We start from the raw sequence: 72,089 nt of genomic DNA on the forward strand, positions 1-72,089 counted from the left end.
ATCAGCCCAGGAGGATTCAAAATTCAGCAGGCTCTCAAGTTCGGGTTCTCCGCCACAAACAACGTGGCCGAGTACGAGGCACTCATTGCCGGTCTAAAACTCGCATCCGATCTCGAAGCAGAGGTCATTGACATATTTGGGGATTCTCAGTTGGTTTGCAAACAGATAAGTGGCGAATTTAAGACGCATAATGAAAGGATGGCCCGATATTTAACAAGAACACAAGAGCTTCTTAGCAAATTCCCTTCATGGAAAATGTCAAACGTCGACAGGGAGGAGAACCAGTGGGCAGACTCTCTAGCCAAACTAGCCTCTTCCAACCTCCCCACTAATCTCAGCCCAACATACGTCGACATTTTGGAAACCCCCTCTATCGACGAAATATCAGTCAATCAAATCCAGGCTAGGTTCGATTGGCGCCAACCCTTCCTTGAGTACATTATCGACAACAAGTTGCCTGAGCATAAGTCCGAAGCCCGCACTCTCATGTTCAAAGCCAGGAACTACTGTGTTGTGGGTTCGGAGTTATACCGACGTGCCCTCTCTGAGCCTCTGCTCCGTTGCTTGTCTCCAGAAGAGGCCCTCCAAGCGATCGTGGAAATACATACGGGAATCTGTGGAGAACACCTAGGAGGAAAAACATTAGCCCTCAAAGTTATCCGACAAGGCCTGTTCTGGCCTACAATCCGGAAAGATTGTGAAGATTACGTCAAGAAGTGTCAAGCATGTCAGCTGCACGGAAATGTAAACCGTCGACCCACAACTGAGCTGAACTCTATTCTCAGCCCATGCCCCTTTTTCCAATGGGGAATAGACATTGTGGGTCCCTTTCCAAAATCCAAAAATCAGTGCCAATACATCGTAGTCGCTGTGGATTACGCAACCAAATGGATCGAAGCAAAACCACTTGCTAAAATTCGAGAAAAAGAGATGATAGAATTCTTTATGGAATACATCGTCTTTCGCTTTGGGATCCCCAGAATCTTAGTTTCTGATAACGGCACTCAGTTTGTAGGAAAGCAATTTGAGGAGGCTCTGCTCGAATTAAAAGTCCAGCACATCAAAGCATCTGTAGCATACCCCCAAGCAAATGGACTAGCAGAGGTAACAAATAGAACCATCCTACAAGGCCTGAAGAAAAGAATTGAAGAAGTACCCCGATGTTGGGTCGACGAACTACCGAATGTATTGTGGTCGTATAGGACGACTCCCCGAAGTGCGACGGGCGAAACTCCCTTCCGACTTGCATATGGAGTCGACGCTGTCATACCTGTCGAGATAAGTCTCAGCTCACCACGGATCGACGTATTCGATCCCGCTCTATCTCTCGTTGGACTCCGCCTTCACAATGATCTGTTAGAAGAAACAAGGGAAGAAGCCCGAATGCGGATGGTTGCCCAACAAGAAAAAACTGCAAGGTACTTCAACAAAAAAGTCAAACCCAAAGACTTCAAGGTTAACGACCTTGTCTTAAGAGATTCCGCAGCATCACAATCCACTGTCTCAGGAAAATTCAAACCAGCTTGGGAAGGCCCTTATCGGATCTCGAGACTTGTAAGCACGGGGACCTATGAGCTTGCGCACCTCGACGGGAAACCCATCAAAAATGCTTGGAATGGAATTCACCTCAAAAAGTTCTATCAGTAATTTAATCTCAGTTGTAACTTGTTATCTTGAGGCAGTAAAATGCCATTTCAAAAACAAACCCTCGATATAATAGGGGTCGCTACGAGGTTATGATGAACAAATTCCTTTAACTTGGAAAAAGCACAGACTTTCACTTCCTTCGCTCCTTACTTAACTAAAAATAATCATTCATTTCTAGGCAAATGTTTATACAACCACTTCACGACGACGGTCTGGGCAATAAAATCTCTCTCATAATGTAAACACTCGACTACGAAACTAACAAACGGCTTAATGTTTCAAACTCGAGACAAATAGATAGCAAAACCAGCCAATACGTAACTGCTTACATCATAGAAATAAGCTTAAACAATGGATCGCATACCTTATACTTCTTACAAATCCAGGACCACAGTGATTACTACACTTCTCAAGTTCTGGGACTTCCATGATGTTGGTATCAATAAAGCTCTTAAACACTTAAAAATGTTCAAATACGATCACAAAAAAAATGTTCAAATACGATTACAAAAATCACAGGGCATACCCTGCCTTCATGCGTTACCACCCTTCGATGCCAGGTCACGAAGATAGTCATCAAAGGCATGACCCTCGACGGCAAAACCAGCCTCTTCCATCCGTCAAAGGCATCGTCCATAACCGTCGCCCAGAGCACCAGCGATATCTTCAACGGCTTTCTCTACCTCTATCTTCAAATCTTCATTTTCTTTCACGATCAACTCGTAGGAGCCATCCATTCCTTCGACCTGTCGAAGCAAGCCTTGGCGCTTGCCTTTTTCCTCTTCAAGCTCCCTTTCCACCTCGAGCAGTCGACCCTCGAGTTCCTGTATCTTCCCACTCGACACCTGCTCTGTAGCCTCCATCTCAGCAACCTTTTTCGACAGTGCGGAATTTGCCTTAGACAAATCAGCCACCCTGTGCTCGAGTTCCGCAAAACCCACCGCAATCTTCTTCTTTTCCCCCTTCAAGGCAGCAACTTCAGCTTCGAGCTTGGAACAAGCCTCACCATCAACATCAGCCTTGTAATCCTCCAGTATATGCATAAAATCGGAAAGAAACTACAAAAAAAAAGGGGGGGGACATGAAAACAGGGTCGGCAACTATGACTATAAACGACCATGACCGAACATGAAAACAAAGAAACATGCACATTAAAAAGAAAGAGAAGGGAATGAACGTACCCTCCCAGCCCGGCTCTTACATCGATCAACAAGGTCCTCACGCTTCCTCCCATCATAAGCAACCAAGTCCTGAGGTAAGTTAAAGAGGTTAAGTGCCCTCAAGGGCACAGTTGATCCCCCCGTCCATCGCTCCGTGGGCTGAATCTCGACCCTCATCACCTCTTTCTTCGACCGAGGGTCGACGGTCTTCCCATAAACCCTTTCCCCGGCAGTGGCCACATTTTTGTTCACACCCTCGACCCCGCCCCCCCGTCCTCCAACAGCCACTTCATCATCCTCCCTCCGAAACCGCTTTCGAGGGTTACCCTCCACGCGGACGAGATCTGAAACAACCCTCTCATTGTCTTCAATTACCTTGTTTCCCTGGTCATCAAGCAATTCAATTGAAACTGAATGAGGAACCCCCGACGGTCCAGCCCTGGCTGCATCAGCAGGCTTCCTCGCAGCACGCTGCAATAACAACATCATTGCCTTGTCCATTCCTCCTCGAATCCCTCCGTCTAAAACCTTTTTAAGTGAGGCGCCTTCCACTACAAAGAAACAAACAAAACAATAAGTCAGCCATCCTATATATAAGCACTTACGAAAATTAAAATAAGCAAGAGCCGACAATGACAAGTACAAAAACTAAGTACGTAAACAAAATAAGGGCAATAACAATTAATACATCCCCCTTACAATCGTGCATCCCTAAAAATCCAGAGTCCTTCAAATCTAAGTGCGTATACCATGTCCTCGACCCATGAAACTCATCGAGGTAGGCAGTATCGTGCTTCTCCATGTTATTTAAATAATCAATCGTGCCCTGGCTAACTTTCCCGCAAGGCTTTACAAATTCCAAGTCAGGACCCCCAACGTACAACCATTGCGAGTAATAACCAGAATTCGATGACCTAACACTAACAATCTTCATCCGTCGATGTCGGGAGTCGAAATATACTTGGCCACCATAGTACCGCACACCATAAATAGAGAAAAACAATTTCAAAGTCGGTGATCGACCCTTATCACAGCACAGTGCCACGAAACCACTTAACTGAGCAACAGAATTTGGTGTCAGCTGCCCTAAACCACAACCGATAGCCTCATACATCGTCAGGAAGAACGGATGCATGGGCAAACGAAGACCAAACTGAAACATTATCATCGCAACCCCATGCATCCCGAACTCGAGCATTATCCAAACCCTCTCATCTGCTGTCGGCACTCGATAACGGTAGCCGTTAGACAGGTCGATGTACTTCTCCAACTTACTCGCAGGGGGGTCGACGGTGATGTAATAACTAAGATAGTTTAAACTAGGTTTGCTCTCAAATTCGATCCTACCTAGTCGAAGACTTTCCTCGACCGTTCTATTCCTAAGTTCCAGGGTATGAGGACTTAAGGGTGGAGAGGGCATAGGACCTGGAGGCACCCCCTTCAAAAACTCATCGCTTCCTAAGAAATCAAAAGACCCACACTGACCTAGGTCCGGGATCTCTAGATTATCCAAGTTCAAAACAGACTCCTCGTCACCCTCCTCTAACGGTCGCTTCCCGGGGTCCCGGTTGGTGGCACTATGCGACGACGACGACGAAGGAAAGTCGGCCATTATAAATCGGTAAACTATAAACACGACCGACCCGCAGATAAAAAGGAAAAGGAAGAGAGAGAGAGAGAGTAGACGACTTACAGTGCGAGCCCAGAACGCGCTGCAATCCCCTTTTAGATACCTGGAGAGGAAGTCGAAGAGGTTAGCCAGGAAACCTGCAAAAACAAAAAAAAAACCTGGAAAAATAAATTCAAAAACACACATGAGCGGATATATACCTTCAAAAAAAAAAAAGCATTATGTTTAATTCCTTTCTTTTTTCGGACACACACATTTGACTCCTATCTCGAATTAACAGTTATTTCTTATTTTTCTTTTGCTTCGTTCGTTCGTTTTTTCACTAATTTTTCCCTTCATTTCATTATCCTGTCCGGTCACTAACTTTATTCAGGTATCAAGACAAAAACCTCGGAATTCAAAGCGCAAGGGTGGAGAGCACGAAAACGCAAATCTAAAGATATCGCGCAAAACAAGGAGGGGGACTAATGTTGGACCAGGACAAGACGGCCCAAAGGAATTATAGTTAGAATAATCACAATACATTATGTAAAGCCCAAGAAGGCCCACATTGTAAGGATTGAGCCCATTTGGGACTTAGTATAAATAAAGGACAACAATCCCATTTGAAGGGGTTGGCTAATCAAGGAAAGAAGATCATCTCCTAAAACTATAGACTAATAATAATATTATTGGTACATCAACCATCCTAACATAATAAAATTGGAAGGTGTAGTTGCATCAGAGTCTTCATACAGTTTGTACCTTGTGCTGGAGTACATGGAACATGATCTTGCACGGCTTGCTTCCACTGGGCTGAAGTTTACAGAAGCTCAGGTACTCGTGCAAAGTTTGTGCAATAGTTAAATTTTTTATGCAAAATGATATTTAGGAATCAGTCAAGTTACAAATATTCTCTTAATGTAAATTCACATTTTCATAAATCTCCTCATGCTTGTTGACACACAGTTTAAGATAGTGTTGTACATAGAGGTGTATTTGGCACTATGATTCATTGAGATGTAGTGTAAGATTTTTTATTTTCTTTTATCTTGATACATATAATAAAACTCAACTTGTTGCAGGTCAAATCCTACATGAAGCAACTGCTCTGCGGACTTGACTACTGCCACCGTCAGGGCATCCTGCATGGAGATATAAAAGGTTCCAACCTTCTTCTACTATTTTTTTTAAATTTATTTTTGTTTTTTGCTAAGTAATTTCCTACCTCCTCTCGCAGGTTCCAAACTTCTGATTGACAATAACGGGAACCTAAAAATTGCCGACTTTGGTTTGGCCTACTTCGACAATCCGCAAGAAGTTTGCCCTCTGACGAATCGTGTCATTAGTCTTTGGTACCGAGCACCTGAGATATTACTTGGCGCCACTTGCTACAGTGATGCTGTAGATTTATGGAGTGCAGGTTGCCTTTTTGCTGAATTGTATGCTGGAGAACCAATTTTCCCGGGGACAACGGAGGTACATGATTTGCAAATGTGTTCTTACAGACAAATAAACATGTAATAACTACTTAAAAGATAAATAGCCGAAACACGTTTGTTCTTACGGTTTATAGTTTGATTACTTAGAATTAGTAGTCTACAATAGCAGCGTCTGAAATGTCAACTGCTTATAGTAATTTTTTTTGTACTATGAATTTTTCTACCTCTGATGATGGTGGATAAGGTAGAACAATTAAAACATTAAATTTCATTTCCACATATTGATAAATGTAGCATTAGAGTGGTGTGAGTTTATGTTTTCACATGCTTAAGGTAAGTAGTCCTTCACTTTTGGAATATACATTATAACAAAATAGTTCTTGAATGCAAACCTAACCTTTTCCTTTTTGCTTTTCTTCTTATTCTTTCACTCGAGTCTATCTGGAGCCTGTCTGCGCATTGTGCAGGATAATAAATTAGCGAGAAAATTATTTTATTTCAGGCCAGAGCAAAGGAAAATAAGGGCGACGCATTGCGCGTAGGCCAAATATTATGTTTACATTTTCCTGCCATGGCCAGACAGTAATCCACCCAATGAAAGACTTCTTTGTGGATGGCCAACTTCATTTATTCATTGTTTCTATTACTGCCTCAACTTTGCTGGTACAATTGAATGATAAAGTTGGTGTATTGCTGTCTATTAGGTGGACCAGCTGCGTCAGATATTCACACTTTGTGGCTCACCTTCAGAGGAATACTGGATAAAATTGAAGCAGTGTCCTGCAGAAATATGTGATCCTCAAAAACCTTTTAAAAGATGTGTTGCAGAAAAGTTCGAGAACTTACCTGCACCAGCATTAGCGCTGATTGAGACCCTGCTGTCAATAGAATCTTCAGCTCGAAAGTCTGCAATCAATGCTTTAAATAGTGAGGTACCATGTTGCGAATTTAGATTCATTTTCTTGTTATAACTTCATTCTGAGAAATCTTGTTCTGCGTATTCTTGATTTAAGGGCCTTACAGATATCCATTAACATCCTCTAATAGGCTGTTCTTTCCTAAAAGTATTTTCTCCTGCTGTCCACCAGCTCTGTATTTTTCTGCCTATTATTCTATTTTTCCTTGTAATATATGCATTAGAACCCTTTGCTTTTTCCTTGCTGAGCTACCTATTAATACAACTTGGTTTTATTGCAGTTTTTTTTGTCAGAACGACTTCCAAGTGAATCTGAAGAGTTTCCAGAGTTTCCTCCAAGCAAAGAGTTAAATGGTCAAGCTCGAGATGAAGCAAGAAGGTTTATAATGTGAAATAATCAGTCTTCATATGTGTATCCATGTGTGTGTGTGTCTGTGTCACATCCTTATTCTTCCTCTAGAATTGTATGTTTCTACAGCTGTTGTAGACATTCACTTTTTGTCATGCCGTTAGGTGTGAGCTGATTTATCTTGGCTAGAAAAATGTTTTATGTTGCTATAATGTACAATACTGTTGGAACTTGTAGAGAAGCGGCTGGAGGAAACAAGGGTAACATATATGATGACAAAGGGAAAGGGACGTCTAGATCTAGAGCCATTCCAGCTCTTCGTCTTAACGGAGAACTATACCACTCAATGCTGGTAAGTTTTGTTTATTAATAATAAATCTTTTGTACCTGGTTCCTACATTGATCCAATCTTTACATTTAGTTCATTAAGTTGGTAATTAATTTGTATGCAGACGGAAAGGGTTGAGGTAAAGTTCAAGTCTTCTACCGTTGAAGCTGCTTCTGGAATTCCAAATGAAATTAGTGGTCCTGGGGAGTGATAGCCGATGGGACTCTTTACAAATTAGCATCAAATTCTGGAGCTTGAGCTTAGGTCACAGAGCTGTCCGAGAAAAGTTTGGTAAAGATGTGGATGGCATTCCCAGGACATCAGCTTGAGCTTACTATCCTGATCCACAGCCATAAGCAACATATTTCCTACATGTATGTTTTACATAAATTTGCTGATCTCCTGTGTGTTTCCAAACAAATATTCGAAATGACTATACCATAAAATTCATGTAATACCTGGATCATGATATTTTCGATTGTCTTCCTTAAAATTGTGATATTTCTAAATTATTTCCTCTTTTTGGATCTCAAAATTGTATTCGTATATAAAAATGGCAGATCCCAAATTTATTAACAAAATTGTTGCTAAATAATATGTGATCTATCTTAATTCCTGGATTATACCGAGTATGACCAATTACCACTGTTGTCATGTGAAAATTTATTTTGGTATCCAATTTGGTAATTCTAGCATAGAGTGTTCATTTATTAGTTAATTGAGCTCACCATGCTTTTTTGGGAAGAAGTTCAGAAGATCCTAGTACTTCCTTCATATAGTATCCTGTTCCCTTTTGTTTAATTACAAGAAATGTTTTAACTGGTTCCCAAGTACAGTTGTCTCTGTGAATTTCCAGAGAGAATTTAAGAGGATGCCTGGTGTGTGAAATTGATGGGAACTACTAGTTTTGTAGTCTTGCAGTTACTGAAAAAACTAGAGTTTCCAAAACAAGCGATAAATAGGTTAGATTCTGGACACTTTTCACTTTAGACTCTAGTCCAGACTACTATAGTCTGTGTTTCATGTGGATTTGGAGTGATTGTGTTACTCTTTTGACTCTATATATCAGTTGGAAAAAATTGTGTTTAATCTTTAGTTTTGGAAAAATATGGAGGGGGTACTTTATGAGAGGCTTAGATTCGTACAATTGTTCTCTTTTCAACCTGTAATCACCTACAGCATTTCCCAAGTTTGCAAGCCAAGATTGTCAGACATGGAACTTTTGATTGCTTAACAGATTTGCCAAGTTTTGACAATATACCAAAACGGTTAAAATACATATTAAGGGCTTAAAGGATATATTACTGACTCTTAGACTTTTTTTAAGAAATGATAAGAGTCAGAGACTCCTATTGGAGTTGCTTTTAGGTATTTTCTTATATTTGTAAACAAACTATGTTTTATACATAAATGTTCAGGTTAAATGATGTAATTTAAATATTAGTGACTCTTAGACATTTTTTTAAGAAATGACAAGAGTCAGAGACTCCAATTGGAGTTGCTCTTACGTATTTTCTTATATTTGTAAACAAACTATATTTTATACATAAATGTTCAGGTTAAATGATGTAATTTAAATATTACTGACTCTTAATTTTTTTTAAGAAATGACAAGAGTCAGAGACTTCTATTGGAGTTCCTATTACTTATTTTCTTATATTTGTAAACAAACTATGTTTTATACATAAATATTTAGGTTCTATCTTTAATATATAAATGTTCAGGTTAAATGATGTAGGAAGATTTTTGATACATATCAATTATGTAATGAAACGCTATAAGAGCAAATATATGCTTAAGCTGAGGAGCGTGATTATGTAACTAGAGCAAAATGGTATATCACGCCATTAACTTTGAGAGACAATGCAGAGACTAAAGACTATAAAGACTATGTATGATCATGCTAAACCTCTAGCTATCATCAATTATTAGTTCGAATCAATAAAAACTCCATGCCACCATTCATTTTTCTAAAAACTACTTGCCACCATTCATTTTTTATTTGCTTCAATATCTGTTTGTTACATGGATTTCATCATTTTTTTATGAAGAATTTTTTTTATGCGGGGATTTCCTTTTAGTCACTGGTAGGCATTTTTAAAAACGCCAATTTTTTGTGAATTTAAATATTAAATTATTAAATTTATTTTTGACAATCATACTCAATTAATTTAAAAATTGGAAATTACTAAATCAAACAAGCAACCTCCATTCACAACCAAACATCATCTCTACTTATTTCCATATTTACTTTTCCTCGTACTATATAAATACGATCCGTATGTATAAAGTTTTTTTGCTAATTAAACTCAAATTACTATTGATTAAATTTCAATCTAGTTAAGCAGAAGGCAAGTTATAGGGTTTGATAGTTTAAAGAAAAAAGTTGTAGTGTTTGATACAGTTTTGTGCATTAATCATTCATTACAATCATATAGATTTTATTTATTTTTTTTACTTAAACACACTCGCACACCGGCAACAAGATACATCCGCTCTACAATAAGAGGTGTTGGGTAGTAGAAGATTTGACTTGTAGCATGCAACGGAAGAAGGGAGTTGAAGATATGACCAACAATTCATGGTTGAAGCAAAAGAACAAGGTAGAAGATTCACCTAACAAGAAGCCAAATCAGGGAATATGGTCTAGAGAGCCGATAACTCTCAAAGTAAAACCTTTTTTCCACCAGAAAGAGGTGCTGATTAAATGATGCACGAAGATATTCTGGTAACACCAGAAAGAGTCAGCAAAAGTTACCTCGTCAAGGTTAATTTTATATCTCTTTTCACTCCACTTTGCATTCATTCATCTTAATTCGTCTAGATCTTAACTCATTATCAATTAACATTGGAACACGCAATTCCATATAAATCAGGCTTAATTTGAAAAAATTGTATTGGTTTTTTTTTCACTAATAGGGATTTCATTCAATCATGTACTCCCTCTGTTAGGTAATGAAAGAATTGGATAACAAAGAAATCAAAGTTTCAAGGTTGCAAGGATTTGGTCTTTCAAAGCATAAGGTACAATGGTTTGAGTATGTAAGCAATCTGATTTAGTGTTTGGTATTTAGTTTGCATGTATTTGTGGAGTAGTATCTTATATCTGTGGTTCGTATTCGGGGATTTATCAATCAATGGTTTAGAAAGAATAAGGTTTACGGTTCAAAGATCAATAGCAGGAATCAAGGTTTAGGGTTCAGTGTTTTAAACCACTTGCAATATAGGACTATCAATAATCTACAATATATCTCGAGAAAGTTCAGAACACTTGCCTGGTACTAGCTTGCTATACTTCGCCAATATTAATCACAATCTCCTACTCCTCGACTATCTGTTTCTCTTTCGTACGCCTTACCTCTTCTGCTCACATAACATAAGTATCTATAAATACTCAACTCATATGATTCTATTTGGTATACAGTTCTATCTACCCTTCGTTTTACCCAAATCCGACTAACGGATGTAAAGTTATACCATTTTCAAGCTGATCTTGATCGAAGAGAAGATTTATACCATGATGAGTACATCTTCAATCTGTACCAGCATCATTTGAATTAGAAATTTTACACATCGTTCCAGGATATCCATATCAATAATTATGCAAGTTTGAATCAAATATAGATTACTCTTGGTCTCCCGAAAGATCATGAAACAACCCATGTTATCCTTAATCCTATAAATGGTTCCAGCAGAAAAGTTGTGAGTATATTTGAAAGTGACTTTATCAAGTGGCATGGAGCCGAAGCTTATCCCTTTACCATAGAAGAGATCCAACAAGTGGCGCGTGAAGATGAAGCTATGCGTAGTGGCAAACATGATTTGGGAAACCTTTTATGCAGGCAAGGTCGTGATTTTGTGATCTCAAATGATTGCACAAAGGTACTTTCATTGGCTATGATATGTGCACAATTTTAAATTTCAATTTAGGTCAAAGTTTAAAATTATATATTTTTAGGGGCCCAAACTTGACATGTGTAAAAGCTTAATTAGATTAACAATTTAAACTTAATTAAATTGAGTCATTGTGACAACACTTTTGAGCATCCTTTCAAGAACTTTTCTATGCCCCGTTTCGTAATTTCTTACATAAAGTGCTATCTTAACAAAAAAAATCTGATGGAATGAAATCAGGTACCTATTTCTGAACTGCTACAGAAGACTGTTTGCCTCTTATTTTATGAAAATAATTTAGAGTGCAGAGAATGGACGGAGGAACTGAAGCAGGTTTATGAAGTACGCAAAAATTTCGAGGTAGTGGTTGTGTTCCCTGTTACTTTTGGGCAGCGTGTCTTTATTCAATCGGGATGATTCAAAATAAATGGAAACGCGAGTTAGAATTCTGAAAAGTCTTCGCCGACTTGCCATGGTTGGCAGTCCCTTTTGAAGATCCTAAATGTAGGCGGTTGTGGCGAGTCTTTATGCGCACAAAATAGTGCAATGATTCTAATGCATCGAACTTGTTCATAATTCACTCTAAAGAAAAGTATTTCGAGGAAAATGGATTTTAGGTCCTGAAGGAAACTGGATTCACAAACTATCCTTTTATTGGGGTGGAGGTTGTACCGAGTGCAATTGCAATAAGAGGGAAGAAATTGTCGTCTATTTGACTATTTTAGAACCAAATATTGAGCTACTTCATGCTAGGGATTTGGATGATGGATGCTAAAGGAGGACTGTTAGTTCATTACATAGATATAACGATTTTCTTTATGCATATCTATATATTGTATTCTCGTTGACACTGTTTTTCCCCGTGTAGGAGAAATTTAAAGTCTGCAAACTCTTTGGGGCTCCAGTTGTGTTCCTATTTGTACGAGCTTCAGGATGTAGTGAATTTCTATCCAGATTACAGTATTATCATTTAGTTGCAAGTTGGACTATTGATAAGTTTGAGGTAGTTTACATTCCAATGAATGAATCTGATAAGGAATTCACTCTGGTGGTAGTGACTTTTGGATCTTTTGGACATTATTTTGATCAAGGAATTACTTATAGCAACAGTTACGACGCAGCACTTGAGCTGTTTTTGAAGACCTTTCCATTTAAGTACGACAACGAGAAGGAAAACTTTGAAAGCGTATTTAGGACAACCCGTCCTATATCTTTTCCATTGAACAGTGAAAGTGAGAAAGAAGACGGATGAATAGTTTACGCCCCGTTTCGGTAATTCCTATTTTTAGTTTTTTATGCAATTTCAAATATGCTTGTCATAGAAATTTAAAATTTTGAGCCCAATGAAATATTTTCAATGTTAAGGGCCCATTGTTAATTCTAGAAAATTTATTTAAAAAGATACTCTAAAAGACATATAAGCTGATTATTCAAAAAAAAAAATCTTTAAATTTCTATAATAAATACGGTAGGGGCCAGAAAATTTATTCTTTTAACGAAATTCTTGATCGGTTCAGATTAAATATACATAGTCTGAGGAGAACTGGGGATGGAAAAATTAATTATTTGAAGAAATTTCTCCTTTACCAAATATTCAATAATTGAGTTTTTGCTAGAATACCAAATCTAACCCCAAATTTGGGTGCCAAGCAAATTATAAATGTGAGTTCAAGCAGATTACACGAGAACAAAACAGGGGAACAAATATTTTATATAAAACAGTGGGCTTCTCTATGTTGTAAAGCACCTGTTACTCAGCAACAGCCAAAATTTCAAGAGTACAGCCTAATACTTGCCAAATTTTCATAAATGCATACACCTCTACATGCACAAAAACGTTTGTATAACTGTTGGTATCTTCGGAATAGAGTTCATTACTAAATATTACTACTCTCTCTCAATCCTTGCTTTCTATTTAAACCCGAGTTCAAGAACTCTGAATTTCTTGATTGTTTTAAGGTGCAGTTATGGGGAATTGTTGTCTACCGTTGATTAGACACTTTGGCAATGATGAAGATGCATTGGAAAGTTTACCATTGCATAGTGAAGGTAATTGGAGTCATGGGATATCAAGGCACAATTCTCTTTCTACGTATACTTCCTTTCCAAACTATTCGCCTTCTTGGAATAAAGAGAATCGAAAGAAAAAGGCTCTGTATGCTTTCCGCGGGTGCCATCCTGGCATTGGAAGAATTCTTAAAGGTGGTGAGGCTGAGCTGATTGCAGCAGGATGGCCTTCATGGATGGTTGAAGATGCCAGTGAAGCTATAAGGGAATGGATTTCACGAAAATTAAAGTCTTTTCAGAGATTACGACAAGTATACTCCTATCCTTGCTTGTTTTCTATTTAATTAAGTTTATTTTGTTATCTCTTAATATTTAAAGGTGAGATCTTGCGAGAGCCTAATGGTTAAACTCTTAGTATACGCATATGTGTGTCCGAGTCTAAAAATTTATTTTATTGGCCTTTATTTATATTATTGAATAAAATTTCTTACATCAATAAATCATTTATCCCCATCTGGTGAAACTGTTGATTAGCAATCAGCTCACAGTACGATACGAGAGACTCGAACCCAAGTCCCTCCCTAAACCGAGCTCCGATATCATGTTAAGTAACCAGTCACACTAAAACCTTAAGGTCATAGAGGAAGGCCCGAACAGGATCTTATATTCTTTAACGGATGCATATGTAAATGAGTATATAAATTTTTGTTATTGGCCTTTATTTACAAAATAATTGAAATTTCTAACGTAGCTAACTCTGAACCGGTTGATCCCTTCAAATCATTAGATCATGTGTCCCTTTCACCGGTAAAACTGTTGATTAGCAATCAGCTCTCTGTATATATGTAATTCAGTACATCGTCAACTTGTCTCCTCATAATTAGTAATGTTTTACTGTCATTATGGATGGTTTTTTTGTAGTATTTCCTTGAGTAGCTGATTCAAAATCTTGGTTGACTGACTTAATTTCTCTTTGCAGATTGGTGAAGGCAGCCATGTTTATCAGGCACTTGATCTCGAGAATCAGAGAATCGTTGTGTTAAAGAAGATCAGAGTCAACATTTGGGAACCTGAAACCATTCGCTTCATGTCCAGAGAGATTAGAATTCTACGCAGTCTACACCATCCTAACATTATAAAATTGGAAGGTGTAGTTGCATCAGAGTTTTCATACAGTTTGTACCTTGTACTGGAGTACATAGAACATGATCTTGCAGGGCTTGGTTCCACTGGCCTCAAGTTTACCGAAGCTCAGGTACTCATACAACGTATTTTACACTTTTCTATGCAAAAATAATAATATTTAGGAAAAAGTAATACATTTTTCTCTTAATGTGAAATCACATTTTCTCAAGTATCTTCATGCTTTGTGATACGCAATTTAAGATATTTTTGTACATAAAAGTGTACTTGGGACTGTGATTCATTGAGATGCAAGTGTAAGATTTTTTTTATCTTTATATATAAAAAATTCAACCTTTTGCAGGTCAAATCTTACATGATATCAAAGGTTTCAACCTTCTTCTTCCATTTTTTTATTTTTATTTTTGTTTTTTGCTAAGTGTAGTTTCCAACCTTCTCTGACAGGCTCCAACCTTCTGCTTGATGGCAATGGGCACTTAAAAATTGCAGACTTCGGGTTGGGAAACTTTTACAATCCGCAAAAAGTTCGCCCTCTGTCAACTAGTGTCGTTACTCTTTGGTACCGAGCACCTGAGTTATTACTTGGCGCCACTTGCTACAGTGGTGCTATAGATTTATGGAGTGCTGGTTGTGTTCTTGGTGAATTGTATACAGGAGAACCTATCTTCCAAGGGACAACGGAGGTATACATGATTTGTTAATGTGTTACAGAAGTATAAACATGTATTGGCTACTAGAAAGATACATAACTGAAAAAAGTTTGCTCTTACAGTCTATAGAAATATAAGGCAATGCCTGATACTATAACTTCTAAGGGAAGTAGTCCTTCACTTTTGGAATATACATTATGACCTCTTGAATGCAAACCATACCTTAATTTTTTTTGCGGGAGTCTGTATGCACATTTCGCAGGATAATAAATTAGGGAGACAGTTATTTTATTTCAAGCCAGGGTGAGGAAAAAGAAGGGTGACGCATTGCGCGTAGGCCAAATATTATTTCTACATTTTCCTGCCATAGCCAGAAAGTAATGCACCCAATGAAAGAGTTGGCCAGCATGACCTAGTTCATTTACTACATCAATTTTTCTATTACAATTGAATGATGAAGTTGCTATATTTCTGTCGATTAGGTGGATCAGCTGCTTAGAATATTCATGATCTGTGTCTCACCTTCAGAGCACTACTGGAGAAAATTGAAATGGTATCCTGCAGACATCATTGATCCTCAAAAACATTTTAGAAGACGTGTTGCAGAAAATTTCAAAGCCTTTCCTGCACCAGCACTAGCACTGCTTGAGTCCCTTCTATCCATAGACCCTTCAGCTCGAAAGTCTGCAGTTGATGCTTTGAATAGTGAGGTACTAAGTAGTTCTGCGAAGTTATATAATATTTTCTTATTATAGACTCTGAGAATTTTTTTTCTTTCCTAAAAGTATTTTCTCTTGCAGTCCATCAACTCTGTAATTTTCTGCCTGTTATTATATTTAATATGCATTTGAACCCTTTGCTTTTTCCTTGTTGAGCTACCTATTGATGCACAACCTGGTTTTTATTGCAGTTCTTTTTGTCAGAACCTCTTCCAAGTAAACCTGAAGAGTTACCAGAGTAAAATACTAGTCAATATTGTAAATGAAACACTACCTGAATATGAGTGCCCGGATACCACGTAAAGTTAGGTTCCTGTGATATTTGATCGTACTCCCAGTATCATGCCTAAATGAAATTCAGCCAGTGCACAACTCCCATTCGCCAGCCACACTTGCCTATTGTAACAAATCCAAGTCAGTGAACCACTGCTTCAACAGCTTTAAAAAGTTGAGATGGGTGAAACTTACTGGTCCAGCATGAATCGCTTTCCTAACTGTTTCATCATTCAGCCATGAAGTTGCAACTTCATCATCCTGAGTTTTATGTTTCTACAGCTGTCATAGCCATTGAACTTTTATCATGTCCCTCGATAGGCGTGAGCTGATTTATCTTAGCTAGAGAAATGTTTAATATTATAATGTACAATCCTATTGGAACTTGTAGAGAAGCCGCTGGAGGGAACAAGGGTAACATATATGATGTCAAAGGGGAAGGGACATCTAGATCTAGAGCCATTCCAGCTCTTCGTGTTAACGCAGAATTATACCGCTCAATGCTGGTAAGTTTTTCTTACTAAGAATAAATCTTTTGTACCTGGTTCGTACATTATTCATTGAGTTGGTAATTAATTTGAATGCAGACGGAAAGGGTTGAGGTAAAGTTCAAGCCTTCTAGCGTTGAAGCTGCTTCTGGAATTCCAAATGAAATTAGAGGTCCTGGGGAGTGATGGGACTTTTCACAAATGAGCATCAAATTCTGGAGCGTGGGCTTAGGTCACCGAGTTGTCCGAGAAAAGTTTGGTAAAGATGTTGATGGCATTCCCGGGACATCAGCTTGAGCTGACTTATCCACAGCCATAAGCAGAATATTTCCTACATGTATGTTGTACATGGATTTGCTCATCTCCTGTGTGTTTCCCAACAAGTATTCAAAATAACAGTACCATAAAACTCATGTAATACCCGGATCATGATATTTTCGATTATCTTCCTTGAAATTGTGATATTTTCTAAATTATTTCCTTTGTTTTGGATCTCAAAATTTGTATTCAATTATAAAAAAGGCATCTCCCAAATTTATTAAAAAAACAGTTCCTAAATAATATGTGATCTATCTCCCAATTTGGTATATCTAGTATCGTGCATTTGTTTAATAGGTAAATGCTTCTGTGGGAAGAAGTTGAGAAGATTCTAGTACTTACTTGATATAGTAAAAATTGTGCTTTATCTTCAGTTTTGAAAAAATAGGGAGGGGTACTTTATGAGAGGCTTAGATTGGTACAAGTGTTCTTTTTTCAACCTCTAATCACCTGCATCATTTCCCAAGTTTGCCAGCCAAAATTGTGCTGACATGGAACTTTTGATTGCTTAATATATTTGCGAAGTTTTGACAATTTACCGAAACAGTTAAAATACATATTGAGTGCTAAAAAATATATTTTAAATACTTAATTTAGTTTAAGAGCAATTTAGAATGTTACTACATTTGTAAATTGTAATATTATTATATAACTCTGTTTTTTAAGAAATGACAAGAGTCAAACACATGTCATGTGTCTGTTGCACATGCTCTTATGTATTATGCTCATGTATTTTCTTGCATACGTAAACAAACTGTTTTTATGCCTATATTTCTTGGTTAGATATAAGGAGATTTTTGGTGCGTGTGATGAAACGCGAGAAGAATAAATTCATGATCTAAGTAATGCATGATCATGCTACTACCCTCTTGAGAATGCAAGATGACATGATCATGTTATTGGACCGCATAATGATGGATTATTTACGTTATTTTTCGGTAAGCTTTTCAATATTCGTTTAAAGCATAATAAGTTTTTGTTATTTATGTCATTAGGTTTGTGTTGTTATGTCTAATGTACAATACTCTCTCTCAAGACTTGTAGGCAAGCAGCTGGGGTATGGGGAAATCAAGGGTGGCATGTGATGTAAGGAGCAAAACATCAAAATCTCATACCATTCCAGCACCCTGGCTAAGTGCAGAACTATACATGTCAATGCTAGCAAGTTTTTTTCAAATTGTTACATGTTTTGTTCTGGTTCTTTCTGTATGAAGTTGTTTCTCTAGAAATTTCATGAACTCGTCAACTTGTGAGTCCATGTACATGTACAGCGTAAACATGAGTAGGTTTATAGGTAAGCCTGTTGTCAATCCATAGAAGAAGATGCTAGCTAAGAGCAACTCCAACAATTTTGCCCCATAATTATCAAATAATTTTTTTATATTTTTTCCTTTTCAAATTATTTGTACACCTTTTCCTGAAAATACTTAGAGGGTGTATTCAATTGAGGTTTTAAAGATTTTTTTGGATTTTGAAAATCCTATTGTATTGAATTTGGATTCTAAAAAATCTTTTAAAATCTGATGGTACTCAACGGTTATTGAAAAAAGTCTTTTTAAAATCTAGGATTATTCAATTTAGATTTTAAAAAGTCCATTAAAATCTTGCGATGATCAATTTTGATTTAAAAAAATTCATTAAAATTGGTGCTATTCAAAAGTCCATGGATTGTATTTTATAAAATTGTAGATTTTGATTAGTGTATTTTATGTTTTCAGAAATCTTAACAAAATCCAAGAGATTTTGTTGGATTGTACAAATAAATACATACAATTAAAATCAGCCAAAATCAAAACAATCATTCAAAATTAATGGATTATTATAAATTATCTAAAATCTGAATTGGATTCACCCCTGAAACTCTGTTGGCATCCCAAAAAAATTTCACTAACTTGATGAAAAAATTCTAATAAAATAATTTATTGAACACTGAACCCAAAATTAATATCATAATTTATGAGATCACAACTTTTAACACACACCCCTCATTTTATTAATATGAGTGTCATGCCACATGACTTACAAAATTTGCATACCCAAATTTTTACAAAACCCATGTCAATCAAAACAGTGAGGTTAAGAAGTCATTTTTCATGAAACTCATTTCAACTCTCATGAATCACCAAGTAAGAGTAAGTTACACGAGGGAACAAAATTTTTGAAGTTATTTGGCAAATATATATTTTCATATAAGAAGCAAAGAGATAAATTTAAAGACCCATATGTATAATCATAGAGAATTGATTTATGAACATTTAAATAATTATTGCTTAAAAAATATTGTTTTCCTCGTTATGGTTTCTAAGAGAGTGATCGGCTGAATAGAAAATATAGTTCTATAATCTTTTTAAAAAAAATTGTTTTGCTGAACAAAAATTTAAACATTCTATTTTAATTTAGAAAAAAAAAATTATATTCATCTTAACTCTCAAAACGATAACAATTGGCTGGGCCTGAGGGAGTACATAGTTAAATTACTAGCATAAAATTTGTAGAGCAGTAGATAAACATAGTAGTAATTCAAGGTTGTAACATGGATACGAGTTTAAATAATATTTTTTATAAATTCTAAAAATATAAACTAAAGTCCAAAATAAAGAAAATGAAGAATGTCATAAATTAATGAGAAAAATGCCCCTAATTACGTATTAGGGGAGTTACATGAGTACTAGTATATTTTAATGATAAAACAAGCTTATAACCCGTGCGAGTTTAAAATTTACCTTTTTATTTTCTAAAAATTATTTTTAAATATTTTTTATATAAATGTAAGTCCTGTTTCTGAGATGTTACAATATTGTTTTTATTATGATAGCTTGTTACAACAAATATGGACGTATTGAGAAATATACAGAAAAGGAATTGAATTTGTACAATATCTAATCATATTTTATCTACTGTTGTATCATTATATAATATTTTTTTATTTAAATAGTAGTAGAACAATGTAATTATTTTATATTTATGAATGATAATTTTTTAATCATATTCTACTTAGGATGGTATTAGAACATTGTATAGAAATTGGTGTTTTAATACTATTAGAACAATATAATAATTTTTTTATTTATGATTGTATTAATAATTTATTTATTTTAATAAGATGTAATGTTAACCGTCTATTTTTAATTATATATCAAGATTAACGATTGAGATTGTTTTGGCTGTACATCACCAAAATTTTGAATAAAAAGTCTCTTACACACATTATATATAAATTATATATAAAGGATATAATTAGGAGATTTTAATCAAGTTGTGTAATTACATATGTACCCTCGTGCATTAACATTAAAAAGCATTTCTACACTTAACTTAGGTGAATACGTATTTAGTAGAAGTTAAGTTCAAAAAAAATAATGTAGAAGCCAAGATTTTCTTCTATGATTCTGATATACTGAAGAGGTTAGGTATACCCTAACACTAACACTAAGTCTTAAGATCATTATTTATTATTTTTAATTTTTTTTTAGGAATTCAATATACAATTTTATTTTTTTATATTGTATTAAAATTTAAATTAATTTAACTTTTTAATACAAAATCTAACCAAAAAGTTGTATATCAATATGAAGATTCTAGAATTTTCTATAGAGTGAAACCGAGTATGTTTTGGCCATATACACTTATTTCAAATTGTCATGGGATACATTCATATATTATCATAAATTATGATACTAAAAACTCATTAATTTTATTTCAAGGGACCTACATGGGACCCACCTTTTTCCTTGCTGTATCCGCCCTGCCCTGATTTAAGTGCAAGTTTTAGAGTGAGATTACACGAGGGACATACCAGTGAGAACAAAGATTTTATATAAAATAATGGGCTTTTCTCCGTTTTAAAGCAGCTTTAGTGCCAAAATTTCATGATCACATAGTCTAATACTTGGCCAAAATTTAATTAATATATACACTTCAACATGCAAAAAAATTTGTATAAGTATTGAGATCTTCGAGATAGAGTTCATCACTGAATATTATTAACTCTTGATCCTTGTTTTCTTTCGAACCAGTGTTCAAGAACTCTGAATTATTGCTTGTACAACTCATTTTTCTTGATTATTTTAAGGTGCAGATATGGGGAATTGTTGTCTACCCTTACTTGGACACTATAACAGTGAAGAAGATGCAATGGAAAGTTTACCATTGCATAGTGAAGGTATATCGAGGCACAATTTTCTTCATAAGTATACTTCTTTTCCAGAATATTCGTCTTCCAGGAATAAGGAGAACAGAAAGAAAAAGGCCATTTCTTCTTTCCGCGGGTATCATCCTGGCATTGGAAGAATTCCAAAAGGTGGTGAGGCCGAGTTGATTGCAGCAGGGTGGCCTTCATGGATGGTTGAAGTTTCTGGTGAAGTTTTAAGGGGATGGATTCCCAGGAAATTAAAGTCTTTTGGGAGATTAAAACTAGTATACTCCTGTTCCTTCCTTGTTTTTCTATATTAATTAAGTTTATTTTGTCACCTCGTAATTTTTTTAACGCGATATCTTACAATAGCCTAATAGTTAAACTCTTAGTATATGCATATGTGTGTGTGTGATAATATAAATTGTTATTATCCTTTGTTTAAATAATTGAATAAGATTTCTTACATCATTAAATCATGGATCCCCTTCTCGTAAAACTCTTGATTAACAATCAGCTCTCCGTGTATATATCCCCTTTTGATAAAACGGTTGATTAGAAGTCTTTGGAGATAAATGTAGACTTCTATGCCTTGCTTGTTTTTCTATATTAAAAAGTTTATTTTGTTATCTCTTAATATTTTAAGGTGATATCTATCCATGGAGCCTAATGAATGTTCGGATCTCTCTTATGTAACAAGCGGTCGTGTTAAACTTTTAGTAGGATATGTGTGTGAGTATATAAATTTATGTAATCGAACTTTATTTAAAAACTAAATAAAATTTCTAAGGTAGATAGTTCTGAACTAGTTGATCCCTTCAAATCATTAGATCATGTATCCCCTTTACTTTAGATCCCCTTTAGTGGTAAAGTGTTGATTAGCAATCAGCTCTCTCTGTATTTATGTAATTCAACACATCATCAACTTATCTCCTCATTATTAGTAATGTTTTACTTAAATTTAGAATCACAAAATTTAATATTGATTAAGCTTAAAATATTGAATATAACGTAGAATCTCATCTAAAATTGAAAATCAAGTGTAATATAGAAATCTAGTATAGAATCTTCTACGTACATTCGTAACAACGAAATTACGTGTTATGTTATATTTGATCTTATATATGATTCTATAGTGTTATTGGGTGTTCTTCTTGGAGCAATGGCCCCGTTTTACTGTCATCATGGATGTTTTTTTTAATTTTCTTGAGCAGCTGATTAAAAATCTTGGCTGAGTGATTTAATTTTTCTTTGCAGATCGGTGAAGGTACTTACAGCCATGTTTATCGGGCTTTTGATCTTGAAAAGCAGAAAATCGTTGCTTTAAAGAAGATCAGAGTCGACGATTTGGAACCTGGAACCATTCGCTTCGTGGCCAGAGCGATTAGGATTCAACGCAGTCTACACCATCCTAACATAATAAAATTGGAAGGTGTAGTTGCATCAGAGTCTTCATACAGTTTGTACCTTGTGCTGGAGTACATGGAACATGATCTTGCACGGCTTGCTTCCACTGGGCTGAAGTTTACAGAAGCTCAGGTACTCGTGCAAAGTTTGTGCAATAGTTAAATTTTTTATGCAAAATGATATTTAGGAATCAGTCAAGTTACAAATATTCTCTTAATGTAAATTCACATTTTCATAAATCTCCTCATGCTTGTTGACACACAGTTTAAGATAGTGTTGTACATAGAGGTGTATTTGGCACTATGATTCATTGAGATGTAGTGTAAGATTTTTTATTTTCTTTTATCTTGATACATATAATAAAACTCAACTTGTTGCAGGTCAAATCCTACATGAAGCAACTGCTCTGCGGACTTGACTACTGCCACCGTCAGGGCATCCTGCATGGAGATATAAAAGGTTCCAACCTTCTTCTACTATTTTTTTTAAATTTATTTTTGTTTTTTGCTAAGTAATTTCCTACCTCCTCTCGCAGGTTCCAAACTTCTGATTGACAATAACGGGAACCTAAAAATTGCCGACTTTGGTTTGGCCTACTTCGACAATCCGCAAGAAGTTTGCCCTCTGACGAATCGTGTCATTAGTCTTTGGTACCGAGCACCTGAGATATTACTTGGCGCCACTTGCTACAGTGATGCTGTAGATTTATGGAGTGCAGGTTGCCTTTTTGCTGAATTGTATGCTGGAGAACCAATTTTCCCGGGGACAACGGAGGTACATGATTTGCAAATGTGTTCTTACAGACAAATAAACATGTAATAACTACTTAAAAGATAAATAGCCGAAACACGTTTGTTCTTACGGTTTATAGTTTGATTACTTAGAATTAGTAGTCTACAATAGCAGCGTCTGAAATGTCAACTGTTTATAGTAATTTTTTTTGTACTATGAATTTTTCTACCTCTGATGATGGTGGATAAGGTAGAACAATTAAAACATTAAATTTCATTTCCACATATTGATAAATGTAGCATTAGAGTGGTGTGAGTTTATGTTTTCACATGCTTAAGGTAAGTAGTCCTTCATTTTTGGAATATACATTATAACAAAATAGTTCTTGAATGCAAACCTAACCTTTTCCTTTTTGCTTTTCTTCTTATTCTTTCACTCGAGTCTATCTGGAGCCTGTCTGCGCATTGTGCAGGATAATAAATTAGCGAGAAAATTATTTTATTTCAGGCCAGAGCAAAGGAAAATAAGGGCGACGCATTGCGCGTAGGCCAAATATTATGTTTACATTTTCCTGCCATGGCCAGACAGTAATCCACCCAATGAAAGACTTCTTTGTGGATGGCCAACTTCATTTATTCATTGTTTCTATTACTGCCTCAACTTTGCTGGTACAATTGAATGATAAAGTTGGTGTATTGCTGTCTATTAGGTGGACCAGCTGCGTCAGATATTCACACTTTGTGGCTCACCTTCAGAGGAATACTGGATAAAATTGAAGCAGTGTCCTGCAGAAATATGTGATCCTCAAAAACCTTTTAAAAGATGTGTTGCAGAAAAGTTCGAGAACTTACCTGCACCAGCATTAGCGCTGATTGAGACCCTGCTGTCAATAGAATCTTCAGCTCGAAAGTCTGCAATCAATGCTTTAAATAGTGAGGTACCATGTTGCGAATTTAGATTCATTTTCTTATTATAACTTCATTCTGAGAAATCTTGTTCTGCGTATTCTTGATTTAAGGGCCTTACAGATATCCATTAACATCCTCTAATAGGCTGTTCTTTCCTAAAAGTATTTTCTCCTGCTGTCCACCAGCTCTGTATTTTTCTGCCTATTATTCTATTTTTCCTTGTAATATATGCATTAGAACCCTTTGCTTTTTCCTTGCTGAGCTACCTATTAATACAACTTGGTTTTATTGCAGTTTTTTTTGTCAGAACGACTTCCAAGTGAACCTGAAGAGTTTCCAGAGTTTCCTCCAAGCAAAGAGTTAAATGGTCAAGCTCGAGATGAAGCAAGAAGGTTTATAATGTGAAATAATCAGTCTTCATATGTGTATCCATGTGTGTGTGTGTCTGTGTCACATCCTTATTCTTCCTCTAGAATTGTATGTTTCTACAGCTGTTGTAGACATTCACTTTTTGTCATGCCGTTAGGTGTGAGCTGATTTATCTTGGCTAGAAAAATGTTTTATGTTGCTATAATGTACAATACTGTTGGAACTTGTAGAGAAGCGGCTGGAGGAAACAAGGGTAACATATATGATGACAAAGGGAAAGGGACGTCTAGATCTAGAGCCATTCCAGCTCTTCGTCTTAACGGAGAACTATACCACTCAATGCTGGTAAGTTTTGTTTATTAATAATAAATCTTTTGTACCTGGTTCCTACATTGATCCAATCTTTACATTTAGTTCATTAAGTTGGTAATTAATTTGTATGCAGACGGAAAGGGTTGAGGTAAAGTTCAAGTCTTCTACCGTTGAAGCTGCTTCTGGAATTCCAAATGAAATTAGTGGTCCTGGGGAGTGATAGCCGATGGGACTCTTTACAAATTAGCATCAAATTCTGGAGCTTGAGCTTAGGTCACAGAGCTGTCCGAGAAAAGTTTGGTAAAGATGTGGATGGCATTCCCAGGACATCAGCTTGAGCTTACTATCCTGATCCACAGCCATAAGCAACATATTTCCTACATGTATGTTTTACATAAATTTGCTGATCTCCTGTGTGTTTCCAAACAAATATTCGAAATGACTATACCATAAAATTCATGTAATACCTGGATCATGATATTTTCGATTGTCTTCCTTAAAATTGTGATATTTCTAAATTATTTCCTCTTTTTGGATCTCAAAATTGTATTCGTATATAAAAATGGCAGATCCCAAATTTATTAACAAAATTGTTGCTAAATAATATGTGATCTATCTTAATTCCTGGATTATACCGAGTATGACCAATTACCACTGTTGTCATGTGAAAATTTATTTTGGTATCCAATTTGGTAATTCTAGCATCGAGTGTTCATTTATTAGTTAATTGAGCTCACCATGCTTTTTTGGGAAGAAGTTCAGAAGATCCTAGTACTTCCTTCATATAGTATCCTGTTCCCTTTTGTTTAATTACAAGAAATGTTTTAACTGGTTCCCAAGTACAGTTGTCTCTGTGAATTTGCAGAGAGAATTTAAGAGGAAGCCTGGTGTGTGAAATTGATGGGAACTACTAGTTTTGTAGTCTTGCAGTTACTGAAAAAACTAGAGTTTCCAAAACAAGCGATAAATAGGTTAGATTCTGGACACTTTTCACTTTACACTCTAGTCCAGACTACTATAGTCTGTGTTTCATGTGGATTTGGAGTGATTGTGTTACTCTTTTGACTCTATATATCAGTTGGAAAAAATTGTGTTTAATCTTTAGTTTTGGAAAAATACGGAGGGGGTACTTTATGAGAGGCTTAGATCCGTACAATTGTTCTCTTTTCAACCTGTAATCACCTACAGCATTTCCCAAGTTTGCAAGCCAAGATTGTCAGACATGGAACTTTTGATTGCTTAACAGATTTGCCAAGTTTTGACAATATACCAAAACGGTTAAAATACATATTAAGGGCTTAAAGGATATATTACTGACTCTTAGACTTTTTTTAAGAAATGACAAGAGTCAGAGACTCCTATTGGAGTTGCTTTTAGGTATTTTCTTATATTTGTAAACAAACTATGTTTTATACATAAATGTTCACGTTAAATGATGTAATTTAAATATTACTGACTCTTAGACTTTTTTTTAAGAAATGACAAGAGTCAGAGACTCCAATTGGAGTTGCTCTTATGTATTTTCTTATATTTGTAAACAAACTATGTTTTATACATAAATGTTCAGGTTAAATGATGTAATTTAAATATTACTGACTCTTAATTTTTTTTAAGAAATGACAAGAGTCAGAGACTCCTATTGGAGTTGCTATTACTTATTTTCTTATATTTGTAAACAAACTATGTTTTATACATAAATGTTTAGGTTAAATGATGTAATTTAAATATCACTGAATCTTAGACTTTTTTTAAGAAATGACAAGAGTCACAGACTCCTATTGGAGTTGCTCTTACATATTTCCTTATATTTGTAAACAATCTATCTTTAATATATAAATGTTCAGGTTAAATGATGTAGGAAGATTTTTGGTACATATCAATTATGTAATGAAACGCTATAAGAGCACATATATGCTTAAGCTAAGGAGCTTGATTATGTAACTAGAGCAAAATGGGATATCACACCATTAACTTTGAGAGACAATGCAGAGGCTAAAGACTATAAAGACTATGTATGATCATGCTAAACCTCTAGCTATCATCAATTATTAGTTCGAATCAATAAAAACTCCTTGCCACCATTCATTTTTCTAAAAACTACTTGCCACCATTCATTTTTTATTTGCTTCAATATCTGTTTGTTACGTGGATTTCATCATTTTTTTATGAAGAATTTTTTTTATGCAGGGATTTCCTTTTAGTCATTGGTAGGCATTTTTAAAAACGCCAATTTCTTGTGAATTTAAATATTAAATTATTAAATTTATTTTTGACAATCATACTCAATTAATTTAAAAATTGGAAATTACTAAATCGAACAAGCAACCTTCATTCACAACCAAACATCATCTCTACTTATTTCCATATTTACTTTTCCTCGTACTATATAAATACGATCCGTATGTATAAAGTTTTTTTGCTAATTAAACTCAAATTACTATTGTTTAAATTTCAATCTAGTTAAGCAGAAGGCAAGTTATAGGGTTTGATAGTTTAAAGAAAAAAGTTGTAGTGTTTGATACAGTTTTGTGCATTAATCATTCATTACAATCATATAGATTTTACTTATTTTTTTTACTTAAACACACTCGCACACCGGCAACAAGATACATCCGCTCTACAATAAGAGGTGTTGGGTAGTAGAAGATTTGACTTGTAGCATGCAACGGAAGAAGGGAGTTGAAGATATGACCAACAATTCATGGTTGAAGCAAAAGAACAAGGTAGAAGATTCACCTAACAAGAATCCAAATCAGGGAATACGGTCTATAGAGCCGATAACTCTCAAAGTAAAACCTTTTTCCACCAGAAAGAGGTGTTGATTAAATGATGCACGAAGATATTCTGGTAACACCAGAAAGAGTCAGCAAAAGTTACCTCGTCAAGGTTAATTTTATATCTCTTTTCACTCCACTTTGCATTCATTCATCTTAATTCGTCTAGATCTTAACTCATTATCAATTAACATTGGAACCCGCAATTCCATATAAATCAGGCTTAATTTGAAAAAATTGTAATGGGTTTTTTTTCACTAATAGGGATTTCATTCAATCATGTACTCCCTCTGTTAGTTAATGAAAGAATTGGATAATAAAGAAATCAAAGTTTCAAGGTTGCAAGGATTTGGTCTTTCAAAGCATAAGGTACAATGGTTTGAGTATGTAAGCAATCTGATTTAGTGTTTGGTATTTAGTTTGCATGTATTTGTGGAGTAGTATCTTGTATCTGTGGTTCGTATTCGGGGATTTATCAATCAATGGTTTAGAAAGAATAAGGTTTACGGTTCAAAGATCAATAGCAGGAATCAAGGTTTAGGGTTCAGTGTTTTAAAGCACTTGCAATATAGGACTATCAATAATCTACAATATATCTCGAGAAAGTTCAGAACACTTGTCTGGTACTAGCTTGCTATACTTCACCAATATTAATCACAATATCCTACTCCTCGACAATCTGTTTCCCTTTCGTACGCCTTGCCTCTTCTGCTCACATAACATAAGTATCTATGAATACTCAACTCATATGATTCTATTTGGTATACAGTTCTATCTACCCTTCATTTTACCCAAATCCGACTAACGGAGGTAAAGTTATACCATTTTCAAGCTGATCTTGATCGAAGAGAAGATTTATACCATGATGAGTACATCTTCAATCTGTACCAGCATCATTTGAATTAGAAATTTTACACATCGTTCCAGGATATCCATATCAATAATTATGCATGTTTGAATCAAATATAGAGTACTCTTGGTCTCCCAAAAGATCATGAAACAACCCATGTTATCCTTAGTCCTATGAATGGTTCCAGCAGAAAAGTTGTGAGTATATTTGAAAGTGACTTTATCAAGTGGCATGGAGCCGAAGCTTATCCCTTTACCATAGAAGAGATCCAACAAGTGGCGCGTGAAGATGAAGCTATGCGTAGTGGCAAACATGATTTGGGAAACTTTTTATGCAGGCAAGGTCGTGATTTTGTGATCTCAAATGATTGCACAAAGGTAGTTTCATTGGCTATGATATGTGCACAATTTTAAATTTCAATTTAGGTCAAAGTTTAAAATTATATATTTTTAGGGGCCCAAACTTGACATGTGTAAAAGCTTAATTAGATTAACAATTTAAACTTAATTAAATTGAGTCATTGTGACAACACTTTTGAGCATCCTTTCAAGAACTTTTCTATGCCCCGTTTTGTAATTTCTTACATAAAGTGCTATCTTAACAAAAAAAATCTGATGGAATGAAATCAGGTACCTATTTCTGAACTGCTACAGAAGACTGTTTGCCTCTTATTTTATGAAAATAATTTAGAGTGCAGAGAATGGAAGGAGGAACTGAAGCAGGTTTATGAAGTACGCAAAAATTTCGAGGTAGTGGTTGTGTTCCCTGTTACTTTTGGGTAGCGTGTCTTTATTCAATCGGGATGATTCAAAATAAATGGAAACGCGAGTTAGAATTCTGGAAAGTCTTCGCCGACATGCCATGCAGTCCCTTTTGAAGATCCCAAATGTAGGCAGTTGTGGCGAGTCTTTATGCGCACAAAACAGTGCAATGATTCTAATGCATCGAACTTGTTCATAATTCACTCTAAAGAAAAGTACTTCGAGGAAAATGGATTTTAGGTCCTGAAGGAAACTGGATTCACAAATTATCCTTTTATTGGGGTGGAGGTTGTACCGAGTGCAATTGCAATAAGAGGGAAGAAATTGTCGTCTATTTGACTATTTTAGAACCAAATATTGAGCTACTTCATGCTAGGGATTTGGATGATGCTTAGGGATTTGGATGATGCTAAAGGAGGACTGTTAGTTCATTACATAGATATAACGATTTTCTTTATGCATATCTATATATTGTATTCTCGTTGACACTGTTTTTCCCCGTGTAGGAGAAATTTAAAGTCTGCAAACTCTTTGGGGCTCCAGTTGTGTTCGTATTTGTACGAGCTTCAGGATGTAGTGAATTTCTATCCAGATTACAGTATTATCATTTAGTTGCAAGTTGGACTATTGATAAGTTTGAGGTAGTTTACATTCCAATGAATGAATCTGATAAGGAATTCACTCTGGTGGTAGTGACTTTTGGATCTTTTGGACATTATTTTGATCAAGGAATTACTTATAGCAACAGTTACGACGCAGCACTTGAGCTGTTTTTGAAGACCTTTCCATTTAAGTACGACAACGAGAAGGAAAACTTTGAAAGTGTATTTAGGACAACCCGTCCTATATCTTTTCCATTGAACAGTGAAAGTGAGAAAGAAGACGGATGAATAGTTTACGCCCCGTTTCGTTAATTCCTGTTTTTAGTTTTTTATGCAATTTCAAATATGCTTGTCATAGAAATTTAAAATTTTGAGCCCAATAAAATATTTTCAATGTTAAGGGCCCATTTGTTGTTAATTCTAGAAAATTTATTTAAAAAGATACTCTAAAAGACATATAAGCTGATTATTCAAAAAAAAATAATCTTTAAATTTCTATAATAAATACGGTAGGGGCCAGAAAATTTATTCTTTTAACGAAATTGTTGATCGGTTCAGATTAAATATACATAGTCTGTGGAGAACTGGGGATGGAAAAATTAATTATTTGAAGAAATTTCTCCTTTACCAAATATTCAATAATTGAGTTTTTGCTAGAATACCAAATCTAACCCCAAATTTGGGTGCCAAGCAAATTATAAATGTGAGTTCAAGCAGATTACACGAGAACAAAACAGGGGAACAAATATTTTATATAAAACAGTGGGCTTCTCTATGTTGTAAAGCACCTGTTACTCAGCAACAGCCAAAATTTCAAGAGTACAGCCTAATACTTGCCAAATTTTCATAAATGCATACACCTCTACATGCACAAAAACGTTTGTATAACTGTTGGTATCTTCGGAATAGAGTTCATTACTAAATATTACTACTCTCTCTCAATCCTTGCTTTCTATTTAAACCCGAGTTCAAGAACTCTGAATTTCTTGATTGTTTTAAGGTGCAGTTATGGGGAATTGTTGTCTACCGTTGATTAGACACTTTGGCAATGATGAAGATGCATTGGAAAGTTTACCATTGCATAGTGAAGGTAATTGGAGTCATGGGATATTAAGGCACAATTCTCTTTCTACGTATACTTCCTTTCCAAACTATTCGCCTTCTTGGAATAAAGAGAATCGAAAGAAAAAGGCTCTGTATGCTTTCCGCGGGTGTCATCCTGGCATTGGAAGAATTCCTAAAGGTGGTGAGGCTGAGCTGATTGCAGCAGGGTGGCCTTCATGGATGGTTGAAGATGCCAGTGAAGCTATAAGGGAATGGATTCCACGAAAATTAAAGTTTTTTCAGAGATTACGACAAGTATACTCCTATCCTTGCTTGTTTTCTATTTAATTAAGTTTATTTTGTTATCTCTTAATATTTAAAGGTGAGATCTTGCGAGAGCCTAATGGTTAAACTCTTAGTATACGCATATGTGTGTCTGAGTCTAAAAAATTATTTTATTGGCCTTTATTTATATTATTGAATAAAATTTCTTACATCAATAAATCATTTATCCCATTCTGGTGAAACTGTTGATTAGCAATCAGCTCACAGTACGATACGAGACTCGAACCCGAGTCCCTCCCTAAACCGAGCTCTGATACCATGTTAAGTAACCAGTCACACTAAAACCTTAAGGTCATAGAGGAAGGCCCGAACAGGATCTTATATTCTTTAATGGATGCATATGTAAATGAGTATATAAATTTTTGTTATTGGCCTTTATTTACAAAATAATTAAAATTTCTTACGTAGCTAACTCTGAACCGGTTGATCCCTTCAAATCATTAGATCATGTGTCCCTTTCACCGGTAAAACTGTTGATTAGCAATCAGCTCTCTGTATATATGTAATTCAGTACATCGTCAACTTGTCTCCTCATAATTAGTAATGTTTTACTGTCATTATGGATGGTTTTTTTGTAGTATTTCCTTGAGTAGCTGATTCAAAATCTTGGTTGACTGACTTAATTTCTCTTTGCAGATTGGTGAAGGCAGCCATGTTTATCAGGCACTTGATCTCGAGAATCAGAGAATCGTTGTATTAAAGAAGATCAGAGTCAACATTTTGGAACCTGAAACCATTCGCTTCATGTCCAGAGAGATTAGAATTCTACGCAGTCTACACCATCCTAACATTATAAAATTGGAAGGTGTAGTTGTATCAGAGTTTTCATACAGTTTGTACCTTCTGCTGGAGTACATGGAACATGATCTTGCAGGGCTTGGTTCCACTGGCCTCAAGTTTACCGAAGCTCAGGTACTCATACAACGTATTTTACACTTTTCTATGCAAAAATAATAATATTTAGGAAAAAGTAATACATTTTTCTCTTAATGTGAAATCACATTTTCTCAAGTATCTTCATGCTTTGTGATACGCAATTTAAGATATTGTTGTACATAGAAGTGTACTTGGGACTGTGATTCATTGAGATGCAAGTGTAAGATTTTTTTTATCTTTATATATAAAAAAAATCAACCTTTTGCAGGTCAAATCTTACATGAAGCAAATTTTATGCGGACTTAACTACTGCCACCGTCAGGGGATTCTGCATCATGATATCAAAGGTTTCCAACCTTCTCTGACAGGCTCCAACATTCTGCTTGATGGCAATGGGCACTTAAAAATTGCAGACTTCGGGTTGGGAAACTTTTACAATCCGCAAAAAGTTCGCCCTCTGTCAACTAGTGTCATTACTCTTTGGTACCGAGCACCTGAGTTATTACTTGGCGCCACTTGCTACAGTGGTGCTATAGATTTATGGAGTGCTGGTTGTGTTCTTGGTGAATTGTATACAGGAGAACCTATCTTCCAAGGGACAACGGAGGTATACATGATTTGTTAATGTGTTACAGAAGTATAAACATGTATTGGCTACTAGAAAGATACATAACTGAAAAAAGTTTGCTCTTACAGTCTATAGAAATATAAGGCAATGCCTGATACTATAACTTCTAAGGGAAGTAGTCCTTCACTTTTGGAATATACATTATGACCTCTTGAATGCAAACCATACCTTAATTTTTTTTGCGGGAGTCTGTATGCACATTTCGCAGGATAATAAATTAGGGAGACAGTTATTTTATTTCAAGCCAGGGTGAGGAAAAAGAAGGGTGACGCATTGCGCGTAGGCCAAATATTATTTCTACATTTTCCTGCCATAGCCAGAAAGTAATGCACCCAATGAAAGAGTTGGCCAGCATGACCTAGTTCATTTACTACATCAATTTTTCTATTACAATTGAATGATGAAGTTGCTATATTTCTGTCGATTAGGTGGATCAGCTGCTTAGAATATTCATGATCTGTGTCTCACCTTCAGAGCACTACTGGAGAAAATTGAAATGGTATCCTGCAGACATCATTGATCCTCAAAAACATTTTAGAAGACGTGTTGCAGAAAATTTCAAAGCCTTTCCTGCACCAGCACTAGCACTGCTTGAGTCCCTTCTATCCATAGACCCTTCAGCTCGAAAGTCTGCAGTTGATGCTTTGAATAGTGAGGTACTAAGTAGTTCTGCGAAGTTATATAATATTTTCTTATTATAGACTCTGAGAATTTTTTTTCTTTCCTAAAAGTATTTTCTCTTGCAGTCCATCAACTCTGTAATTTTCTGCCTGTTATTATATTTAATATGCATTTGAACCCTTTGCTTTTTCCTTGTTGAGCTACCTATTGATGCACAACCTGGTTTTTATTGCAGTTCTTTTTGTCAGAACCTCTTCCAAGTAAACCTGAAGAGTTACCAGAGTAAAATACTAGTCAATATTGTAAATGAAACACTACCTGAATATGAGTGCCCGGATACCACGTAAAGTTAGGTTCCTGTGATATTTGATCGTACTCCCAGTATCATGCCTAAATGAAATTCAGCCAGTGCACAACTCCCATTCGCCAGCCACACTTGCCTATTGTAACAAATCCAAGTCAGTGAACCACTGCTTCAACAGCTTTAAAAAGTTGAGATGGGTGAAACTTACTGGTCCAGCATGAATCGCTTTCCTAACTGTTTCATCATTCAGCCATGAAGTTGCAACTTCATCATCCTGAGTTTTATGTTTCTACAGCTGTCATAGCCATTGAACTTTTATCATGTCCCTCGATAGGCGTGAGCTGATTTATCTTAGCTAGAGAAATGTTTAATATTATAATGTACAATCCTATTGGAACTTGTAGAGAAGCCGCTGGAGGGAACAAGGGTAACATATATGATGTCAAAGGGGAAGGGACATCTAGATCTAGAGCCATTCCAGCTCTTCGTGTTAACGCAGAATTATACCGCTCAATGCTGGTAAGTTTTTCTTACTAAGAATAAATCTTTTGTACCTGGTTCGTACATTATTCATTGAGTTGGTAATTAATTTGAATGCAGACGGAAAGGGTTGAGGTAAAGTTCAAGCCTTCTAGCGTTGAAGCTGCTTCTGGAATTCCAAATGAAATTAGAGGTCCTGGGGAGTGATGGGACTTTTCACAAATGAGCATCAAATTCTGGAGCGTGGGCTTAGGTCACCGAGTTGTCCGAGAAAAGTTTGGTAAAGATGTTGATGGCATTCCCGGGACATCAGCTTGAGCTGACTTATCCACAGCCATAAGCAGAATATTTCCTACATGTATGTTGTACATGGATTTGCTCATCTCCTGTGTGTTTCCCAACAAGTATTCAAAATAACAGTACCATAAAACTCATGTAATACCCGGATCATGATATTTTCGATTATCTTCCTTGAAATTGTGATATTTTCTAAATTATTTCCTTTGTTTTGGATCTCAAAATTTGTATTCAATTATAAAAAAGGCATCTCCCAAATTTATTAAAAAAACAGTTCCTAAATAATATGTGATCTATCTCCCAATTTGGTATATCTAGTATCGTGCATTTGTTTAATAGGTAAATGCTTCTGTGGGAAGAAGTTGAGAAGATTCTAGTACTTACTTGATATAGTAAAAATTGTGCTTTATCTTCAGTTTTGAAAAAATAGGGAGGGGTACTTTATGAGAGGCTTAGATTGGTACAAGTGTTCTTTTTTCAACCTCTAATCACCTGCATCATTTCCCAAGTTTGCCAGCCAAAATTGTGCTGACATGGAACTTTTGATTGCTTAATATATTTGCGAAGTTTTGACAATTTACCGAAACAGTTAAAATACATATTGAGTGCTAAAAAATATATTTTAAATACTTAATTTAGTTTAAGAGCAATTTAGAATGTTACTACATTTGTAAATTGTAATATTATTATATAACTCTGTTTTTTAAGAAATGACAAGAGTCAAACACATGTCATGTGTCTGTTGCACATGCTCTTATGTATTATGCTCATGTATTTTCTTGCATACGTAAACAAACTGTTTTTATGCCTATATTTCTTGGTTAGATATAAGGAGATTTTTGGTGCGTGTGATGAAACGCGAGAAGAATAAATTCATGATCTAAGTAATGCATGATCATGCTACTACCCTCTTGAGAATGCAAGATGACATGATCATGTTATTGGACCGCATAATGATGGATTATTTACGTTATTTTTCGGTAAGCTTTTCAATATTCGTTTAAAGCATAATAAGTTTTTGTTATTTATGTCATTAGGTTTGTGTTGTTATGTCTAATGTACAATACTCTCTCTCAAGACTTGTAGGCAAGCAGCTGGGGTATGGGGAAATCAAGGGTGGCATGTGATGTAAGGAGCAAAACATCAAAATCTCATACCATTCCAGCACCCTGGCTAAGTGCAGAACTATACATGTCAATGCTAGCAAGTTTTTTTCAAATTGTTACATGTTTTGTTCTGGTTCTTTCTGTATGAAGTTGTTTCTCTAGAAATTTCATGAACTCGTCAACTTGTGAGTCCATGTACATGTACAGCGTAAACATGAGTAGGTTTATAGGTAAGCCTGTTGTCAATCCATAGAAGAAGATGCTAGCTAAGAGCAACTCCAACAATTTTGCCCCATAATTATCAAATAATTTTTTTATATTTTTTCCTTTTCAAATTATTTGTACACCTTTTCCTGAAAATACTTAGAGGGTGTATTCAATTGAGGTTTTAAAGATTTTTTTGGATTTTGAAAATCCTATTGTATTGAATTTGGATTCTAAAAAATCTTTTAAAATCTGATGGTACTCAACGGTTATTGAAAAAAGTCTTTTTAAAATCTAGGATTATTCAATTTAGATTTTAAAAAGTCCATTAAAATCTTGTGATGATCAATTTTGATTTAAAAAAATTCATTAAAATTGGTGCTATTCAAAAGTCCATGGATTGTATTTTATAAAATTGTAGATTTTGATTAGTGTATTTTATGTTTTCAGAAATCTTAACAAAATCCAAGAGATTTTGTTGGATTGTACAAATAAATACATACAATTAAAATCAGCCAAAATCAAAACAATCATTCAAAATTAATGGATTATTATAAATTATCTAAAATCTGAATTGGATTCACCCCTGAAACTCTGTTGGCATCCCAAAAAAATTTCACTAACTTGATGAAAAAATTCTAATAAAATAATTTATTGAACACTGAACCCAAAATTAATATCATAATTTATGAGATCACAACTTTTAACACACACCCCTCATTTTATTAATATGAGTGTCATGCCACATGACTTACAAAATTTGCATACCCAAATTTTTACAAAACCCATGTCAATCAAAACAGTGAGGTTAAGAAGTCATTTTTCATGAAACTCATTTCAACTCTCATGAATCACCAAGTAAGAGTAAGTTACACGAGGGAACAAAATTTTTGAAGTTATTTGGCAAATATATATTTTCATATAAGAAGCAAAGAGATAAATTTAAAGACCCATATGTATAATCATAGAGAATTGATTTATGAACATTTAAATAATTATTGCTTAAAAAATATTGTTTTCCTCGTTATGGTTTCTAAGAGAGTGATCGGCTGAATAGAAAATATAGTTCTATAATCTTTTTAAAAAAATTGTTTTGCTGAACAAAAATTTAAACATTCTATTTTAATTTAGAAAAAAAAAATTATATTCATCTTAACTCTCAAAACGATAACAATTGGCTGGGCCTGAGGGAGTACATAGTTAAATTACTAGCATAAAATTTGTAGAGCAGTAGATAAACATAGTAGTAATTCAAGGTTGTAACATGGATACGAGTTTAAATAATATTTTTTATAAATTCTAAAAATATAAACTAAAGTCCAAAATAAAGAAAATGAAGAATGTCATAAATTAATGAGAAAAATGCCCCTAATTACGTATTAGGGGAGTTACATGAGTACTAGTATATTTTAATGATAAAACAAGCTTATAACCCGTGCGAGTTTAAAATTTACCTTTTTATTTTCTAAAAATTATTTTTAAATATTTTTTATATAAATGTAAGTCCTGTTTCTGAGATGTTACAATATTGTTTTTATTATGATAGCTTGTTACAACAAATATGGACGTATTGAGAAATATACAGAAAAGGAATTGAATTTGTACAATATCTAATCATATTTTATCTACTGTTGTATCATTATATAATATTTTTTTATTTAAATAGTAGTAGAACAATGTAATTATTTTATATTTATGAATGATAATTTTTTAATCATATTCTACTTAGGATGGTATTAGAACATTGTATAGAAATTGGTGTTTTAATACTATTAGAACAATATAATAATTTTTTTATTTATGATTGTATTAATAATTTATTTATTTTAATAAGATGTAATGTTAACCGTCTATTTTTAATTATATATCAAGATTAACGATTGAGATTGTTTTGGCGGTACATCACCAAAATTTTGAATAAAAAGTCTCTTACACACATTATATATAAATTATATATAAAGGATATAATTAGGAGATTTTAATCAAGTTGTGTAATTACATATGTACCCTCGTGCATTAACATTAAAAAGCATTTCTACACTTAACTTAGGTGAATACGTATTTAGTAGAAGTTAAGTTCAAAAAAAATAATGTAGAAGCCAAGATTTTCTTCTATGATTCTGATATACTGAAGAGGTTAGGTATACCCTAACACTAACACTAAGTCTTAAGATCATTATTTATTATTTTTAATTTTTTTTTAGGAATTCAATATACAATTTTATTTTTTTATATTGTATTAAAATTTAAATTAATTTAACTTTTTAATACAAAATCTAACCAAAAAGTTGTATATCAATATGAAGATTCTAGAATTTTCTATAGAGTGAAACCGAGTATGTTTTGGCCATATACACTTATTTCAAATTGTCATGGGATACATTCATATATTATCATAAATTATGATACTAAAAACTCATTAATTTTATTTCAAGGGACCTACATGGGACCCACCTTTTTCCTTGCTGTATCCGCCCTGCCCTGATTTAAGTGCAAGTTTTAGAGTGAGATTACACGAGGGACATACCAGTGAGAACAAAGATTTTATATAAAATAATGGGCTTTTCTCCGTTTTAAAGCAGCTTTAGTGCCAAAATTTCATGATCACATAGTCTAATACTTGGCCAAAATTTAATTAATATATACACTTCAACATGCAAAAAAATTTGTATAAGTATTGAGATCTTCGAGATAGAGTTCATCACTGAATATTATTAACTCTTGATCCTTGTTTTCTTTCGAACCAGTGTTCAAGAACTCTGAATTATTGCTTGTACAACTCATTTTTCTTGATTATTTTAAGGTGCAGATATGGGGAATTGTTGTCTACCCTTACTTGGACACTATAACAGTGAAGAAGATGCAATGGAAAGTTTACCATTGCATAGTGAAGGTATATCGAGGCACAATTTTCTTCATAAGTATACTTCTTTTCCAGAATATTCGTCTTCCAGGAATAAGGAGAACAGAAAGAAAAAGGCCATTTCTTCTTTCCGCTGGTATCATCCTGGCATTGGAAGAATTCCAAAAGGTGGTGAGGCCGAGTTGATTGCAGCAGGGTGGCCTTCATGGATGGTTGAAGTTTCTGGTGAAGTTTTAAGGGGATGGATTCCCAGGAAATTAAAGTCTTTTGGGAGATTAAAACTAGTATACTCCTGTTCCTTCGTTGTTTTTCTATATTAATTAAGTTTATTTTGTCACCTCGTAATTTTTTTAACGCGATATCTTACAATAGCCTAATAGTTAAACTCTTAGTATATGCATATGTGTGTGTGTGATAATATAAATTGTTATTATCCTTTGTTTAAATAATTGAATAAGATTTCTTACATCATTAAATCATGGATCCCCTTCTCGTAAAACTCTTGATTAACAATCAGCTCTCCGTGTATATATATCCCCTTTTGATAAAACGGTTGATTAGAAGTCTTTGGAGATAAATGTAGACTTCTATGCCTTGCTTGTTTTTCTATATTAAAAAGTTTATTTTGTTATCTCTTAATATTTTAAGGTGATATCTATCCATGGAGCCTAATGAATGTTCGGATCTCTCTTATGTAACAAGCGGTCGTGTTAAACTTTTAGTAGGATATGTGTGTGAGTATATAAATTTATGTAATCGAACTTTATTTAAAAACTAAATAAAATTTCTAAGGTAGATAGTTCTGAACTAGTTGATCCCTTCAAATCATTAGATCATGTATCCCCTTTACTTTAGATCCCCTTTAGTGGTAAAGTGTTGATTAGCAATCAGCTCTCTCTGTATTTATGTAATTCAACACATCATCAACTTATCTCCTCATTATTAGTAATGTTTTACTTAAATTTAGAATCACAAAATTTAATATTGATTAAGCTTAAAATATTGAATATAACGTAGAATCTCATCTAAAATTGAAAATCAAGTGTAATATAGAAATCTAGTATAGAATCTTCTACGTACATTCGTAACAACGAAATTACGTGTTATGTTATATTTGATCTTATATATGATTCTATAGTGTTATTGGGTGTTCTTCTTGGAGCAATGGCCCCGTTTTACTGTCATCATGGATGTTTTTTTTAATTTTCTTGAGCAGCTGATTAAAAATCTTGGCTGAGTGATTTAATTTTTCTTTGCAGATCGGTGAAGGTACTTACAGCCATGTTTATCGGGCTTTTGATCTTGAAAAGCAGAAAATCGTTGCTTTAAAGAAGATCAGAGTCGACGATTTGGAACCTGGAACCATTCGCTTCGTGGCCAGAGCGATTAGGATTCAACGCAGTCTACACCATCCTAACATAATAAAATTGGAAGGTGTAGTTGCATCAGAGTCTTCATACAGTTTGTACCTTGTGCTGGAGTACATGGAACATGATCTTGCACGGCTTGCTTCCACTGGGCTGAAGTTTACAGAAGCTCAGGTACTCGTGCAAAGTTTGTGCAATAGTTAAATTTTTTATGCAAAATGATATTTAGGAATCAGTCAAGTTACAAATATTCTCTTAATGTAAATTCACATTTTCATAAATCTCCTCATGCTTGTTGACACACAGTTTAAGATAGTGTTGTACATAGAGGTGTATTTGGCACTATGATTCATTGAGATGTAGTGTAAGATTTTTTATTTTCTTTTATCTTGATACATATAATAAAACTCAACTTGTTGCAGGTCAAATCCTACATGAAGCAACTGCTCTGCGGACTTGACTACTGCCACCGTCAGGGCATCCTGCATGGAGATATAAAAGGTTCCAACCTTCTTCTACTATTTTTTTTAAATTTATTTTTGTTTTTTGCTAAGTAATTTCCTACCTCCTCTCGCAGGTTCCAAACTTCTGATTGACAATAACGGGAACCTAAAAATTGCCGACTTTGGTTTGGCCTACTTCGACAATCCGCAAGAAGTTTGCCCTCTGACGAATCGTGTCATTAGTCTTTGGTACCGAGCACCTGAGATATTACTTGGCGCCACTTGCTACAGTGATGCTGTAGATTTATGGAGTGCAGGTTGCCTTTTTGCTGAATTGTATGCTGGAGAACCAATTTTCCCGGGGACAACGGAGGTACATGATTTGCAAATGTGTTCTTACAGACAAATAAACATGTAATAACTACTTAAAAGATAAATAGCCGAAACACGTTTGTTCTTACGGTTTATAGTTTGATTACTTAGAATTAGTAGTCTACAATAGCAGCGTCTGAAATGTCAACTGCTTATAGTAATTTTTTTTGTACTATGAATTTTTCTACCTCTGATGATGGTGGATAAGGTAGAACAATTAAAACATTAAATTTCATTTCCACATATTGATAAATGTAGCATTAGAGTGGTGTGAGTTTATGTTTTCACATGCTTAAGGTAAGTAGTCCTTCACTTTTGGAATATACATTATAACAAAATAGTTCTTGAATGCAAACCTAACCTTTTCCTTTTTGCTTTTCTTCTTATTCTTTCACTCGAGTCTATCTGGAGCCTGTCTGCGCATTGTGCAGGATAATAAATTAGCGAGAAAATTATTTTATTTCAGGCCAGAGCAAAGGAAAATAAGGGCGACGCATTGCGCGTAGGCCAAATATTATGTTTACATTTTCCTGCCATGGCCAGACAGTAATCCACCCAATGAAAGACTTCTTTGTGGATGGCCAACTTCATTTATTCATTGTTTCTATTACTGCCTCAACTTTGCTGGTACAATTGAATGATAAAGTTGGTGTATTGCTGTCTATTAGGTGGACCAGCTGCGTCAGATATTCACACTTTGTGGCTCACCTTCAGAGGAATACTGGATAAAATTGAAGCAGTGTCCTGCAGAAATATGTGATCCTCAAAAACCTTTTAAAAGATGTGTTGCAGAAAAGTTCGAGAACTTACCTGCACCAGCATTAGCGCTGATTGAGACCCTGCTGTCAATAGAATCTTCAGCTCGAAAGTCTGCAATCAATGCTTTAAATAGTGAGGTACCATGTTGCGAATTTAGATTCATTTTCTTATTATAACTTCATTCTGAGAAATCTTGTTCTGCGTATTCTTGATTTAAGGGCCTTACAGATATCCATTAACATCCTCTAATAGGCTGTTCTTTCCTAAAAGTATTTTCTCCTGCTGTCCACCAGCTCTGTATTTTTCTGCCTATTATTCTATTTTTCCTTGTAATATATGCATTAGAACCCTTTGCTTTTTCCTTGCTGAGCTACCTATTAATACAACTTGGTTTTATTGCAGTTTTTTTTGTCAGAACGACTTCCAAGTGAACCTGAAGAGTTTCCAGAGTTTCCTCCAAGCAAAGAGTTAAATGGTCAAGCTCGAGATGAAGCAAGAAGGTTTATAATGTGAAATAATCAGTCTTCATATGTGTATCCATGTGTGTGTGTGTCTGTGTCACATCCTTATTCTTCCTCTAGAATTGTATGTTTCTACAGCTGTTGTAGACATTCACTTTTTGTCATGCCGTTAGGTGTGAGCTGATTTATCTTGGCTAGAAAAATGTTTTATGTTGCTATAATGTACAATACTGTTGGAACTTGTAGAGAAGCGGCTGGAGAAAACAAGGGTAACATATATGATGACAAAGGGAAAGGGACGTCTAGATCTAGAGCCATTCCAGCTCTTCGTCTTAACGGAGAACTATACCACTCAATGCTGGTAAGTTTTGTTTATTAATAATAAATCTTTTGTACCTGGTTCCTACATTGATCCAATCTTTACATTTAGTTCATTAAGTTGGTAATTAATTTGTATGCAGACGGAAAGGGTTGAGGTAAAGTTCAAGTCTTCTACCGTTGAAGCTGCTTCTGGAATTCCAAATGAAATTAGTGGTCCTGGGGAGTGATAGCCGATGGGACTCTTTACAAATTAGCATCAAATTCTGGAGCTTGAGCTTAGGTCACAGAGCTGTCCGAGAAAAGTTTGGTAAAGATGTGGATGGCATTCCCAGGACATCAGCTTGAGCTTACTATCCTGATCCACAGCCATAAGCAACATATTTCCTACATGTATGTTTTACATAAATTTGCTGATCTCCTGTGTGTTTCCAAACAAATATTCGAAATGACTATACCATAAAATTCATGTAATACCTGGATCATGATATTTTCGATTGTCTTCCTTAAAATTGTGATATTTCTAAATTATTTCCTCTTTTTGGATCTCAAAATTGTATTCGTATATAAAATGGCAGATCCCAAATTTATTAACAAAATTGTTGCTAAATAATATGTGATCTATCTTAATTCCTGGATTATACCGAGTATGACCAATTACCACTGTTGTCATGTGAAAATTTATTTTGGTATCCAATTTGGTAATTCTAGCATCGAGTGTTCATTTATTAGTTAATTGAGCTCACCATGCTTTTTTGGGAAGAAGTTCAGAAGATCCTAGTACTTCCTTCATATAGTATCCTGTTCCCTTTTGTTTAATTACAAGAAATGTTTTAACTGGTTCCCAAGTACAGTTGTCTCTGTGAATTTGCAGAGAGAATTTAAGAGGAAGCCTGGTGTGTGAAATTGATGGGAACTACTAGTTTTGTAGTCTTGCAGTTACTGAAAAAACTAGAGTTTCCAAAACAAGCGATAAATAGGTTAGATTCTGGACACTTTTCACTTTACACTCTAGTCCAGACTACTATAGTCTGTGTTTCATGTGGATTTGGAGTGATTGTGTTACTCTTTTGACTCTATATATCAGTTGGAAAAAATTGTGTTTAATCTTTAGTTTTGGAAAAATACGGAGGGGGTACTTTATGAGAGGCTTAGATTCGTACAATTGTTCTCTTTTCAACCTGTAATCACCTACAGCATTTCCCAAGTTTGCAAGCCAAGATTGTCAGACATGGAACTTTTGATTGCTTAACAGATTTGCCAAGTTTTGACAATATACCGAAACGGTTAAAATACATATTAAGGGCTTAAAGGATATATTACTGACTCTTAGACTTTTTTTAAGAAATGACAAGACACTACAAGGAAAACAAGCTTCAACAACGGTTTATGTCCGTTGTCTGATACCCTATTTTTCCGTTGACTATTGAGCCGCCGTCTGTTAGTTGGATCAGACAACGGCTAAAATCCATTGTCTGAGATTATACAGACAATGATTATGGATTAAGCCCGTTGTATTACATCCAGAAAAGACAACGTTTTTTGCTTGTTTTCGTCGTAACAAGCGACATTACTCAAGGGTTTTCACAAACTCAGAAAACCGTTGTGTAAGGTATAACATTAAAACCAATCCTACAACACTTATTATTGTATAAACGTTGTTGTGTATTCACATAGACAACAAAAATGAAATTGAACTCGTAGAACTTTTGTAATAAATTTCTACACACAACAGTTTTGGATTTTAATGTATGGCATGATCAGATACATACAACTGTTTATTTGTCCAAACATATTGCATGAATACCTTTGATACAATATCTTTGATACAATGGTTTACTAGTGTTGTGAGAGTTAATTTTGCACCAAAGTTTTATGTTCGAAAGCATTGTTTTAGTATTAAAGACATGATATTTTAATGAAGCTTGGCTGTTAAAAGTGTTGTCTTACTCAAAATATAACAAGTAATCAAATGAAGGTAACTTTACAAATCTGAACAAATACAATAGCCAATTGAACAAAGAAGGAAAGAAAAGAGACCAGCGTATATGCATAAAAATTACTACACATCATCTTGAATAAATATAATTTCAGCTTTGGAAGAAGCTCTTCAAAATCGCAGCAATTCTATTACCACGTTCAATTTTCCGTAGGAAACATATATCCTAGGTAAAACGCTCATCACCCAAGCACTGGAGAATTTTTAAGCAAAAAATTGAGGAATTCCATCTCATGTGGCACACCGGATAAATCTGAAATCTTCACCATTTTACGATTTTTTAATGTGCAACCAGTAGGGCAATCTGTCTCCCAAAAATTTATATCAGTTGCCATTCGATGAACTGTACATAATTGAAAGGGATGTAACATAATTATAAGCAATTAAATAAACAAGCACAAAGAGGTTGAATAACATTAGAGTTTAACTTACTGAAATTTGAAGTTCTTTTAAGTTTGGAGAGCTCAAAATCAAGCGAAGAACAACCAATATTCCTTTTACGTCTTCAAAGCTTACTTGATACAGTTGAATTAGCTTCAGATGGTCATAAGTTAATGGAACTTTCCCGAGTTCATATCCTATACTCATATACTGAACAAAGAGGGTAAACAAAAACAATGGTGAGTGTACAATAACATGTTCCCAATCTAATAAATCCAAAAGAAACTTTAATCAGCTTACCTTTGTAAAGTAGATTTTCCCAGTGACATTCTCAAGACATGGTACACCACCAAGAAACTTGTCAAAGTTGCAACCTGAACTTTTCTCAAAGGGCTCTGTCTTATCTCCAGTCATGTACATAGCAACAGAAACAACAGTTAGAAGGTGAACACAATGAGTGCCCCAAAACTTAAGGATTAGCCGGCAGTTGAGCATACAGGAATGTTACTGAGTGTCCACACATGCCATCATGTTGCTGTTATCATATTATCACCTCCTGTGCTTCTGCTACTTGTATTTAATTATTTAACACCACTCAAATTCAGCTCTTAATTTATGATTACCTCATTAAACTTGGTTAAGTATAGTTGTTCAGACTTTTAGCCTATAGTTGACAAATTGTAACTTCCAAAAACTGCATGACTACTGGGATTGCATCTTCTATAATTTATACACAATATAAAACAATGGTCAAAACAATTCTCTGTGCTCAAATTTTGAACATTCTGTAAATTGGTAGTGTTATTACCCACTTTCTGCAACAAGATACAACGAAAACATTAAGACATAACGGGATAAGAAACTGGTCGACGGGATGAAACTGGACGATGGTGAAGTGGACATGAACAACTCTAGCAGTTAGAGGATAAGCACGAAGACTTACACCTGTAACAACCACGATTCTGTAAAGTGGTAGTGTTATCATCTAAGGATATTTTCGCATCACCAATCTCTCGTGTTCTTTTTAATTTCATTGTTATTTCGTTATTGTTTAGTTAAGAATATAATCAACCAAACCTTAGCCTTTAACCTACAAATTTTGATTAAAATCTCACTTGCCTTTTAAATTGTATAAGGACCCAATGGAAATAGAAGAAATAGTTCAAGCAGTCCTTTTGCTTGAAGTAGTTCTGCAAAGGTCTGTCTAACAATTCAACAAGCCTCAACCATAAACAATATTACATTAACATTTATTCATCTTTTAAAATCATAACCAATAGCTTAAATTGAATATTGAGAACCAAAAGTACTTAACTAAAAAAGCTATCCTTCATTACTTTGCAATCCTTCACAAAAAAGGTTGTACTTTCTTCTTGAGCTTCAATTTTCCCCTCAACATATTCAATATATCTCAACCAGTCTACAAGTATGGCTCTCATTTTCTCATTAATTTCAGGTTGTGAATGTATGTAGTCAAAAAACCTGGTTTCATTCAACAAGAGAGAAGAGTTTGACAGGTCAGACCCCTTGCCTTTTATCTTGTAATATAGTACTAGAAAAAGGTTCAGGAAGAAATGGGAAGAAGTCATAAACACTAAACTGTCAACAAGTTATAAAATTACGATGTAAATACTTATGAAGTGCATTCATATCTCAACAAAAGGCCTCAACTAGTCTGACATCCTTATACAAAAGCAAATATAGGCATATAAAGAGTAACTAACAAAAAATACATTACTTAAAGGCAAAAAAGCAGGCAACAGTGTTATAATTAGACATCAATTAAAGGACTCGGACCAGTCTTAAACAGCAAAGTTCAAAGGCTATATGTCTAGGCGGGATGACTGAAACAGAAGTTTAAGATAATAGTGATGAACTTACGGGTTATGGCAATCAGTAGTGTCCTCGTTTACAAGAAGACTCCATTTCGTCCTTCCACAGCCACTGCACCCAAAATGCTTCACCTACATAACTTTATGCCCCAACATAAATTAAAACTCAATCCTCAACTGAAGCCCCAAACTAATAAAAGAATCATACCTAAAAATTGAATTACAAAAGGAAGAATAGAAAATAGAAAACAGACCCAAACCGAAGAAAAGTACACATACATCCAGATGTGTGTGATGCCTAGAGATATATACACTTACATTTATCTGGGCGTGTATGAAGTGTATTGGTTCTGGTTGTAAGATTGAGAGAGGGAGATAGAGGGGGAGAGATGGAGAGAAAGAGAGAGTTCGATCTGTTTATGATGTGAGATTGAATAGCGGCTGGTATGATGTTTAGGGATTAAGAAAAAAGGGGGAAACCAAAATCTGAGAAGGGGGAAATGAAATATTGGACGGTGGAGGGAAACAAATATCAGTCTTGATTGAGTAAAAATACATCAAATTTACAAGTAACCACATTCAAATAATAATCTTGTAAATCGAAAAAATCATTTTAAAAATTAATCCTGTAAATCGGGAACGAGTCTCGTTGTCAGGAGGGGTACTTTTACCCGATTTTTCTAATCCTGGCATGCAAAATGAATTTCAAATTTTTTAATAATTTTTTCTTATGACTAAAATCGATATATCTTAACATCCATATGGTTGGATCGTCGAAAAATCGTTTTTAAAAAATTAATCCTGTAAATCGTGAACGAGTCTCGTTGTCGGGAGGGGTACTTTTACCAGATTTTTCTAATCCTCACATGCAAAATGAATTTCAAATTTTTCAATAATTTTTTCTTATGACTAAAATCGATATATCCTAACATCCGTACGGTTCAATCGTCAAAAAAATCATTTGAATAATTAATCTTGTAAATCGGGAACGAGTCTCGTTATCGGGAGGGGTACTTTTACTGGATTTTTCTAATCCTGACGTGCAAGACGAATTTCAAATTTTTTAATAATTTTTTTATATGACTAAAATTGATATATCCTAACATCTGTACGGTTGGATCGTCGAAAAAATCATTTGAAAAATTAATCATGTAAATCGGGAACGAGTCTCGTTGTCCGGAGGGGTACTTTTACCCGATTTTTCTAATCCTGGCATGCAAAATGAATTTCAAAATTTTTAATAATTTTTTCTTATGACTAAAATCGATATATCTTAACATCCGTATGGTTGGATCGTCGAAAAATCATTTTTAAAAAATTAATCCTGTAAATCGTGAACGAGTCTCGTTGTCGGGAGGGGTACTTTTACCAGATTTTTCTAATCCTGACATGCAAGATGAATTTCAAATTATTTAATAATTTTTTCTTATGACTAAAATTGATATATCCTAACATCCGTACGGTTGGATCGTCAAAAAAATCATTTGAAAAATTAATCTTGTAAATTGGGAACGAGTCTCGTTGTCGGGAGGGGTACTTTTACTGGATTTTTCTAATCATGATGTGCAAGATGAATTTCAAAGTTTTTAATAATTTTTTCTTATGACTAAAATTGTTATATCTTAACATCCGTACGGTTGGATCGTCGAAAAAATCATTTTAAAAATTAATCTTGTAAATCGGGAACGAGTCTCGTTGTCGGGAGGGGTACTTTTACCTGATTTTTCTAATCCTGACATGCAAGATGAATTTCAAATTTTTTAATAATTTTTTCTTATGACTAAAATTGATATATCCTAACATCCGTACGGTTGGATCGTCAAAAAAATTATTTGAAAAATTAATCTTGTAAATTGGGAACGAGTCTCGTTGTCGGGAGGGGTACTTTTACTGGATTTTTCTAATCATGATGTGCAAGATAAATTTCAAATTTTTTAATAATTTTTTTATATGACTAAAATTGATATATCTTAACATCCGTACGGTTGGATCGTCGAAAAAAATCATTTTAAAAATTAATCTTGTAAATCGGGAACGAGTCTCGTTGTCAGGAGGGGTACTTTTACTGAATTTTTCTAATCGTGACGTGCAAGATGAATTTCAAATTTTTTAATAATTTTTTCTTATGACTAAAATCGATATATCCTAACATCCGTACGGTTGGATCGTCGAAAAATCATTTTAAAAAATTAATCCTGTAAATCGGGAACGAGTCTCGTTGTCGGGAGGGGTACTTTTACCAGATTTTTCTAATCCTGGCATGCAAAATGAATTTCAAATTTTTTAATAATTTTTTCTTATGACTAAAATCGATATATCCTAACATCCGTACGGTTGGATCGTCGAAAAATCATTTTAAAAAATTAATCCTGTAAATCGGGAACGAGTCTCGTTGTCGGGAGGGGTACTTTTACCAGATTTTTCTAATCCTGGCATGCAAAATGAATTTCAAATTTTTTAATAATTTTTTCGTATGACTAAAATCGATATATCCTAACATCCGTACGGTTGGATCGTCGAAAAATTATTTTAAAAAATTAATCCTGTAAATCGGGAACGAGTCTCGTTGTCGGGAGGGGTAGTTTTACCAGATTTTTCTAATCCTGGCATGCAAAATGAATTTCAAATTTTTTAATAATTTGTTCTTATGACTAAAATCGATATATCTTAACATCCGTATGGTTGGATCATCGAAAAATCATTTTAAAAAATTAATCCTGTAAATCGGGAACGAGTCTCGTTGTCGGGAGGGGTACTTTTACCAGATTTTTCTAATCCTGACATTCGAGATGAATTTCAAATTTTTTAATACTTTTTTCATGTGACTAAAATGAGTATTTCTTAACATCCGTACGGTTGGATCCTCTAAAAAATCATTAAAGAAATTTATCTTTTTCATCAGGTATGAAAAAAATCTAGTACGAGGCAACACCCAACGTTTTTTTATGAAAAAGTCTTGTTTGAAATAAATTGTGACAACAGGGTTTTTGATAAAAACCGTTGTCTTAGATGATCAACTTTTTTAAATCTTACGGCTGATATTAAATCTACTTTTAATCAACGGCTCTAATTACACCAACTCAACAATCCAAGTGAATGTTTTTTCCCCAATCACATGGTGCCACCTCATCACAAGCAACACTTCAGAAATTTCAAGAATCAGACTTACAGACAACGGTTTTTATGAAAAAAGGTTGTCTTAGATGAACATTGACAACATTTATTTGAACAAAAGCTGTTGTGTAAGCGTAGCAGCGTTTTTTAATCTAATGGCTGATATTAAATATACATTCAATCAACTGCTCTTATTACACCAACTCAGCAATCCAAGTGAATGTTTTTTCACCAATCACATGGTGCAACCTCATCACAAACAAGTGTGAAAAAATCTTTTAAAAAATTTATCTTGTTCATCGGGAACGAATCCCGTGTTGGGAAGAGGTGCTTTTACCAGATTTTTCTAATCCTGACATTCGAGATGAATTTGAAATTTTTTAATACTTTTTTCATGTGACTAAAATAAGTATATCTTAACATCCGTACGGTTGGATCGTTGAAAAAATCATTTAAAAAAATTATCTTGTTCATCGGGAAAGAATTTCATGTTGGGAAGTAGTGCTTTTACCAGATTTTTCTAAACCTGACATTCGAGATGAATTTGAAATTTTTTAATACTTTTTTCATGTGACTAAAATAAGTATATTTTCACATCCGTACGGTTGGATCGTCAAAAAAATCATTTAAAAAATTTATCTTGTTTATCGGGAACGAATCCCGTGTTGGGAAGTAGTGCTTTTACCAGATTTTTCTAATCTTGACATTCGAGATGAATTTGAAATTTTTTAATACTTTTTTCATGTGACTAAAATAAGTATTTCTTAACATCCGTACGGTTGGATCATCTAAAAAATAATTTTAAAAAATTATCTCTTTTATCGGGTATGGAAAAAAATCTAGTACGAGGCAACATCCAACGGTTTTCTATGAAAAAGTCTTGTCTGAAATAAATAGTGACAACAGTTTTTTGAAAAAAAACCGTTGTTTTAGATGATCAACTTTTTTAAATCCTACGGCTGATATTAAATCTACTTTTAATCAACGGCTCTAATTACACCAACTCAACAATCCAAGTGAATGTTTTTTCACCAATCACATGGTGCCACCTCATCACAAGCAATGCTTCAGAAATTTCAAGAATCAGACTTACAGACAACGATTTTCTATGAAAAAAGGTTGTCTTAGATGAACATTGACAACATTTATTTCAACAAAAGCTGTTGTGTAAGCGTAGCAGCGTTTTTTAATCTAATGGCTGATATTAAATATACTTTCAATCAACTGCTCTTATTACACCAACTCAGCAATCCAAGTGAATGTTTTTTCACCAATCACATGGTGCCACCTCATCTCCTCTTAATGATACCAGCTCACCAATACAAGTGACAATGGTTTTATGAGCAAAACGCTTGTGTGATGTCGTGACATACAACAGAATAAAAACACTTGTATGTCAAGTGATATTTAGACAACACAATGGAAGTACGTTGTTTGATTCCAGCTTAACTAATCCATTGAGAAAACACTTGTCTCATTCCAACAACGGTGTTTCACAACGTTGTCTCCATTACTTTCAGACAATGCAAAATTAAACTGTTGTACAAACTACCTCATTTGCACAACATATCTTTAGAAAGGCTTGTCTGTGTCGATTACCTAGACAATAGTTTTTAAAGCATTGTAGGAAAGATGAAATCTTTTTATTTAAACAACACCTTATCTCATAAAACGGTTGTCTGATACGATATGCTAGACAACAGTTTTAAACCTATTGTAGTAAAGGGATTCACACAACACCCGTTTTCTGGTTTTTAAAAAACTGTTGTGTAAAATTTCTGGGCAACACTTTTTTGGTCAAGCGTTGTCTGATGGGTGTTGTCTGATGGCATTTTTCTTGTAGTGAGAGTCAGAGACTCCTATTGGAGTTGCTTTTAGGTATTTTCTTATATTTGTAAACAAACTATGTTTTATACATAAATGTTCACGTTAAATGATGTAATTTAAATATTACCGACTCTTAGACTTTTTTTTAAGAAATGACAAGAGTCAGAGACTCCAATTGGAGTTGCTCTTATGTATTTTCTTATATTTGTAAACAAACTATGTTTTATACATAAATGTTCAGGTTAAATGATGTAATTTAAATATTACTGACTCTTAATTTTTTTTTAAGAAATGACAAGAGTCAGAGACTCCTATTGGAGTTGCTATTACTTATTTTCTTATATTTGTAAACAAACTATGTTTTATACATAAATGTTTAGGTTAAATGATGTAATTTAAATATCACTGAATCTTAGACTTTTTTTTAAGAAATGACAAGAGTCACAGACTCCTATTGGAGTTGCTCTTACATATTTCCTTATATTTGTAAACAATCTATCTTTAATATATAAATGTTCAGGTTAAATGATGTAGGAAGATTTTTGGTACATATCAATTATGTAATGAAACGCTATAAGAGCACATATATGCTTAAGCTAAGGAGCGTGATTATGTAACTAGAGCAAAATGGGATATCACACCATTAACTTTGAGAGACAATGCAGAGGCTAAAGACTATAAAGACTATGTATGATCATGCTAAACCTCTAGCTATCATCAATTATTAGTTCGAATCAATAAAAACTCCTTGCCACCATTCATTTTTCTAAAAACTACTTGCCACCATTCATTTTTTATTTGCTTCAATATCTGTTTGTTACGTGGATTTCATCATTTTTTTATGAAGAATTTTTTTATGCAGGGATTTCCTTTTAGTCATTGGTAGGCATTTTTAAAAACGCCAATTTCTTGTGAATTTAAATATTAAATTATTAAATTTATTTTTGACAATCATACTCAATTAATTTAAAAATTGGAAATTACTAAATCGAACAAGCAACCTTCATTCACAACCAAACATCATCTCTACTTATTTCCATATTTACTTTTCCTCGTACTATATAAATACGATCCGTATGTATAAAGTTTTTTTGCTAATTAAACTCAAATTAATATTGATTAAATTTCAATCTAGTTAAGCAGAAGGCAAGTTATAGGGTTTGATAGTTTAAAGAAAAAAGTTGTAGTGTTTGATACAGTTTTGTGCATTAATCATTCATTACAATCATATAGATTTTACTTATTTTTTTTACTTAAACACACTCGCACACCGGCAACAAGATACATCCGCTTTACAATAAGAGGTGTTGGGTAGTAGAAGATTTGACTTGTAGCATGCAACGGAAGAAGGGAGTTGAAGATATGACCAACAATTCATGGTTGAAGCAAAAGAACAAGGTAGAAGATTCACCTAACAAGAATCCAAATCAGGGAATACGGTCTATAGAGCCGATAACTCTCAAAGTAAAACCTTTTTCCACCAGAAAGAGGTGTTGATTAAATGATGCACGAAGATATTTTGGTAACACTAGAAAGAGTCAGCAAAAGTTACCTCGTCAAGGTTAATTTTATATCTCTTTTCACTCCACTTTGCATTCATTCATCTTAATTCGTCTAGATCTTAACTCATTATCAATTAACATTGGAACCCGCAATTCCATATAAATCAGGCTTAATTTGAAAAAATTGTAATGGGTTTTTTTTCACTAATAGGGATTTCATTCAATCATGTACTCCCTCTGTTAGGTAATGAAAGAATTGGATAATAAAGAAATCAAAGTTTCAAGGTTGCAAGGATTTGGTCTTTCAAAGCATAAGGTACAATGGTTTGAGTATGTAAGCAATCTGATTTAGTGTTTGGTATTTAGTTTGCATGTATTTGTGGAGTAGTATCTTGTATCTGTGGTTCGTATTCGGGGATTTATCAATCAATGGTTTAGAAAGAATAAGGTTTACGGTTCAAAGATCAATAGCAGGAATCAAGGTTTAGGGTTCAGTGTTTTAAAGCACTTGCAATATAGGACTATCAATAATCTACAATATATCTCGAGAAAGTTCAGAACACTTGTCTAGTACTAGCTTGCTATACTTCACCAATATTAATCACAATCTCCTACTCCTCGACAATCTGTTTCCCTTTCGTACGCCTTGCCTCTTCTGCTCACATAACATAAGTATCTATGAATACTCAACTCATATGATTCTATTTGGTATACAGTTCTATCTACCCTTCATTTTACCCAAATCCGACTAACGGAGGTAAAGTTATACCATTTTCAAGCTGATCTTGATCGAAGAGAAGATTTATACCATGATGAGTACATCTTCAATCTGTACCAGCATCATTTGAATTAGAAATTTTACACATCGTTCCAGGATATCCATATCAATAATTATGCATGTTTGAATCAAATATAGAGTACTCTTGGTCTCCCAAAAGATCATGAAACAACCCATGTTATCCTTAGTCCTATGAATGGTTCCAGCAGAAAAGTTGTGAGTATATTTGAAAGTGACTTTATCAAGTGGCATGGAGCCGAAGCTTATCCCTTTACCATAGAAGAGATCCAACAAGTGGCGCGTGAAGATGAAGCTATGCGTAGTGGCAAACATGATTTGGGAAACTTTTTATGCAGGCAAGGTCGTGATTTTGTGATCTCAAATGATTGCACAAAGGTACTTTCATTGGCTATGATATGTGCACAATTTTAAATTTCAATTTAGGTCAAAGTTTAAAATTATATATTTTTAGGGGCCCAAACTTGACATGTGTAAAAGCTTAATTAGATTAACAATTTAAACTTAATTAAATTGAGTCATTGTGACAACACTTTTGAGCATCCTTTCAAGAACTTTTCTATGCCCCGTTTTGTAATTTCTTACATAAAGTGCTATCTTAACAAAAAAAATCTGATGGAATGAAATCAGGTACCTATTTCTGAACTGCTACAGAAGACTGTTTGCCTCTTATTTTATGAAAATAATTTAGAGTGCAGAGAATGGAAGGAGGAACTGAAGCAGGTTTATGAAGTACGCAAAAATTTCGAGGTAGTGGTTGTGTTCCCTGTTACTTTTGGGTAGCGTGTCTTTATTCAATCGGGATGATTCAAAATAAATGGAAACGCGAGTTAGAATTCTGGAAAGTCTTCGCCGACATGCCATGCAGTCCCTTTTGAAGATCCCAAATGTAGGCAGTTGTGGCGAGTCTTTATGCGCACAAAACAGTGCAATGATTCTAATGCATCGAACTTGTTCATAATTCACTCTAAAGAAAAGTACTTCGAGGAAAATGGATTTTAGGTCCTGAAGGAAACTGGATTCACAAATTATCCTTTTATTGGGGTGGAGGTTGTACCGAGTGCAATTGCAATAAGAGGGAAGAAATTGTCGTCTATTTGACTATTTTAGAACCAAATATTGAGCTACTTCATGCTAGGGATTTGGATGATGCTTAGGGATTTGGATGATGCTAAAGGAGGACTGTTAGTTCATTACATAGATATAACGATTTTCTTTATGCATATCTATATATTGTATTCTCGTTGACACTGTTTTTCCCCGTGTAGGAGAAATTTAAAGTCTGCAAACTCTTTGGGGCTCCAGTTGTGTTCGTATTTGTACGAGCTTCAGGATGTAGTGAATTTCTATCCAGATTACAGTATTATCATTTAGTTGCAAGTTGGACTATTGATAAGTTTGAGGTAGTTTACATTCCAATGAATGAATCTGATAAGGAATTCACTCTGGTGGTAGTGACTTTTGGATCTTTTGGACATTATTTTGATCAAGGAATTACTTATAGCAACAGTTACGACGCAGCACTTGAGCTGTTTTTGAAGACCTTTCCATTTAAGTACGACAACGAGAAGGAAAACTTTGAAAGTGTATTTAGGACAACCCGTCCTATATCTTTTCCATTGAACAGTGAAAGTGAGAAAGAAGACGGATGAATAGTTTACGCCCCGTTTCGTTAATTCCTGTTTTTAGTTTTTTATGCAATTTCAAATATGCTTGTCATAGAAATTTAAAATTTTGAGCCCAATAAAATATTTTCAATGTTAAGGGCCCATTTGTTGTTAATTCTAGAAAATTTATTTAAAAAGATACTCTAAAAGACATATAAGCTGATTATTCAAAAAAAATAATCTTTAAATTTCTATAATAAATACGGTAGGGGCCAGAAAATTTATTCTTTTAACGAAATTGTTGATCGGTTCAGATTAAATATACATAGTCTGTGGAGAACTGGGGATGGAAAAATTAATTATTTGAAGAAATTTCTCCTTTACCAAATATTCAATAATTGAGTTTTTGCTAGAATACCAAATCTAACCCCAAATTTGGGTGCCAAGCAAATTATAAATGTGAGTTCAAGCAGATTACACGAGAACAAAACAGGGGAACAAATATTTTATATAAAACAGTGGGCTTCTCTATGTTGTAAAGCACCTGTTACTCAGCAACAGCCAAAATTTCAAGAGTACAGCCTAATACTTGCCAAATTTTCATAAATGCATACACCTCTACATGCACAAAAACGTTTGTATAACTGTTGGTATCTTCGGAATAGAGTTCATTACTAAATATTACTACTCTCTCTCAATCCTTGCTTTCTATTTAAACCCGAGTTCAAGAACTCTGAATTTCTTGATTGTTTTAAGGTGCAGTTATGGGGAATTGTTGTCTACCGTTGATTAGACACTTTGGCAATGATGAAGATGCATTGGAAAGTTTACCATTGCATAGTGAAGGTAATTGGAGTCATGGGATATTAAGGCACAATTCTCTTTCTACGTATACTTCCTTTCCAAACTATTCGCCTTCTTGGAATAAAGAGAATCGAAAGAAAAAGGCTCTGTATGCTTTCCGCGGGTGTCATCCTGGCATTGGAAGAATTCCTAAAGGTGGTGAGGCTGAGCTGATTGCAGCAGGGTGGCCTTCATGGATGGTTGAAGATGCCAGTGAAGCTATAAGGGAATGGATTCCACGAAAATTAAAGTTTTTTCAGAGATTACGACAAGTATACTCCTATCCTTGCTTGTTTTCTATTTAATTAAGTTTATTTTGTTATCTCTTAATATTTAAAGGTGAGATCTTGCGAGAGCCTAATGGTTAAACTCTTAGTATACGCATATGTGTGTCTGAGTCTAAAAAATTATTTTATTGGCCTTTATTTATATTATTGAATAAAATTTCTTACATCAATAAATCATTTATCCCATTCTGGTGAAACTGTTGATTAGCAATCAGCTCACAGTACGATACGAGACTCGAACCCGAGTCCCTCCCTAAACCGAGCTCTGATACCATGTTAAGTAACCAGTCACACTAAAACCTTAAGGTCATAGAGGAAGGCCCGAACAGGATCTTATATTCTTTAATGGATGCATATGTAAATGAGTATATAAATTTTTGTTATTGGCCTTTATTTACAAAATAATTAAAATTTCTTACGTAGCTAACTCTGAACCGGTTGATCCCTTCAAATCATTAGATCATGTGTCCCTTTCACCGGTAAAACTGTTGATTAGCAATCAGCTCTCTGTATATATGTAATTCAGTACATCGTCAACTTGTCTCCTCATAATTAGTAATGTTTTACTGTCATTATGGATGGTTTTTTTGTAGTATTTCCTTGAGTAGCTGATTCAAAATCTTGGTTGACTGACTTAATTTCTCTTTGCAGATTGGTGAAGGCAGCCATGTTTATCAGGCACTTGATCTCGAGAATCAGAGAATCGTTGTATTAAAGAAGATCAGAGTCAACATTTTGGAACCTGAAACCATTCGCTTCATGTCCAGAGAGATTAGAATTCTACGCAGTCTACACCATCCTAACATTATAAAATTGGAAGGTGTAGTTGTATCAGAGTTTTCATACAGTTTGTACCTTCTGCTGGAGTACATGGAACATGATCTTGCAGGGCTTGGTTCCACTGGCCTCAAGTTTACCGAAGCTCAGGTACTCATACAACGTATTTTACACTTTTCTATGCAAAAATAATAATATTTAGGAAAAAGTAATACATTTTTCTCTTAATGTGAAATCACATTTTCTCAAGTATCTTCATGCTTTGTGATACGCAATTTAAGATATTGTTGTACATAGAAGTGTACTTGGGACTGTGATTCATTGAGATGCAAGTGTAAGATTTTTTTTATCTTTATATATAAAAAAAATCAACCTTTTGCAGGTCAAATCTTACATGAAGCAAATTTTATGCGGACTTAACTACTGCCACCGTCAGGGGATTCTGCATCATGATATCAAAGGTTTCCAACCTTCTCTGACAGGCTCCAACATTCTGCTTGATGGCAATGGGCACTTAAAAATTGCAGACTTCGGGTTGGGAAACTTTTACAATCCGCAAAAAGTTCGCCCTCTGTCAACTAGTGTCATTACTCTTTGGTACCGAGCACCTGAGTTATTACTTGGCGCCACTTGCTACAGTGGTGCTATAGATTTATGGAGTGCTGGTTGTGTTCTTGGTGAATTGTATACAGGAGAACCTATCTTCCAAGGGACAACGGAGGTATACATGATTTGTTAATGTGTTACAGAAGTATAAACATGTATTGGCTACTAGAAAGATACATAACTGAAAAAAGTTTGCTCTTACAGTCTATAGAAATATAAGGCAATGCCTGATACTATAACTTCTAAGGGAAGTAGTCCTTCACTTTTGGAATATACATTATGACCTCTTGAATGCAAACCATACCTTAATTTTTTTTGCGGGAGTCTGTATGCACATTTCGCAGGATAATAAATTAGGGAGACAGTTATTTTATTTCAAGCCAGGGTGAGGAAAAAGAAGGGTGACGCATTGCGCGTAGGCCAAATATTATTTCTACATTTTCCTGCCATAGCCAGAAAGTAATGCACCCAATGAAAGAGTTGGCCAGCATGACCTAGTTCATTTACTACATCAATTTTTCTATTACAATTGAATGATGAAGTTGCTATATTTCTGTCGATTAGGTGGATCAGCTGCTTAGAATATTCATGATCTGTGTCTCACCTTCAGAGCACTACTGGAGAAAATTGAAATGGTATCCTGCAGACATCATTGATCCTCAAAAACATTTTAGAAGACGTGTTGCAGAAAATTTCAAAGCCTTTCCTGCACCAGCACTAGCACTGCTTGAGTCCCTTCTATCCATAGACCCTTCAGCTCGAAAGTCTGCAGTTGATGCTTTGAATAGTGAGGTACTAAGTAGTTCTGCGAAGTTATATAATATTTTCTTATTATAGACTCTGAGAATTTTTTTTCTTTCCTAAAAGTATTTTCTCTTGCAGTCCATCAACTCTGTAATTTTCTGCCTGTTATTATATTTAATATGCATTTGAACCCTTTGCTTTTTCCTTGTTGAGCTACCTATTGATGCACAACCTGGTTTTTATTGCAGTTCTTTTTGTCAGAACCTCTTCCAAGTAAACCTGAAGAGTTACCAGAGTAAAATACTAGTCAATATTGTAAATGAAACACTACCTGAATATGAGTGCCCGGATACCACGTAAAGTTAGGTTCCTGTGATATTTGATCGTACTCCCAGTATCATGCCTAAATGAAATTCAGCCAGTGCACAACTCCCATTCGCCAGCCACACTTGCCTATTGTAACAAATCCAAGTCAGTGAACCACTGCTTCAACAGCTTTAAAAAGTTGAGATGGGTGAAACTTACTGGTCCAGCATGAATCGCTTTCCTAACTGTTTCATCATTCAGCCATGAAGTTGCAACTTCATCATCCTGAGTTTTATGTTTCTACAGCTGTCATAGCCATTGAACTTTTATCATGTCCCTCGATAGGCGTGAGCTGATTTATCTTAGCTAGAGAAATGTTTAATATTATAATGTACAATCCTATTGGAACTTGTAGAGAAGCCGCTGGAGGGAACAAGGGTAACATATATGATGTCAAAGGGGAAGGGACATCTAGATCTAGAGCCATTCCAGCTCTTCGTGTTAACGCAGAATTATACCGCTCAATGCTGGTAAGTTTTTCTTACTAAGAATAAATCTTTTGTACCTGGTTCGTACATTATTCATTGAGTTGGTAATTAATTTGAATGCAGACGGAAAGGGTTGAGGTAAAGTTCAAGCCTTCTAGCGTTGAAGCTGCTTCTGGAATTCCAAATGAAATTAGAGGTCCTGGGGAGTGATGGGACTTTTCACAAATGAGCATCAAATTCTGGAGCGTGGGCTTAGGTCACCGAGTTGTCCGAGAAAAGTTTGGTAAAGATGTTGATGGCATTCCCGGGACATCAGCTTGAGCTGACTTATCCACAGCCATAAGCAGAATATTTCCTACATGTATGTTGTACATGGATTTGCTCATCTCCTGTGTGTTTCCCAACAAGTATTCAAAATAACAGTACCATAAAACTCATGTAATACCCGGATCATGATATTTTCGATTATCTTCCTTGAAATTGTGATATTTTCTAAATTATTTCCTTTGTTTTGGATCTCAAAATTTGTATTCAATTATAAAAAAGGCATCTCCCAAATTTATTAAAAAAACAGTTCCTAAATAATATGTGATCTATCTCCCAATTTGGTATATCTAGTATCGTGCATTTGTTTAATAGGTAAATGCTTCTGTGGGAAGAAGTTGAGAAGATTCTAGTACTTCCTTGATATAGTAAAAATTGTGCTTTATCTTCAGTTTTGAAAAAATACGGAGGGGTACTTTATGAGAGGCTTAGATTGGTACAAGTGTTCTTTTTTCAACCTCTAATCACCTGCATCATTTCCCAAGTTTGCGAGCTAAAATTGTGCTGACATGGAACTTTTGATTGCTTAATATATTTGCGAAGTTTTGACAATTTACCGAAACAGTTAAAATACATATTGAGTGCAAAAAAATATATTTTAAATACTTAATTTAGTTTAAGAGCAATTTAGAATGTTACTACATTTGCAAATTGTAATATTATTATATAACTCTGTTTTTTAAGAAATGACAAGAGTCAAACACATGTCATGTGTCTGTTGCAGATGCTCTTATGTATTACTTTGCATTTGTAAACGAAACATTGGAGATGCTCATGTATTTTCTTGCATACGTAAACAAACTGTTTTTATGCCTATATTTCTTGGTTAGATATAAGGAGATTTTTGGTGCATATCGAGTATGTGATGAAACGCGAGAAGAATAAATTCATGATCTAAGTAATGCATGATCATGCTACTACCCTCTTGAGAATGCAAGATGACATGATCATGTTATTGGACCGCATAATGATGGATTGTTTACGTTATTTTTCGGTAAGCTTTTCAATACTCGTTTAAAGTATAGTTTCATAATATTTTTTTTAATTTTTTTTTGAATAAGAGTTTTATGTTTAAACTTTTATTCAAAAAAAATTTGAAATATTAGGAAACTATACTTTATAGAAGTCTCGAAATGCGTGCCGAATAGTAACGTAAACATCCCAGTGGGACGGAGGGAGTATATAATTTAAAATTTTGATATAATGTTGTGGATTGATTTATAATTTTGATAATATTTACGTTGATACATGTAATGACACGTCTCATTATCTAAATTTGTGTTGGAAAGTTTTGCTAAAATGGTGGAGAAGTGGCGGGAACGTATATAAATTGAGTATGTGCTGCAAATGCTTGATAACATTCACATTTGTTAAATGTCTTATTCATGTCCTTGAAATAATACTTGAGTTTGAGTTATCTAAAATTTTTACAAATTATGCATATTAATTTAAATATCAAAATAATACATAACATATTAAAAAAATTATAAGAAAAATCACCTCATCTACCAAATTGGTACCGCTTGCACTATGCCTTTTACTTTGATTCTTTGCAAAATGCCATTTTTTAACAATCTTTTTAGTGGTGTCCAATGTGAGTCGAGGGTAGTTTTGGAACGAGGTTCAGCGCGAGAATTTTCGGGAGTGTCACACCAATTTCGAGCATAATCTTCATGAATTCGCCCCCACAAATTATTTTTGTTTTAGTATCGACCCGTGATTGGATCAATACATTGTCGAGTCCAAGAAACACATAATTATAATTATTCGGATGAAAGCCAATTAGTGCCCATTTCTTGAAATATATATGATCACAAAAAATACGAAAAATATGAAAGCAAATATGAGTATTGAAAAATTGTTTTACAAATGAAAATTGAGGGCTACTATTTATAAGCCAAAAAATATGACTGTTATTACCTAAAATTATAGTTATTGGGGGGAAATATAGTTGTTATGCATGACACAAAGTAAAGAAAAGTGGTTACTTTTTGTGGGTTCCATTGATTGATAGACATGGGCAAGTCTTTTGGAAATTCATGGACTAAATGATAAATTGAGTGACGAGGAGTAATTGATGGAGTTAAAAAAGAAGGGTGCATACTACTTTATTAAAAAAATGAAAAGAGCCCATGAATTAACTATTTTTTTGTTGGTGTATATGCTCTAAATATAAGCATGGACCTGATTATGATATTAGAAGGTATGTGAAAGATGCCCTAGTTGAGTGATTTATAGTTAAATTTTTCCTAAATTGAATCGATTCACAGAATGAAGTCAAGGCTGGAGTGGAGAATGTTCCTTTCACGTACATACAATACAAGCATAAAAGTTAAAATTCCCATCAATGCCAAGAATACATATTCAAATATCAAGTAATTCCTCTAAAAAACAAAATATAAGCATTTAAAGAACAAAATAAACATGCATACCACTACAACAAATTAGGACATTTACGATGGCAAATTTATGATGAAAATGTTAGATGTGCCTAACTTACGATGAAACAAGAATATGTCAGCATCGTATGTGATTTCCTGGAGCAAAAAACAAGTTGCAGACTGGCAGTTAGCAAATAAAAGAAACTCGAGTATGCAGATTGGTGGAGAGAACGAGGCAAGGAGTGAGCACAAATGGAAACCTCCAGAGGTAAATCAGCTTAAAATCAACGTGGATGCGTCAGTAGTGGGAGGGCAAGACTTTTTTTCAGTTGGTATGGTTCTGAGAGATCACCAAGGTCAATACATTGCAGGTAAAACAATGCGGTTTGCTGGTGTTGTTTCGGTCGTGGAAGCAGAGTTAACAGGCATCTTGGAAGCTATGTTGTGGTCTCAGGAATTGGAAGGTGATCATATTACTGTTGAGAGTGATTCTCTGATTAGTGTCAATGCAATCAATCAAGGACAGGCTAACCTACTGGAGAGTGGGGACTTGATGCAGCATTGTCAAGAGTTGTTAAGAAATAATGGTAGGCTTGTAGTTAATCATGTTAAAAAGCAGGCGAACAAGGTAGCGCACAAACTTGCTAGGTTTCCTTGTGAGCTTAGTTGCTTTATTGTAATCCCGTCTCCTCCATCATGTTTGTTGGAGACATTATTGTCGGATGTTTTGGCTTAATGGAATTCTATTTCTCAAAAAAAAAAAAAAAAAAAAAAACTTTTTGTCGTAAAATCTTACGACAAATGATTTTTTGGTGTAAGTTTATTAAAATATTATTAAAACTTATGGTCAAATCGAATAAAAAAAATCAATTTAACTAAGTTAAGATTATATCCTAGCTAGTTTGGGATCAATTTAACAACTAAGATGTAACACAGCCATCAAAATCGACATGGTTAAACAAATTTACAGCAAGAACATACCTTGAAGTATTGGAAAAATATAGTGTTTAAAATATCAAATGGATGCAATCCTTCCTCGTTATATTTATCAAAAAAAATTAAAAAATTCTTCCTCGTTAAGATAATCCATACTTTCCGATTTACAAAAGAAAATCCAACGCCATCCTGGTGTACAAGTAAACCTCGACAAATTAATATCCTCGTGACAATAAAAAATTATTAACTAATCAATAAATTAATTAATAGATAAATTAATAATTTATTAATTTATCAATATATATTATTTTTAATTTTTTAAACCATAAATTTATAAATAGATAAATATCGTAAATTTATTGATTACTATGAATTAATGGATGAAAATGAAGCAGTGACAGAATTGTTATAATGAACAGATAATTAGCAGAGAAAATGCGAAAGAAGATGAAGCGGGAGATGACAGAATTGAGCTGCAGAATTGAGCTGCATATACATAGTACACAAGAGATGGAAGATGACGAAACTATTTACTTAAAGAAACAATGATATTGTGTAATTGCCTTTTGTAATATATATAGAGTACACAAGAGCTCGATAATGCACTAATAAGGATGCAAGATGAAGTCCATGGATAAATCAATTTCAAAAGGAAACAAGTTTACGTCAAAGTCTTATTTTAAAAGTAAATCTTAAAATAAATATATTATTTTGATATAAGATCATTTTATTAATTTATATATTATATGGGACTTGTATGTTTTAATAAAAAATTATTATCTTATAAATTTAACAAATTTTCAATTTATATTAAAGGGGCCGAGTCGGAACTATAAAAAATATTATTTAATCGAGAGTATTAATTTATCGAGGTTTAACTGTATATATTGTATGTAATTCTTTCTGACTCGTGTAAATAAGAGCATATATATATATAGGGTCTTACTCCATTGAGAACCTTTTTTTGGTGAGATATGAGATCTAATCACAATCTTAAAAAATTAAATCTATTTTAAATCTAGACCATTCATTTTTATCTAATCATCTTCTCCAACCTTCATCTCTTCCATCTTCTTCTTTCTACTTACCACCCACCACCACCTCCAACAACCAGCAACCACCATTTTTGGCCACCACCACCACCACCGGCGACTATCACCACCACCTCTGACGACCATCAGAAAATCACCAGCGTCAAATAAAAAATCACCACCGTTAAATAAAAATCACCACCGGAAAATCAAAAATCACCCCCCAAAAATGAAAAATTACCATCGTCCAACAAAAATCACCACACTCAGCCACTATTTCTCTCTACCAGATCCAACCACCAGCTTCATTCATCACCTTCGACAACCAACATCATAACAAAATCACCACAAATAAACTATAAACACCACAACCATCACACCACCTCCTACAAAATCACCAAAATCAACACAACCATCATAAAACTCAACAAAACTTAATGGAAATAACTCGATCAATAATATAGAATCACCAAGTAATTACCAGGTTGTATAAAATCATAAACACTGAATGAAAATATGAGAAAAATTAAATCATGTTACTAGATTTAGATGAGAGTTCAATTAATCGGAGTTTCATCAGAAATCGGGTCGGAGTTTTTAGAGCGTGTCTTAGAGTGTTTTGGCAGCAGAAATGGCGGAGCAAGTGGTGACAGAATAGTTGGAGTGGTGTTTGGCGGAGTTAGTGGAGGAGAGGAAGAGGGGGGAGAGGGAGGGAGAGAGAGAGAGATGATGATGACGATGAACATATTTGCGCTTATAACTGGCGGAGTGTGGCGGTGGACGGCGGCAGACGGCGGCGCGAGTTTGGGTAACGGAGGTAGTGGGTGCAGGCAGGTGGTTATGGTGGGTGGAGAGAAATAGGATAGAGGTGAGAGATGAAGTAAAAAAAAGTATATTTTAAGATATTAAATGTGTGGCTATGATTTAATTGGGATAAATAATGTATGGTTGGGATTAGATCTCAGTTCTCATATTAGTGGGAGTTCTCATTTGAGCAAATCCCTATATATATAGGGTCTTACTCCAATGAGAACTTTTTTATGGTGAGATATGAGATTTAATCTCCACCACACAAATTTAAATCTATTTTTAATCTGGACCACCTATTTTAAATCTCATCATCATTAACAACCATCATCTCCTCCATCATAATCTTTTTAATTATCACCACCCACTATCACCTCCAACTACCGGAAACCATCATTTCCGGCCACCACCACCACATCCGGCCACCACCAGAAAATCACCACCGTCAAATATAAAATCACCACCGTCAAATCAAAAATCACCACCGGAAAATCAAAAATCACTGCATTCGACCACCTGCAAAACATAAAATCACCACCGGAAAAAAAATCACTATACTCGGTCTCTCTCTTTTTCAACCAGATGCGGCCACGGCCACCGTTTAGACCATTATACCAACATAATAACCACCACATCATCATAAAATTATCGCTAATCACCACCGATTAATAGTAAAATCACAATATTAAACCATCCAACCACCACTTACAATTGTCACCGCCACGATGACATCACCCGTCACCACTTCTACCGTATTCCGACCACCAGATAAGAAAAATCATCGGAATCGACCAGAAAAGCACCTTAATATGAAAACTAAAAATTATTAGATCTGAATGAAAAATCACTAAATCGCTTCCATTTCGAGCTTGGGCAGAGCTTTAATGGTGTCCCAATCGACTACACCATTTTTGCACGTGAATCTCTTTCGTCTTCTATGTCTTCAACGATTTAATTGTAACATTAAATCTGGGTTTAATAGGCATTTGCAATTCAAGCCTGATTCAATGGATGAGTGGAAGTGATGGTTGAGGTAATAGAAATGTATCGCCGGAGTTTCAGGTGGCGGAAGGCAATGGATTTGAAAGGCGGAGAGAGGGAGAGAGGGAGAGAGAAAGAGAGGAGGCGGAACCGACGTGGGGTGGAGCTGTGAGAGAGGGCGGCGGTGGCGATGATGACGATGAGTGGGGGTGGGTGGTTTGGTTGGGGAGTGTAGAGAAGCAGTGTATAATTGTTTTGGCAAGTGAGAGAAACTGAGGAGATGAAAATGTGTGGTTTAGATTATAAAAAATTAATAAAAATTAAGGGTTGAGATTAGATCTCATATCTCATAAAAATATAGGTTCTCATTTGAGCAACTCCCTATATATATTCATGCTCTAATGATAACTGTCACTAAAATGAGATATGAGATCTAATCTTAGTCACATAATTAAAATTCATATTAAATTTCAACCATCCATTAATTTAATCTAAATCTTAATCTACTTTCCCTTCTTTGTGACTAATCCCATTTACCACCCGCATCTGCTAACTAACTTCAGCTATGCCCACGTCGTTCACCACCTCCGACTACTATTTCTGGCGACCTACATGTCCCTAAAAGTTAACTAAAATCCCCAAATTTTAATATAAATCACTATAATATAATATAATCACCTCTGAACACCAATTTCGGCCACCTATACAAATTACCATCTTAACAAAATCACCACATTTGAACATTATTTATCAGTCTTAAACCACCAAATCATAACCTACATAATGCCGCCCCTTATAACCGACATTATCACACTGCTACTCCATCAAATCACTACAAACACCATCGTCACCAACACATATGTCAACAAAAACCAAATCAATAAATTCATCGTTATATAACCAAAAAAAAATCAAAACAAATGACGAAATATTTAACATAAATCACTAGATCTCAAACAAAACCCACCAAAATTCTTACCCAAACCAAACTATTCTATAGATTTGTCATTACCACACTTCAACCAATGACTATTCACCAATCACAACCATATTAAACAATGATTTCAGATCTAATAACAAAATCGGAATAAATGAATATGTTATATACAAATCACAAAAAGAAAAATTATATGTATATACATATATGTATCTATATGTATAGAAATGATGAGGACTAAAGTTATATTATGTTTAGGAATTTGATTGGGGAGAGATCAGGGAAATGACGGAGATTCAAAGAAGGGAGAGAGGGACGATGGTTGACTGATATAGAGTGACTTTGGTTGGGTGAAAGAGATGAGAGAGAGATTACTAGGAATGAATAAATGTATGGCGGAGATTAAAGATTCTTACAAAATGAATGGATGAGATTATATCTCAGTTCTCACCTTAATATTGGGTTCTCATTTAAGCAAATGTCTATATAATATAAAGGGCGACTCCATTGAGAAATTGTTATAGTGAGAACTGAGATCCGATGGAAGTTTTATAATTAAACTGAATTATTGGGATAGATATAAAATATAAAAAAAATAAAAATTAGAGCCCACGTTGTATAACTAAACCCGACGTCCCTCCTCCTTACGTTGCACCTTTAGCCCGAAAATCATCATCTAAAACTGATTCAAAAACCTTCATGAACGGCTCAACGTCACTGATCTAATGTTTCGAAAATATAGGAATCGTCAAACTTCTCAAGTATTCTTGATTTTATCATCGAGATAAGTTAGAATTCACACACTACTATCACAAAATATTAACTTACTTGGGTATTTCAAAGCTGCATGATGAGCGAGCATTTTATCCTAATATTGGCCCTATATATATTTTGGTTATTTTGTATTGATTTGGATTTTAATTCAGTAAATATTGGTGTTTTTTTGTAGGTATCAAGGATTTTTTTATTAAAGGAAGGTTTGGAGTTTACAAAATTAGAGTTGGAGATGAATTTCATTAAAAATTGGATTTAATGGGCCACTTGCGCAGTTTACGATATTTGAGCCATATTTGGAGTTCTAGTAGTCTGATTTTGACGATTCAATAGCCCACAGAAAGCTTATGTGAAGAGCCTTATTTCAGAATTAGTCTTGGATTTATATTCCAGCTAAATCAGCCCATAATTAGTCCCCAAAAGTCAACTACGAATTTCCTTTGCTGGAATTCAATTCTATTTGAGAAATATCCTTGTATTTGCATTAAATCATGAAATAAACTTTTATTAGACATTATTAGATAGATTAGACCAGACCTAATACAGTGAGAGGCAAGAGACAAGTAGCCGCCGCACAAGGGAGGAGGAGAAGAAGCCATCAACGGAGAAAATTCAGCAACTGGAGACATTCAATTGGCTTTATTTCCTCTTACCTTTTATTTATCTCTTCTTATGAACAAGTATTGGTTATCCTGGGATTGTCTTGATACAGTGATTATGAGCAAAACTTATATGAGTTAGGATTTTTATTGAACCCTAGTATGGGATTATTGGTGTTTTGATAAGAAGTGCTATATGTAGTTGGCAGTTTATTCATTCAAGTTATTTTCATGCTAATACTTGATATTGTCTGAAAACTTTAGTCGGTTCACGATTTAATTATAATACTTAGATGGTTATAGTTAATTGACACAATACTTTAATGGTGCATGAGTATATCTGTTGATATTAATTTTGTGACGGTATAGACATATATTGTTACTTTGCATAACCATATGAAATTGGTGCTTATTTGTATTCTGGAAGTTAAATTGGGCATAAACATATATTAGTTTAATAATAGAATCTATACCATAATGATTTCGAGAGAAATCTATGAAAATTGAGTTTCAGGTTGGTGAATAGTGATCTTACTGTAGTATTACACTATTTTATTACAGACATGAACATATTTGGGGGGAAGTAATTATCTTGACTCAGCTTCTCGTATCTGATATTATCCAATCTCTTTGCTAATATAATTTAGTTAGTTAATCTAGTTAATAAATTAGTTTAGTTATAAAAATCATCACCCATTATTGTGTTCTATAGCCGAATTATTAGGTATTAATTGCAATTTATATAAATGTACAGTACTTGAGGAATGAAATCTGGTATTTACTACTATATTACATGTTTACGATTGTGTACACTTGCACAACAATATTTTATCAAAAAGTTTCTGATAAAATACTAATCGAGTTTTGGTAATTTAGTTGTAAAAGAATACTGATTTATATTATTAGAGAATTTTATTTTTCATGAAAGTTCTAAATTAGCATTATTTTTTGGTGAATTGGTGTATAAGATGGTGATTTGTGTGACTAATGCAATTATAACAACCGGGATTTTTGCAAATTAAATTATGTGAATAAAATACAATGATATGATTTTGTTCAATTTATGTTGATTAATAAAGGAATATTTAAATATAATTTACTCCAACTTGACGTGTTAGTATCAGACTTGAGATATGAAACGTGATTAATGATCGAGTCGAAATGCAAGTCGGGTAGTCAGTTGAGATGCAGCCCATAAAAGATGATTATACGAAAATTGGATTTGATGAGATTATGGATAAAGATGATTAAATTGATTATATGTAAAATATATGGTACAAAGAGTCTTACGTGTCTATGTGACTATTTGAGCTAAACGGTGTAAAGTTGTATCATTATTTGAATTATTGGTTGTTCGATAAATGTAAAAAGTAATTATAATGTGAATATGAGATTTGATTGATTGGTATATGTGAATATATGTTATTTGACCCCTACGTGATTTTAATTTGTGATTGTAGAATTTTTAAATATTTTTAAAGGATTTTTATTATGTAAGAAATAAGGTTGATTTGACCTTTAAATATTTTTATAAAATTATCAAGGTATGTTTTAATTATAAAACTTATTTTATTATCTCTGAAATAGTCCTAGAGACTTTTTAAAAATAAGAGTTGGATTTATTTTAAGGTTTCAGTATTTTAAATTGATTTTGTGAAATTATTTCTATTATAGTGCGTTATCTTGCAAAATTCGCAGAAAATAAACCATTCGCTCAAATATTATTTTAAAACTATAAGAAGATAGGTAATTTTGTGATCTTTATTTTGAGACCATATTTAGTATTTAAAAATTTATTTTCTTATTTATAATTATTTTCAAACTATTTTTCAGCATTATATAAAGATAGAAAAAGGTAAAAGAAATAGAATTGGCAAATTACAATTTTTCCCATGGCTTCATCACTTAAAAACGCAGCCCCCCTCCTCCCTTGTGTTCTTCAGCCCTTCTCTCTCTCCTTTTGGTAACTTCTTTCTACCATATCTTGCCCGTTTCTTACCCGATTTTTGATCTGAAAATGACTCTAAGCTCAGTTTTACTCCTTCTTCAATGGTCCATGCTTGCATGTGTATTTTTTGTGATTTTTTTGAAACCCATTTCGGGTTTTTGGTTCGAAATACGAATTATTGTTCGATTTTGTTGAATTGTGGCTTGTTAGTGACTATATTTGAATGAGTACATGTGTTTATGCTTTAATTGGGGTCAGATAAGATTGGAAACCCCTTTGGGGCACCTCTATTCGACTCCACCACCAGCGATGAACTCCGGTGAGCCGGTAGAGTGGATAATGATGCATCTTGAGTCCGAATTTAATATATACGATTCGTTTATATTCGAAATTCGTGTTGCATGTACTAAACTCGAATTTTTCAGATTTTTGAAGTTTAATATCGATAATTTTGATTCAAAATTATGAGAAATTGATATATAACTACTTGTTATATTATTTATTGTTGAAAATGATGATGCATGTCAAGTTGTACAATTTTTCAGATTTTATCAGATTCCATATTTATATTTTGTTTCGGTTTTAAAAGATTATAGTACGTATTGGTAGTTTTAAGTCGTATGTGATGATACTTGTATCATGTGGCTTAGTTGCGAATAATAATAATATATGACTATATATGTGATGATTTGAGAAAAAGATTAATAGCGGATGATGTTAGGTTCATAAATTAAAATTAACTTGATGTTGTTGATTGATTGGTTAAACGGTTAGCGTAGATTCGAAGAGGTCATGCCAAACTTTCGGTAGAATTAGTAAAAGATTATCGCATATATCTTATAGTATCAGTGTTATAAACTTCTGAATGTTAGTTGTGAATAAGGGATGATTGTATATTTCAATGTTTTATAAATGAAATTTAAGCGACATGGGTGATATATAAAAACTATAATCGATTATGTGTTTATATGACCTCGTGTTTACTTGGTTATACGTAATAGATTAAAGGTATTAATATATACTCGAATATATGTATAAATGTGTCCATATGTGACCAATGTGAATAAGGTACGTATATAAGTTGATTTTTTAACGCGAATGGGGTAGAAAAGTTAGACGTTCAGAGGAACATCTATTGTTTGTGATCGAAGTCCCTAATTAGAGTTTATTATTATATTGTAGATTCGAAAAGCGAAGACATTTGAACTAGAAAAGGAAAGGAAGTCCAAGGTGGCTGTAACCCGATCTATGTGAAGAGGAAAGCATTTGAGGCAAGTAACTCTGTCATTTTCTTATAAACGTGAAATGATAAAGGAAGTTATGATATGAGATGATAAAGAAAACTGATTATTGATATTGTTACCCAAATACCTGATATACCTTTGATTAGCCTATTTCTTTTGTATACCTATATATCATATACCTTCTAACATGTTGTTATCAGAGTTAAATACCTAGACTTATAGAAATCTTTATGTTATCAATACTTATGCCTTGTTGACACCCCTTAGTTGCGTTGATATTAACCTTTTCTTTACAGATATTGATAATGCCTTTGCTTACCCTTTATCATACTTTAGCTTACGATCATTTCTTATACCTTCGATTACCCCACTTGAATTCCTGAAATGAAATTAAGAATGATTTTCGACTTGATAGAGTACAAATGATTTCAAAGGTCGGTAAATGTTTAAAATTGAATTAAGTTTTAGAAATATAATGGTTTTACCAATATAAACATTTTCACTGAATTCTTAAAGATTGGATATATGCGTAAGAGGCTAGCGGGACTGGTCCAGCTATATATAAGAGACTAGCGGGGCTAGTCCAATCTTAAAGGTCAATATAGTGCCTTAGGTACCTTATGAAGGGAATAGATATTTGTACAGGCTGATCACCCGTATTATATTTAAAAGATGGATAATCCAATTGAACACTATTTATTTCATAGTAATGAAAGTAAAGTGTATAATCGTGCTTTAAG

At 34.3% G+C, this 72,089-nt stretch overlaps 5 protein-coding genes and 1 pseudogene across 5 annotated transcripts; all 6 read left to right on the forward strand.

Moving 5' to 3' along the window:
- Positions 1-7,902, forward strand: part of LOC141684584 (putative serine/threonine-protein kinase At1g09600) — a 13,583-nt pseudogene extending 5,681 nt beyond the window's left edge.
- Positions 7,903-13,238: 5,336 nt separating this feature from the next.
- LOC141705682 (putative serine/threonine-protein kinase At1g09600) lies at positions 13,239-17,150 on the forward strand. The gene is made up of 6 exons (XM_074508575.1): positions 13,239-13,663; positions 14,332-14,607; positions 14,940-15,178; positions 15,628-15,855; positions 16,056-16,643; positions 16,725-17,150. The coding sequence occupies exons 1-3, from the start codon at positions 13,313-13,315 to the stop codon at positions 14,973-14,975; spliced, it is 663 nt and encodes a 220-aa protein (XP_074364676.1). The 5' UTR covers positions 13,239-13,312; the 3' UTR covers positions 14,976-15,178; positions 15,628-15,855; positions 16,056-16,643; positions 16,725-17,150.
- Positions 17,151-21,023: 3,873 nt separating this feature from the next.
- LOC141684590 (putative serine/threonine-protein kinase At1g09600) lies at positions 21,024-25,263 on the forward strand. Its single transcript, XM_074489642.1, has 8 exons — positions 21,024-21,359; positions 22,324-22,614; positions 22,863-22,941; positions 23,018-23,256; positions 23,924-24,151; positions 24,417-24,514; positions 24,722-24,836; positions 24,937-25,263. Exons 1-8 carry the CDS (start codon positions 21,024-21,026, stop codon positions 25,021-25,023), a joined length of 1,473 nt encoding a protein of 490 aa, XP_074345743.1. The 3' UTR covers positions 25,024-25,263.
- A 5,453-nt stretch (positions 25,264-30,716) lies between these two features.
- On the forward strand, positions 30,717-34,634 carry LOC141705690 (putative serine/threonine-protein kinase At1g09600). The gene is made up of 6 exons (XM_074508578.1): positions 30,717-31,149; positions 31,816-32,091; positions 32,324-32,662; positions 33,112-33,339; positions 33,540-34,127; positions 34,209-34,634. The coding sequence occupies exons 1-5, from the start codon at positions 30,799-30,801 to the stop codon at positions 33,588-33,590; spliced, it is 1,245 nt and encodes a 414-aa protein (XP_074364679.1). The 5' UTR covers positions 30,717-30,798; the 3' UTR covers positions 33,591-34,127; positions 34,209-34,634.
- A 3,872-nt stretch (positions 34,635-38,506) lies between these two features.
- Positions 38,507-42,748, forward strand: LOC141684598 (putative serine/threonine-protein kinase At1g09600). Its single transcript, XM_074489653.1, has 8 exons — positions 38,507-38,842; positions 39,809-40,099; positions 40,348-40,426; positions 40,503-40,741; positions 41,409-41,636; positions 41,902-41,999; positions 42,207-42,321; positions 42,422-42,748. The coding sequence occupies exons 1-8, from the start codon at positions 38,507-38,509 to the stop codon at positions 42,506-42,508; spliced, it is 1,473 nt and encodes a 490-aa protein (XP_074345754.1). The 3' UTR covers positions 42,509-42,748.
- A 13,276-nt stretch (positions 42,749-56,024) lies between these two features.
- On the forward strand, positions 56,025-59,936 carry LOC141705696 (putative serine/threonine-protein kinase At1g09600). The gene is made up of 6 exons (XM_074508583.1): positions 56,025-56,451; positions 57,118-57,393; positions 57,626-57,964; positions 58,414-58,641; positions 58,842-59,429; positions 59,511-59,936. The coding sequence occupies exons 1-5, from the start codon at positions 56,101-56,103 to the stop codon at positions 58,890-58,892; spliced, it is 1,245 nt and encodes a 414-aa protein (XP_074364684.1). The 5' UTR covers positions 56,025-56,100; the 3' UTR covers positions 58,893-59,429; positions 59,511-59,936.
- The last annotated feature ends 12,153 nt before the right edge of the window (positions 59,937-72,089 follow it).

This window comes from Apium graveolens, chromosome 2, assembly GCF_009905375.1.
Source record: "Apium graveolens cultivar Ventura chromosome 2, ASM990537v1, whole genome shotgun sequence".
Taxonomy (NCBI): Eukaryota; Viridiplantae; Streptophyta; class Magnoliopsida; order Apiales; family Apiaceae; genus Apium; species Apium graveolens.

What these genes read in the sequence shown, in the direction of transcription:
- LOC141705696 (XM_074508583.1), top strand. Translation starts at nt 56,101, where the DNA reads ATGGGGAATTGTTGTCTACCGTTGATTAGACACTTTGGCAATGATGAA. An exon ending in TCAAGTTTACCGAAGCTCAG is followed by an intron (nt 57,394 to 57,625) that starts GTACTCATACAA and finishes AACCTTTTGCAG; the next exon opens with GTCAAATCTTACATGAAGCA. An exon ending in TCTTCCAAGGGACAACGGAG is followed by an intron (nt 57,965 to 58,413) that starts GTATACATGATT and finishes TCTGTCGATTAG; the next exon opens with GTGGATCAGCTGCTTAGAAT.
- LOC141684590 (XM_074489642.1), top strand. Translation starts at nt 21,024, where the DNA reads ATGGGGAATTGTTGTCTACCCTTACTTGGACACTATAACAGTGAAGAA. An exon ending in TTTTCCCGGGGACAACGGAG is followed by an intron (nt 23,257 to 23,923) that starts GTACATGATTTG and finishes GCTGTCTATTAG; the next exon opens with GTGGACCAGCTGCGTCAGAT. An exon ending in GCTCGAGATGAAGCAAGAAG is followed by an intron (nt 24,515 to 24,721) that starts GTTTATAATGTG and finishes TGGAACTTGTAG; the next exon opens with AGAAGCGGCTGGAGGAAACA.
- LOC141684598 (XM_074489653.1), top strand. Translation starts at nt 38,507, where the DNA reads ATGGGGAATTGTTGTCTACCCTTACTTGGACACTATAACAGTGAAGAA. An exon ending in CTTTTGGGAGATTAAAACTA is followed by an intron (nt 38,843 to 39,808) that starts GTATACTCCTGT and finishes TGATTTAATTTT; the next exon opens with TCTTTGCAGATCGGTGAAGG. An exon ending in TCAATGCTTTAAATAGTGAG is followed by an intron (nt 41,637 to 41,901) that starts GTACCATGTTGC and finishes GTTTTATTGCAG; the next exon opens with TTTTTTTTGTCAGAACGACT.
- LOC141705682 (XM_074508575.1), top strand. Translation starts at nt 13,313, where the DNA reads ATGGGGAATTGTTGTCTACCGTTGATTAGACACTTTGGCAATGATGAA. An exon ending in CTTTTCAGAGATTACGACAA is followed by an intron (nt 13,664 to 14,331) that starts GTATACTCCTAT and finishes TTCTCTTTGCAG; the next exon opens with ATTGGTGAAGGCAGCCATGT. An exon ending in TCAAGTTTACCGAAGCTCAG is followed by an intron (nt 14,608 to 14,939) that starts GTACTCATACAA and finishes CTTCTCTGACAG; the next exon opens with GCTCCAACCTTCTGCTTGAT.
- LOC141705690 (XM_074508578.1), top strand. Translation starts at nt 30,799, where the DNA reads ATGGGGAATTGTTGTCTACCGTTGATTAGACACTTTGGCAATGATGAA. An exon ending in TCAAGTTTACCGAAGCTCAG is followed by an intron (nt 32,092 to 32,323) that starts GTACTCATACAA and finishes AACCTTTTGCAG; the next exon opens with GTCAAATCTTACATGAAGCA. An exon ending in TTGATGCTTTGAATAGTGAG is followed by an intron (nt 33,340 to 33,539) that starts GTACTAAGTAGT and finishes TTTTTATTGCAG; the next exon opens with TTCTTTTTGTCAGAACCTCT.